General features: G+C 39.8%; 2 protein-coding genes and 2 non-coding genes across 6 annotated transcripts; 1 reads left to right on the top strand and 3 right to left on the bottom strand.

The window, feature by feature from the left end:
- Positions 1-13,387: 13,387 nt before the first annotated feature.
- LOC131219502 (signal peptidase complex subunit 2-like) lies at positions 13,388-21,031 on the top strand. Its single transcript, XM_058214670.1, has 5 exons — positions 13,388-13,551; positions 13,640-13,791; positions 13,907-13,988; positions 19,172-19,314; positions 20,729-21,031. Exons 1-5 carry the CDS (start codon positions 13,450-13,452, stop codon positions 20,823-20,825), a joined length of 576 nt encoding a protein of 191 aa, XP_058070653.1. The 5' UTR covers positions 13,388-13,449; the 3' UTR covers positions 20,826-21,031.
- A 3,116-nt stretch (positions 21,032-24,147) lies between these two features.
- On the bottom strand, positions 24,148-24,220 carry LOC131219831 (small nucleolar RNA snoR118). The gene has a single exon (XR_009158473.1). It is a non-coding gene; the product is annotated as a small nucleolar RNA snoR118 (small nucleolar RNA).
- Positions 24,221-24,353: 133 nt separating this feature from the next.
- LOC131219823 (small nucleolar RNA R66) lies at positions 24,354-24,425 on the bottom strand. The gene has a single exon (XR_009158467.1). It is a non-coding gene; the product is annotated as a small nucleolar RNA R66 (small nucleolar RNA).
- A 3,822-nt stretch (positions 24,426-28,247) lies between these two features.
- Positions 28,248-62,683, bottom strand: LOC131219501 (putative DUF21 domain-containing protein At3g13070, chloroplastic). 3 transcript variants are annotated; one of them, XM_058214668.1, is made up of 14 exons: positions 62,019-62,683; positions 59,846-59,943; positions 59,629-59,722; positions 49,199-49,281; positions 48,912-49,010; positions 45,203-45,284; positions 42,745-42,884; positions 42,579-42,657; positions 42,384-42,450; positions 42,005-42,096; positions 39,792-39,857; positions 37,243-37,359; positions 34,486-34,668; positions 28,248-28,514 (listed from the first exon to the last, which is right to left on the bottom strand). In XM_058214668.1, the coding sequence occupies exons 1-14, from the start codon at positions 62,565-62,567 to the stop codon at positions 28,251-28,253; spliced, it is 2,013 nt and encodes a 670-aa protein (XP_058070651.1). In that variant the 5' UTR covers positions 62,568-62,683; the 3' UTR covers positions 28,248-28,250. The 3 variants fall into 3 exon arrangements, with proteins under 3 accessions (XP_058070651.1, XP_058070650.1, XP_058070652.1); XM_058214667.1 differs by having other exon boundaries at positions 48,912-49,015; positions 49,204-49,281; XM_058214669.1 differs by lacking the exon at positions 48,912-49,010.
- Positions 62,684-69,761: the final 7,078 nt, after the last annotated feature.

The following is a 69,761-nucleotide window of genomic DNA, read 5'->3' as shown; positions in this document are numbered from 1 at the left end:
GCAAGACAAGATCTGGCACTGGATTAGTCATCAATAGGTCAAAGAAAGGCAGCTTCGATGGATGAACTAGTGAAGAGATTTTATTTTATTTTTAGTTTAGAGATAGCTTGTTATTCTCATCACTTTGATTGTTTTTAATTAGGAGGGACTTGCTTGGTTTTTTTACTTTCAAATTGTTAAATGATCCTAGTTATAACAATGACCCTAGTTATCAGCATAACTATCATAACGATGGTTGTCACGGGCTTTAATAAAGAAAATAAATGCAAACCTGAACTCCATATCTGACAAGCATGCATAGTATTTTTCACTTTAATTGAATTAATATAAATCTAACCCTCACTATTTGGCCTGCTGATGAAGATAAGTGCACAAGTTTTAATAGATTCTTAAGCCAAATGATATAATAGAAACACTAATTGAATGTTAACCTTCACATCTACCCTATACTTCCTATCATTGTGTAACTTATGTAGGACACTCAAGCGCCCGAAGTGTGAATGTGGTGTGCAAACTTTTTATTTCCTTCAAATGTCTTAAATAGTAGATTTTAGTTAGAAGATGGGACTGAAATGCACTTTTCATAAGAGTATCTAAGCTACGCTTCTCTAATCTGTATCTGACAAGCCTACATAGTGTTTTTCATTTTTCATTGATTTAATATAAATCTAACCCTCTATTTGGCCTAGTGATGAAGATAAGTGCACAAGTTTTAATAGATTCTTAAGCCAAATGATATAATAGAAATACTAATTGAATGTCAACATTCACATCTACCCTGTATACTTCCTATCATTGTGTAACTTACGTAGGACACTCAAGTGCCAAAGTGTGAATGTGGTGTGCAAACCTTTTATTTCCTTCAAATGTCTTAAATGGTAGATTTTAGTTGGAAGACGGACTGAAACTTCATTGCACTTTTAGTAAGATAGTCTAAACTACGCTTCTCTAATCTATATTATTACCGATATCACATGCGATTGATAACTCCACATGCACATTTACATGTGTGCCTAGCTAGCTAGGGTGTGGAACATCTAAATGGTCCATAGGGTGTTACTTATCATAAAGACGAAAACATAAATAATTTAATCGAGATATTATGGGTCACACATTGAATTGAAGGTGAAGCACTTAGGGACTCATTTTCCTTAACTGTCCATGCATTTTGCATATGAGCCACCTACCTGATGAATGGACACTCTTAGTTATTGTGCTTGATCATCTTTGTAGTAGGGTCCACATTAGATATGGCTTATATGCTGCTTATACTTGCCAGGTTAGTATCAAACTGGACCCACAAATTACAGGAAATAATGGTGATTAAAAACTACTATTAAAAACTTCCTAAGGACTACTGTAATGTTTACTTGCCATCCAACCTACTGAGTAGGTCATAGGGGTGAAGGGAAAATACAAATATAGCTTGATACAAAACTTCAATGGCCTAAGAAGTTTTTAACGGTGGGTGTTTAATTACACAGTTACCGATGATGCGGTTCATCTTAGATTTGAATCTGACTAATTCTTGGGCTCATGCCTTGAAATAAGGTAGTAAATAAAGTGGTAAAATAAATGTATTGGGTAAAACATGTAGAGGCGGATTGCATAACTAATTCAGTATAGTGGGATTAGCATTGAATTCAAAATACTACTGTTTAAATTCCACGCCATATTTTTGGACTCCGATTAGATGTCACCAAGCTCTGTGGGACCCAACATGATGTATGTGTTGTATCCACACCGTCCATCCATTTGGAAATATCAATTTATGGCATGATACAAAAAATGAGTAAGATCAAAAACTCGAGTGGACTCCACCACAAAAAAATAGTAAAGAGAGTGACTTCCACAGTTAAAAATTTCTAAGGGCTACAAAAGTTTTCGATCCAGCTGAAATTTCTGTTTTCCCTTCTTTCATGTCTGTCTTAACTTATGAACACATTCAATCTCGGATAAACATCATAGTGGTTCTGTTGGGGGGGTGGTCAAATTTGGATCCGACTCATTCTTTGTCGCATGCCTTAAAATGATCTCTACAAATGGATGAATAGTGTGGATACAACATATACATCTTGGTGGGTCCCACCGAACTTGGTTACGTCACTTCAGCAAGAGTCTTTTCACTGAAAATGAGCCGTGTATCGTGTATTGAAAAGGTTACGAGGAATCCCTCCACCGATGGGATTTGTAGCAACTTCCAAATTAATTTGAAATTCAAAATACATTAATCCGTCTGCCCTTTCTACGTGCAGATCGGGGAATGAGCGGGGATACGTCAGCAAGTTTTGTAAGCCACACCATGATGTATGTGCTATATCCAGACCATCCATCCATTTTTCGATATCATTTTAGGGCACAAGCCCAAAAATTAGGTAGATCAAGAGCTTAAGTGGACCATGCCATGGAAAGTAATGGGGATTGAACACTTACCGGCGAAAACTTCTTGGGGCCAACAAAGTTTTGGATCAAGCTGATATTTGTGTTTTCCCTTCATCCAGTTATAAGTGATCTAATAGACAGGTTGGATGACAAATAAACATCGTGGTGGGCCCTTGGAAGGTTTCAATGATGGTGTTATTGTGTATACTGCTATCTCGGGATATTCCTTCATTTTTGGGCCAATGCCATAAAATGATCACGCAAAATGGATGGACGGTGCGAATACAACACATACATAATGGTGGGGTCCACAAACCTTGTTGAAGTAAACATCGGAGTGGGAATAAAATGCTACGGACCCATGTAGTTGTGGGACCCAACCAAGTTTAAATACACATGGAGGAGTTTGAAACCCATCATAACTCTTCCCATCTGAAGCCCCACACTATTTTAACATTTCCAATCCAATTAAAAGATAATGTGTGTAACACATGAAATCTTTCATATCTTTTATTCATTTAATTTATTATTATTATTATTGATGTAGAGCGTGTCGCGGACAATTTCATGGCCAAGATGGATCAGAAAAGGCCTGGTCGACGACAAAAGTGATCCGGACCATCGGACCTTAGATCGGGCGTATCTTGCAATCCGGAATGAGTTATCTGACGTAAAATATATGATTTGGGGTAGAACGAGCTACTTTAGCCAACCAACCCCGGTATGCCGGGTTGCATAGCCCGGAATTGCGAAAAACCCCTTGATCGATGGTCGTTTCCCTGTTTTAATTTCGTTTTTGCTATAAATAGTAAGTTTTAGTTTGATTAAAACTCTTCATCTGTTAGGCTTAAGGAGTTGCACCCAACGTGAAAAGAGCTTAGAATAATTAGGAGAACGGTTTGGTGAAGCCAAATAGGACACTTATTATTTTTGGCCGAAAACCTTGCGCACTAGTAGACATCACGACCATCTATAAATAGTAAGTTTACTATTTATAGTAAGTCGCGGATTCTAAGAGTTGGAGTTGTAGTTTGATTCAAATTTCTTTCCCATTGCTTGGTACCCTTATTTAAAAAGTTGTGAACTCGTTTTTAATTATTCATCAATCAATTTCGAATTTATTAGAATTTATTTCTATTTTCTGCTTTCTTTCCTCGTGGATTCGAAAAGTCTCTGTGAGGAGTCCAGAGAGGTTCCGTGGATTCAAAATAGTTATCCTCTTGAGGAAGACGGTGTTCGACCTCACGTCTTCCCCTGCGTCAGTTTGGTATCAAAGTGAGGTTTCTCCTCAGATTGATGGCTTCTAACGACGGGTTGGGCAACAATCCCATGGGCGGTGCTCCAAGGAATTTACCTTTAACGGCGGCAGCTTTCGAAGTAGCGCAACGAGAGAATCAACAAGTCATGCAAGGGTTGTAGGCTTCCATCGACCGTATAGTGGATCTCTTGGCGGAAAACCTAAGGCAACTCCGTGTTCCTGGTGGCAATCCTCCACCCCCAATTAATCGCCCTGATCGCAGGATAGTACCGGCAGTACATCCAAGGGTCATTCCTGAGGAAGGAGGCTCCAATGAGGAAGAAATTGACGACATAATCTTCCAACACCCCAGACATGGCGGCGATCGAGTAGATCGAACGGATCGAGAATTCAAGATGAGGGTTGATATTCCTACCTTCAATGGTCAACTACACATTGAGGATTTCCTCGATTGGCTTTCTAAAGTTGAACGATTTTTCGACTATATGGACATCCCTGAAGCAAAGAAGGTCAAGCTTGTGGCCTACAAGTTGAAAGGAAGAGCTTCAGCTTGGTGGGAACAATTGCAACTCGCGCGAACCAGGCAGACGAAAGCACCAATCCGCACCTGACAGCGGATGAAGCAGCTACTACGTGCCCGATTCCTCCCTAGCGATTACGATCAGGTATTATTCTAACAATACTAAAATTGTCGACAGGATAGTCGGTCGGTGAGAGAATACGCAGAAGAATTTTACCGCCTGGTGGCGTGTAACGATTTGGTCGAGACTGAATCCCAGCAAGTCGCCCGATTCAACGGTGGATTGCGTATGGCTATCCAGGATCGGGTCCAGATGCAGTCCGTCTAGACGATAAATGATGCGATCAAGTTGGCTAATCGGACAGAAGCGCAACTTGAACATCCTAACATACGGACCTATCCTACTGCAAGGATCCCTGTGGCAGGTCTGCCTCAGGGAACTGCACAGCCTAAGAGGAAGGAGCCCGTAGGAGCACGCACTCAACCTCCTACGTTTGAGAACCGAGATCAGGGAAGCGGGCAAGCTAGACCCCAAAGGGGTGTATCGACTACTGCTGGTCTAAGTAGAATTTCAAACCCCTATGCTCGGCCAAGGCCTGATAACTGCTATCGTTGTGGCCAACTGGGCCACCTATCAAATACTTGTCCCCAGCGAAAAGTAGCAAACCTCATCATCAATGATGGTAGTGCTGATAACGCTTATGAAAATTCAGATATTAAAGAACAGGAGCATACCACCGAGGACGAGGCAGATGATTCAGGTTAGATTCAGCAAGATCACGGCGAATCGCTCGTCGTGAGGCGACTATTATATGCTCCAAGAAAAGAAGTGCATCCACAGTGACATAACATCTTCCGCACTAGGTGTACGGTGAATCGAAAGGTTTGTGACGTGATCATTGACAGTGAGAGCAGCAAGAACATAGTCTCCAAGGTTATGGTAGACAAATTGTAATTGAAAACGGAGCGTCATCCTTCTTCATATACAATCGGTTGGATCAAGAAAGTCAGTGAAACAAAGGTAACTGAACGGTGCACGATATCCTTTTCAATTGGCAAACATTATAAGGATGAAGTAGTATGCGGTGTGATTGACATGGAAGCATGTCACATACTACTCGGTCAGCCCTAGCAATCTGACCGTGACGCCACTCATAATGGGCGAGATAATATATATATATATATATATATTATATATATATATATATATATATATATATATATATATCTTCGTCAAGGATAGCCGGAAGACCATATTGGCCCCTATGGATCCAGAGGGACCACTTGAAACTTCTAAAGTGGAGGGCTGTTTTCTCTTAACCATACGGGACTTCGTGGAAGAATCAAAGGAAACAGGACAGACTTATGCATTAATTATAAAAGGGAAAGAACTTGAACCTACCAACATCCCTGAAAGACTAAGGCCCCTGCTACATGAATTCAAAGAAATATGGCCCGATGACCTTCCCGATAGGTTACTCCTCATGCGGGATATCCAACACCATATCGACTTTGTCCCTGGGTCCAGTTTACCTAATCGTTTCCATTATCGAATGAGTCCGAATGAGTGCGAGATTCTGTAGGGACAAGTAGAAGAGTTGATCCGTAAGGGTCTTATTCGAGAGAGCATGAGTCCATGTGTTGTACCAGCTCTATTAACTCCAAAGAAAGATGGGAGTTGGCGCATGTGTGTCGACAGTCAAGCCATTAACAAAATCACCATAAAATACAGGTTTCCTATACCACGGTTGGACGACATGCTGGACATGCTAGAGGGTGCAAAAATATTCTCTAAATTGGACCTAAGGAGTGGCTACCATCAGATTCGAATACGGTCGGGTGATGAGTGGAAAACGGCCTTTTAGACCAAGGAAGGATTATACGAATGGATGGTCATGCCCTTCGGTCTTTCGAATGCGCCTAGCACATCTATGAGATTGATGAACCAAGTTCTGAAACCTTTATTGGGCAGTTCGTTGTGGTTTACTTTGATGATATTTTAATATACAGTCATGACGAAACCACCCATATGGAGCACCTCAAGAAGGTCCTTCAAGTGCTCATAAGTTATACCTCAATTTAAAAAAGTGTATCTTCATGACTGATAGCCTATTGTTCCTAGGTTTTGTCGTCACATCCACGGGCATTCGGGTGGATGAGGAAAAGGTGAAGGCAATCAGAGAATGGTCGGTTCCTACAAATATTCACGAAGTACGAAGTTTTCATGGACTGACGACATTCTATCGTCGGTTCGTGAAAAATTTCAGTACCATTGTGTCACCAATCACAGATTGCATGAAGAAAGGGCAGTTTCAGTGGACTGATGAAGCCGACGGGAGCTTTGCCGAAATCAAGGGCAGATTATCCACGACCCTGGTTCTTGTACTTTCCAACTTCGACAAACTTTTTGAAGTCAAATGTGATGCCTCATATGTCAGAATTGGGTGAGTTTTGCCTCAAGAAGGTAGGCCGGTAGCCTTTTACAGCGAGAAACTTAGCGATGCACGTAAGAAGTGGTTTACATATAAGATCGAGTTATACGCGGTGGTCCAGGCGCTACGGCACTGGCGACATTATTTGATTCAAAGGGAATTCATACTTTACACGAACCATCAAGCTCTCAAATTCATTAATAGTTAAGCTAACATTAACCGTGTGCATGCTAGATGGATCTCGTTTTTGCAGGAATTCACGTTCGTACTAAAACATAAGTTAGGGCAACAGAACAAAGTAGCTGATGCACTGAGTCACCGTGCAACTTTGTTAGTCACTATGAGTAATGAGGTTGTCGGTTTCGAGCGCCTCAAAAACATATATGCCGATGACGACGACTTCAACGACACATGGGTTAGATGCCAAGAAGGTCACCCCGGTGACTTACATATACAAGACGGGTTCCTTTTCAAGGGAAATCGACTGTGCATCCCAAACAGTTCGCTAAGGGAACAGATAATCCAAGAGCTACATGGAGGTGGCCTCAGTGGACACCTTGGGCGAGACAAGACGCGAGCTCTTGTGGAAGAACGATATTACTGGCTGCAATTGGTATGTAATGTGGGAAAGGCAGTCCAGCGTTGTTATATTTGTCAGACCTCTAAGGGGCAATCTCATAATACGGGCCTTTACACTCCGTTACCCGTGCCTGACGATCCTTGGGAGGATTTATCCATGGACTTCATGCTTGGTCTCCCACGAACACAACGCGGCATGGATTCGGTGTTCGTGGTAGTAGATCGTTTCTCCAATATGTCGCACTTTATTCCATGCAAGAAGACTCTCGATGCAACACACGTGACGAATCTATTCTTCAGAGAAATTGTGCGGCTACACGGGGTTCCCAAGACTATTACTTCTGACCGTGACACGAAGTTCATAAGCCACTTTTGGCGGACTTTGTAGACTCAATTCGATACACGACTTCAGTTCAGCAGCGCCTACCATCCACAGACTGACGGTCAAACTGAGGTTGTGAATCACACGTTGGGAAACCTCCTTCGATGTATTTCAGGAGAAAAATTGAAGCAGTGGGATTTGGCCTTGTCTCAAGCGGAGTTTGCATTCAACAACATGGTGAACCGCTCGACAGGAAAATCCTCGTTCCAGGTTATTAATGGACGAGTACCTTGCCACACACTAGACTTGGTCCATCTGCCCAAGCTCCTAGGCATGAGCATTACAGCGGAACATATGGCTGACAAGATCATGGGCATTCATGTGGAGGTACAAACCAAGCTACATGCCTCAAACGAAAAATACAAGAAGCAAGCGGACAAGCATCGACGACAAAAAGTGTTCGAGGTGGGCGACCAAGTAATGGTCCATCTGCACAAAGAACAATTTCCGACCGAAACGTACAACAAATTAAAGAATAAAAAGGTTGGATCGGTACCAATCATCCGAAAGATCAATGACAACACTTATGTTGTTGATCTTCCAGATGACATGGCAATCTCACGGACTTTCAACGTCGCGGACCTAACCGAGTATCATGAGCCAACGCAGGATGAGAACTCGAGGATGAGTTCTTTTGAAGTGGAGGGGACTGATGTAGAGCGGGTTGCGGACAGTTTCATGGCCAAGATGGATCAGAAAAGGCCCGGTCGACGACAGAAGTGATCCAGACCATCGGACCTTAGATCAGGAGTATCTTGCAATCCGGAATGAGTTATCTGACGTAAAATATATGATTTTGGGGTAGAACGAGCTACTTTAGCCAACCAACCCCGTTATGCCGGGTTGCGTAGCCCGGAATAGCGAAAAACCCCTTGATCGATGGTCGCTTCCTTGTTTTAATTTCGTTTTTACTATAAATAGTAAGTTTTAGTTTGATTATAACTCTTCATCCGTCGGGCTTAAGGAGTTGCGCCCAACGTGAAAAGAGCTTAGAATAATTAGGAGAACGGTTTGGTGAAGCCAAATAGGACACTTACTATTTTTGGGCAAAAACCTTGCACACTAGTAGACGTCACGACCGTCTATAAATAGTAAGTTTACTATTTATAGTAAGTCGCGGATTCTAGGAGTTGGAGTTGTAGTTTGATTCTAATTTCTTTCCCATTGCTTGGTACCCTTATTTAAAGGGTTGTGAACTCGTTTTTAATTATTCATCAATCAATTTTGAATTTATTAGAATTTATTTCTATTTTCTGCTTTCTTTCCTCGTGGATTTGAGAAGTCTCTGTGAGGAGTCCAGAGAGGTTCCGTGGTTCGGAATAGTTATCCTCTTGAGGAAGACGGTGTTTGACCTCACGTCTTCCCCTGCGTCAATTATTATTTATTTTTATTGCATATAAACTTAAAATAATCAAATTGGATTACATACAACCTTTAAACAATCAAAGGGAATTCATATTTAGTTTACATGCCTTCTAGATAAGAGCAAAGATTTATATAAAATTTCATGGGAGAAAACTTGAAAAATAACAAGGCAATTAGATGAATTTGCTAACTAAATTGGAAAGATTGAACTATTAATTTCGGCATCCGTCAGTTTTTACGCAGTTTGTTAGCTTATTGTCTCATTTGATATAAATTGTAAGAGCTTAAGGTTTAAATTTTTAAATAAAATTTCATGGAAATAAACTCACCATTCACCATATTTGATCACATTCTTAACAAGTTTAGGTTCATAGTCAAGTAACTTCCTCAAGTCTCTAAATGCACATATAAGCTTTGATACATATTTGGATCAAATGCCCCATGTTGACAGTAGAAATCACAATAGGTTGACATATTAGAGTAAGGCAAGACAAGATCTGGCACTGGATCAGGCATCAATAGGTCAAAGAAAGGCAGCTTCGATGGATGAACTAGTGAAGAGATTTTATTTTATTTTTAGTTTAGAGATAGCTTGTTATTCTCATCACTTTGATTGTTTTTAATTAGGAAGGACTTGCTTGGTTTTCTTACTTGGTTCAAATTGTTAGATGACCCTAGTTATCAGCATAATTATATGGTTGTCACAGGCTTCAATAAAGAAAATAAATGCAAACCTGAACCTCATATCTGACAAGCATACATAGTATTTTTTAATTATTTTTCATTGATCTAATATAAATCTAACCCTTGTATTTGGCCTAGTGATGAAGATAAGTGTACAAGTTCTAATAGGTTCTTAAGCCAAATGATATAATAGAAACACTAATTGAATATTAACATTCACATCTACCCTATACTTCCTATCATTGTGTAACTTATGTAAGACACTCAAGTGCCAAAGTGTGAATGTGGTGTGCAAACTTTTTATTTCCTTCAAATGTCTTAAATGGTAGATTTTAGTTGGAAGACAGGACTGAAACTTCATTGCACTTTTCGTAAGATAGTCTAAGCTACGCTTATCTAATCTATATTATTACCAAATGTATGTATCACATGCGATTGATGACTCCACATGCACATTCACATGTGTGCCTAGCTAGCTAGGGTGTGAAACATCTAAATGGTGCATAAGGTGTTACTTATCATCAAGACAGAACATAAATATTTTAATTGAGATATTATGGGTTACACATTGAATTGAAAGTGAAGCACTCGGGGACTCATTTTCCTTAACTGTCCATGCTTTTTACATTTGAGCCACAAACCTGATGAGTGGACACTTTTAGTTATTGTGCTTGATCATCTTTGTAGTAGGGTCCACATTAGCATCAAACTGGATCCACAAATTACAGGAAACAATGATGATTGAAAACTACTATTAAAAACTTCGTAAGACGCCACCATAATATTTATTTGCAATCCAACATATTGATAGGTCATGGAGGTAAAGGGAAAACACAAATATAGCTTGATTCAAAACTATTATGGTCCCAGAAGTTTTTAATGGTTGGTGTTCAATTACACGGTTACCTATGATGTGGTCCATCTTAGATTTGGATTTGACTAATTTTTGGGCGCTTGAAATAACGTGGTAAAATGGATGTATTGGGTAAAAAACATAGGATGCGGATTGCATACAGATTAATTCAGGCATTTGGGATAGTGGGATTAGATGGCATTGAATTTAAAATACTGCTGTTTAAATTCCATGCCATGTTTGTTTACTCCGAATGAGCAATGCATTGAAAAGGTTACCACGAATCCCTCTACCGATGGGATTTGTAGCAGCTTCCAAATTTAGAAATTCAAAATACACCCGATGGGGGAATGAGCACGGATATGTAAGCAAGTTCTGTAAGCCATGCCATGATGTAGGTACTATATCTAGACAGTCCATCCATTTTTTGATATCATTTTAGGGCCCAAAAATCAGGTAGATCAAGAGCTCAAGTGGACCACGCCAAAAAAAGTAATGGGGATTGAACACTTACCACTGAAAACTTCTCGGGGCCACAAAAGTTTTAGATCAAGCTGATATTTGTGTTTTCCCTTCATCCCGGTATATGTGATCTTATGAGCAGGTTGGCTGACAAATAAACATTGTGGTGGGCCCTGGGAAAGTTTCAATGGAGGTGTCATTGTGTATACTGCTTTCTTTGAGCTCTAGATATTCCTCATTTTTGGGCCCATGCCATTTATAAATAGAACCTTACACGATGGTGGGTTTTTGCTTATTTCAAATCCCAGTTTAATCCAAACATGATTTCAAACTAAATCTTAGAATTTACTTTTTCAACATTTACATTCCAAACATGGCATTCAATATCCACTAAAACATGAATTTTGAAGGCAAACCCGTTGGCGCATGGAATTAGATGGTGGGATGGAATTACTGTTTTGCAATAAATGCACATGTTGGTGGATTGCCTGATGTTAGTGGATTGCCTCTTAATGTCATAGGAGTGAGCTATTCACATTGATGTTTGGATAAAGTAGGATATAGGGCTTAAATACATGTTTTGATTCATGTAGTGTTTGGTTGTACATGGAAAACAAGTACCAATTTCGAAAATCATATTTTAAAGTTACATTAAGAAGTAAGATGGGGCCTACCTTAATATTTGTGAGTAATCCACCCCGTCCATCCATTTTGTGAGATCAGCTTTAGGACATGCTACCAAAAGTTAAGCATATCTAAAACTCAAGTGGGCCATATGAAACGAAAGAGTGGAGAAAGAATTTCATACGGCTGAAACCTTCTGAAGCTCTACCTTGATGTTTATATGTTACCCCAATCGTTTATAAGTTCATTCCTTCAGATGAACTGACAATATAAAAAACTTTATCGTGATACAAAACTTTTGTGGTCATATGAATGTTTCAATAGTGATCACTCACTCCCCACAGTTTTCTCTCGTATGGCTCACTTGAGTTTTAAATCTATCTCATGGCCCACTTGAGTTTTAAATTTACCTCATTTTTGATCGCTTCCTCTGAATGATCTTGTAAAACAAATGGATGAGGTGGATTCCTCACAAATATCAATGTGGGCCTCACCTCCTTTCTCAGCCTAAGAACTTCCTAACTTAGGCTTTTACGTGGAAATACATGGAAATCTCATGGATTTCACAAATCCTGGTTGAATTGCAAAAAGCCCTCTCTATTCTATACACATGATCTAATGTTGGAAACTTATGATAAACTAAATATAAACAATTTTTCAAACCAAGGGATTTAAAGTTTTATCCTACTTAATACAATATAATTCCATGCACCAAACGCATCACATAATCATTGTAAAAAACCAAATCCATCCCGTTTAATCCCACTTAATCCCATGAGTAAAACAGTCTACAGGTTCATTGTGATTTATATATTTTATCTACACCGTTCATCAATTTTAACATATAATTTTAGGGCTACCGCAAAAAAATGAAGTTTATCCAAGGCTCAAGTGAATTGAAATTCTGAAGTTGAATTTTTTTGGGAACCATGGAAGTTTATGATCAAGATATTACATGCTTTTTAACCTTTATCCATGCCTGTGTAATCTCACAAGAGGTTAGATGACAAATAAACATCAATTTGGGCTCAAAAAAGTTTCAATGGTGGAAGTCGTCATTTTCACTATTTCTTGTGGTGTGGTCTATTTGAGCTTTGGATATGCTTAAATTTTGGGCTCCACCACTGAAATGAGATGGAAAAATAGATGGACCGTGTAGATAAACTACATACATTTACAGTGGGCGCAACTGAGTTTACTCACTGCGCTAAAAGAGTCCTCAGTGTCGAAGACGCAATCCGATTTCAAACACAAGCGTCATGGTGGGCCACGGAGCTTTTCCAGCGCCTACTCCCGCTTAACATCAGCCAATGGCCGTTGGTTGGTGCTCTGTGGACCCCACCATGACGTATGTGTTTCATCCATGCCGTCCATCTATTGTTTCTCATCATTTTATGATACGAGACCAAAAATGAGATATATACCAATCTCAAGTGGACCACATTACAGGAAACAGTGTTGAATGAGCGTAGACCATTAAAAATATTTTGGGGCAATAAAAGTTTTGTATCAAGATGATATTTTTTTTCCCTTCATCTGGGACCGTCTGACCTAATCAACAGATTGGATGTCAAATAAACAGTACAGTGGGCCTTAGGATGATTTTAAAGGTGGATATCCAATCACTAGTGTTTTCCTAAGGTGTGGTCCACTTGGGACTTATATCCCCCTAATTTTTGGTATAAAACCATAAAATGATCTTTAAAAATGTATTAACGGAATGGATGAAACATATAAATCATTGTGGGGCCCACAGAGCACCGACCATCAGCCACCGGGCTGGTGGTAGGGGAGTAGCCAATCCGTTTCCTTCCAGCACCGACGTCGTTACTTAAATCACTACCGAATCCGTCGAAACTCCTTTACCAGAAGAAAAGCAGAAGTAAAGGTGGAGAGAGAGAGAGAGAGATGGCGAGCAGCAACGACTCATCTCCCAAATCCAGCCCTAAAAAGGCGAATCTGGTGGACCATCACTCCATCAAACACCTTCTCGACGAATACATCTCTGAGGTATATCCAAAACCCTAGTATCTATCTCTTGTAGATTCTATGGATTCCAGTATGTAGACGAGATTCCATTTCTCCTTTCTTCTTGCAGATCGTTACTGGCCGAGGATACACCGAAGACGTGCGATTGAGCAACATCAGATTGCTATTGGGGGCCATCATCATCGCCATCGCGCTCGTTGCGCAGTTCTATCCTAAGAAATTCCCGGAAAACAGGGATTTCCTCGTCGGATGCATCGTGTTATATCCTTCCGTGTTTGAATTCTTGCAGAATTCATGTTTTACATCTCTAGCGTTTTTGTTGCATTGATCTATTGGAAATTCTGCATCTTTGAGGTCTTTGACTCCTCTTTGGCAAGTATATAGCCTTCAACGGATTGTTGCAATTGATCATCTACACAAAGGAGAAGAATGCGATCCTTTTCACTTACCCTCTCCCAGTGAGTTCATCCGTTTTTTTCTTTTTCCAGGATTTTAGAGATATGACAATCTTTTCCTCTCTCTCTAATCAATGAATTAATATGCATTCTTGGCCGGAATCAGCAGTTTTTTCACTTGGCAATGTGGGCTCCAACTCTCACTTGTCCGGACCATACGTCTGGTGGGCCTTGTTGTGGATGGGTGATGATGGGAAGGCCATTCTATCGGATAATCCTTGAAAATGGATGGTTAAAAGGGGGAAAACTGATAAGAGGCTGTATTCAGTGGTTTGGTTACCACTGATTGGATGGATGTGATTGTTTGATGGAGATTTCAATCATCTCCTATCCGCAATGGGTCCCACCAGATGGTGATTTGTTCATCCAGGCATTGTATAACTCCTCTACATTTACCACGTAACAGTTTTCTTATCATGTATGAAATTCTGGGGTTGGATGTGTGGAATTTTGTTTGCAGCAATGCATATGGTATTCAGGTATGATAAGCGAATAAAATAAACTGATTTAAACCATTTGATTACTGTCCCAGTTGTAGGATTTTTAACACTGGTTCTCATATTTTGTGCTTGCGAATCTTGTTGGATTTATCATGCATTCTAAGAAGTCGTGTTTTTCAGGAGAAACTCATGTTGGCTTAGAAACTTAAGGGCTGAAGATGTTTGGGGTAATCAATGGTGGTGGTGAAGAAATTTAGAATAGCTGCCTTATCAATGTAGATACCTCATTCTGGCGTCCTACTAGGCAAAATCAAATATCACTTATGGCATTCCAGATCATTAAATTTGGGCATGGTTGGATGCCAAGTTTTGACATATTTCCTTCTTCCCTGCTTCCACACCCATCTACATTCATTAATATCAATACATGCCAACGTGCGCATATACATGCATTTATTTAGGCCCTACAATGCATTGAAGAGGCACATATTATGCATAAAACCGAGCATTGAATCCCAGATTCTGAATCAAACTCTAACTCGAGACCCAGCGCAGTACATGAGCACTTTGATCATTTCACATCCAAACCATTGTTCTTATGATTAAATTGGCCCGTGTGTATTCCAGGACATTTAAGGGCCTTATCTTTAAAAGGATCTCACAAAATTCCCATTCTAGGGCCTGTTATCATTCTTTTAGCCATCAAGGTACGTTGGGCATTTTCCATCAAGATATATCTTGGTTGTCCGAACTGATTGATCATATCCTAAAGTAGGCCCAGGTGAACCTAGGTCCCAGTTTCATCCAAATCTGACATTCAACGGGTGAGATCTTAATATTTCAATTACAATGGTAGTTTGTTGAAAGCCAGTTGTATGAATGGTGGGGTTCATGTCACTTTTCAAGACTCATTTGCAACTATCCAAACCAACTAGATTGCTAGTCATATCATGGATGAGGCTCATGTGTAAAATCACACTGATCAAGTGATTCGATCAAGTGGACTCCTAGTCATGTGGTGGAAGGGTTGCCATCGCTGTGACCGGTACCATGGAGTGATCAAAAGCTTGGAGCAATACATTCCAGGAAATCAAGCCACAGAAGATGCTTGTTCACAGTATTTGTAGCCAGCTTTCATCCTCAACGGGGTGCTAAGGATGTAGTAGAGGTGTTTTTTCAGAAGTATGGCTGTCTGGTTGAAACAATCGTGCGTAGCCATAGAGACATCGAGAAGTTGCAGAGATTGGCATTTGTTAGATTTAGATATTGGGATGACGCATGTGAAGCTGTGCATGTGATAGGTCCATCTGTGTTTGTCCCTGTTTTTAACGAGATAAAAGCTTTGGCAGCTGGGCTAAATATGTTGTTTATCCTGGCTGTGGGGCCATATCATCTTGAGGTGTAGCTAAGGCTGGGGTGCTTTGCCACCCCTCATGGTATGGGGCATCCATCCCCCATCCTTTGATTTCAATGAAGTTTTAGCCACGTTTCTTTCAACAACCAAAAAACCAAAAAAAAAAAAAAAAAAGGGTGAAAAAGAAAATGTGATGATGGGTGATAAGATTATAGAGTTGTGGAAATTGCCTCTTGGCCTTCTAAAGTTGAATCATTATGGTGGCAGTGTGGGCAGGTAGATCTGGAATCATGAAGGGAATTTCTTAATTGTTTTATTGGATCTGAAAGGGAGAAGGATTCAAATGTCATGGTATCTCCAGCTCTTGTTCATGAAGTCCAAGTTTTCAAAAAAAGAAAAAAAAAAACTTTTTCTTTCTTCCAAATGAGTTCCTTGGTTGTGGAAGGCGATTCCCTCAATTGGATAAGGAATTGCCAAGCATGTCTATGTTTATTGGTGGACATGATCAATATTTTATCTTTCAGAAAGAAAAAACATGGTCAATATATTTGGATTTACATGAGGGGATTTGTGATTTTTCTTTGACTAGGTTCAAGGGGAAATGAATGGAGATGGATAATTTGGTCAAGGTTAGGTTATTAGTCCCGTTTGTAGTTGCCAATTTGTATTCCTTTGATTGACGTGTAAGTTTTTATTCAATCCATATGCATCCTTCTTTTTTTTTCTCCTGTATTTTCTTTTATTTTTAATAATGTTTTCCTTAGTGGTAAGGGAAGAGAAAGGATTGGTGGTACTTATTAAAAGAAGATTATTGGTTGAGAAGTCTTTACCTAACACATGCCGGCACCATAACCTCCTTGCTTTTTTCCTCCTATTGTTTTTTTCTTATTTTTTTTCCTTGTCTTTTTTCCTTTTCTTTTGTGAAATAACTAGGATTTCGTTAATATTTTTCAAATAAAAAAATACAATGATTTTCTTAATTAAGAAAGCAAAGCATCAAGGAGAGGGAATCCTCTTGATTTTGTGTTCGTAGGCTGTATTCTTTTCTCATGTTTTGTGAGCTTTCTAATAAATTTTATTGCTCTCTCTCTCAAAAAAAAAAAAAAAAAGATGGAAAGAATTCCCAATACGAAGATTTAGACTCCTGAAAGAATTCCAGTACAAAGAGAAGAGGTAGAGACTCCTTTGGCCAACGATCAGCCAAGTCTTTGGCCTCTGTTTGTGCATGGGTAAACAAAGTGTTTGGTATAGAGACGGTATCTTGAAACTCATAAAAAAATAATGATAAAGAAACCTTTTGTGGTCTGAAATCGTCCCTTCAACAATAATTGGCCCTGATTAGATGTAATGTCCTCTAGAATTTTTCTCTTGTGGCTATTTGGCTGTTGATTTTGAAGAGGTGGAACAAAAGGGCTCTCAGTAACAAACTGGAAAGTGTTGCTAAGGGGGTATAGATGTCTCAGGGCAGGCCTATTTCATGGGCTCTGATGTGCAAGCAATTCGTAGGGGTTGCTAGAAGAGGCTGGTTGGATTTTGTCAAGGACGTGAGCAACCTATTTGGGTTCTACTGCTAGCAGCATGTGAAGCTTCAACAGAGTTCTAGGGCTGACCCTTGACCTGCTGGAACCATCGGGATCATAAGGTGTGGCGATAGAGGGGAAACTTGTTGCTTGTTCGGTACCTGCGCCGATTGCGGTCCAAGGGGGTGGAGGTCGGGGTCCACTGGACCCGTGTGAAAGAGCTTCCCTGTCTTCAAACTCCACCTACGACTATTGAGGTTGTTTGATGGATGCAACTTATGTGGGCTTTGTCTGAGGAGGCATACCCTTGGAGATTAGCGATGGGTGGAGGAAATGAGGGAAATGTGTCAAATCCTTTCCATATTTTTTGTCCATCCTTGCAGGGAAGGAAATGGGGATGCTGATGATTTGACAAGGATCGGGATCCAACACCAATTGCTTTGCATTGGAGATGTTCTCCTCATTTTATAGTTTAGCTTTTCTCAATTAAAAAAATTTCCATCCTAAAAAGAAATAATCAGCCCTGTGCAACACCAAAAAGAAGAGGTATTATACAATGATCAAAACAAAAGATTTCCTTCAATGGGTGGCCAACAGATGGACAAGAAAGAAAATACAACAACAGTTCATATTAGAAGCCAAGTATTATATTTCTAAGATCTTATAGTCTGGGCGGATTTTATGTTTCATGGGCCATCCAGAGTGAGGCATATCTTATAGAATCCACCATGTCAGGCCGGGGGTTCAATTGATTCCAACTCGGAAACAGTTTTATGATGGGACTGCAAATGATTCCAACTCATAGGAACAATTCGAACAATTCAATGATTTTGTCCATTGTGGAAGTCCCAGGAGGTGCCACGATGATGTTTGCTTCCTTATGTGAAGCAAAGGGGAGCTCCCTTAGAGGGATTGTAGAAACCACCATGCAGTTACTTCGTGACCATTTTGGGTAGTTTGCTTATGAATCCAATATTTACCTAGATCCCCAACTGTCCTCCATTTTCCATTCTAAAGCCTGCTATCCAGATTATGGGTCATTAGCAATTTGGATCTGTTATTTTCACTGATATGAACTTACGGCTCTATACTCCTACTGTTGATTGATTTTGTAGCATAAATCTCTATTAAAAGAGAATCTCTCAAGTCCAACTTGTTAGACCACACTTAATGGTTCTCTCCCCTCCCTGGATTTACTTCCAACCTGTTAATTGGATACAAAATCCATCCCCTCTAATAGATTGGCCTCGCCTTGAGAATCACCCAGTGCCAAATAAGCCCCATATACTCTTCAAGTGGGCCACATCATAGAAAACAATGTCCAGACATTGATAAATACCAAAATACAAGTATAGTCCACCCAATGAAAGGATGTGGCTGATTTTTGCACAAGATGTTCCTCACTATGGGGCCAACCTATTGGAGCGGTTAGATATTGCAGGCACATGAAAGGTTGGAAGTTATTCACTCGGTGGATGATAACTTTAGTCCAACTGGTTTGACTTGAGACGACCTCATATTAAAAACCCATAGATTTATGCAACAGTGGTTACAGTGGGCCTGCGCACACACATGCTACCAACAGGATTCTACCCCTAGCCTACCACACATAGGAGGAAGTGGGGCACCATGTACCTGTTACTGTACCATTTTTTCGGAATGACCTGTGATCCTCAGGTAACCTTGAGAATATTACACCTTGGGGAATCCTGAAATTTTCAAAAAGGATGAGGAAAATAGAAGGTAATTGATAGCAACCGAGTTGATGAAGTTTCAATGGATCTGAATCCTTTTAATTCTCTGTGAAACTATTTTCTTGTTGGTACTTCTCTTTTTTGGGACATGGGTTTCAGTTCTGATATTCGCATGCAGGGATCCTTTAACAGCACTGGGCTGGTAGTCTCTTCCAAGCTGCCAAGGTTCTCTGACATGTACACTCTCTCCATTGCCAGTGCTGATCCGAAATCAATTTCTGCCAGAAAGCCAGTCCAGTTTACAAAGAGTGTCACCAAGTGGTTAGTTTTTCTTTGTTCTTTGTTCTTTTTCTTTTTTTTGTCCCCGCATTCAATTCATATTTCAAATATTCTCCTTCAAAGATGGAATTCCAGAATCCAGGTTTTCATATGAAAGTGTCATATACTAGAGGTTTGTTCAAATACATCCTGATGTATTGCAATAAGATACGTCAAGACTCTAGCTGTTGCATTTGGGTTTTTATCAACAATATGGATCGTTTATTTGATAGGGGTCCCCTTGGATGGGGATGGCCAAAAAAACTCTTGGATTGAACATTTCAACCTTTTGATTATACAAAGGTTGATGGTGACCATTCATGTTCAAGGCAAAAGAGCCAAACCATCAAAGGTTTGAAATAATCAAGTTGAGAGTTTTTGTCTCTCGACTTCCTACCATAGGAAGTGAGACTTGTCATATAAACTCCTGACGCATTGTGTTGCATTATGTCGGGATGTATCGAGCAAACCTCTGGATGCTATGCTCTAGTGAGGATATCTACAGTATGCTTGGGCTTTCAGTTTGTACAAATGGGGAACTTGGTTTCGTTTCCAGACTGTTGATATCATGGGCCCACCTTGAAGTCCCCATCACTAAAAACAATTCCCAGATTGGTCATAGCCGTTGAATTGAGGGCTGCTGTTCTGTCGCACATGGACCCATTTCCTCTACCATCTGCCTGCTGGTTGCCATTCACAGGTTAGGATATTCAGTTAATGGGAGATTTTTGGTGGACGCCCCATTCTGCTTGGGTTACTGGTTCACATGTCCAGTACAAATAGATAATCTGAGCATATTGTAGACATCTCGAGAGGAGCATCGTAAGGTGCCTTTTTCATATGGGTATGGGTTGTTGACCCAGTTCATTCAAGAACTGCATTTAGAGGGGAACATTCATGAATTTCTGCTAGGAAAGTAGATATTATTCTTTAGTAGAATTTTGTTGAAGCAAACAAGGCAACCTTAGAGAGGGGATACAATAGACAGTGAGAGGTCATCTTTCCACAAATAACATAGAAACAACCCCCAATTACCAACAAAACAATCAAATCAGCTCCCCTTAAAATCCTATGGGCCTGTTTGGATGCACTTCTCAAAAGTGGCTGTCTGCATAAGGGGGTTTCAAGCCTACTTTCTCAACAATTTCCAGTTCTGCGCCTATTTTGTTGAGTGGGAGATGAGGTGGAAGTTTGCAAAGTGCATCCAAATGCATAACACTAACATCATCCGCCTTTTGGATCAAAACGGCATGTTTAGGCCTCAAGTATCCCTGAAAGGGTGTGACCAAATGGGCCCACATACTGTTAACCGGGCTCTAACTTCCCTCCTGGCCAATGGGAAGTCCTCTTCTCCTTAAACTCTACTTTGTTTGAAATAACATTTACATCCAAATGAAGCGTGCCTTTTGATTTGCAGGTTTACTCATGATGGGGTTCTTGTGGAAGGTCTATTCTGGAAAGATGTTAGCAAACTGATTGATGATTATGCTGGAGATTCTCGAAAGACCAAATGAATCCAAGCAGACTATAGGTACAAATATACAAGGCAGGACCGACCGATCAGGCGAAGTGAGGCAGTGGCACCATTGCCCTGAAAATTTGAGACTGTTCGAATCCTACCTGTTTTACAAGAACTCTTTGAGATTGCGTGATTTATGGCAGACCATACTCCAAACATGGTTGAAAAGAGAAATTAATCCATAACACTTTTCTTTCCTGTTTTATTCTTCTCTCCACAAGAATGAGGCAAGGATGCATATAACATGGTGCATGTGATGAAGAAATCTTTGTTTAATCTGTTAGGAAAGAGCTGTCACCCCATGTTGCAGGTATGCATGTCCTCCGTCCATCCACAGCTATTTACAATCAGCAAGATTAGATGAATTCTCGCACATCTACAATCTGGAGGCTGATTACAATCTGCAGGAAGCATAGATGAAATCTCTCTCATCTACAATCTGGGCGATGTGACTGGACATGGACTTGCATCAATGTAATAGCGCAGGAGGTCCAGATAGGCCTGAATCAGTGTTTAGCCTAAGCAATGAATGGTAAGCTAGGCCTGACCCCAGCCTAGTGCAGGTAGTTCTGAGTCTAGAAACAGTTTCATAGTTCATTAGCTAGAAACAGATCTACTTTCAGCCCAACTGAGCACAATCCAAGTGCATTTCCTGCCCTAGTATGGTAGCTCATGGGCAGGACAAGGGCTTTCATCGATGTTAAAGTCCAAACAGTTGAAAGAAGCTAATTTAGTACAGGCAACATGGATAGCTTTAATGCCTGTTTTAGAGCGTGGATTCTGAACCCCCTGGATTTGGATTTGAAATCCTCCTTGTTGTGTTTGGCACCCTAGACTGAGAATCAACGTTAATCCCAAAGTAGCTATTCATAGTATATTTGCAGGGTTTGAATTTAATTACTAGATAAACTTTAATATCTCTAATTAGTGAACTCACGTAATTTCAGATGGGTTACAAGTACAAGATTACGTCTGAGTGACTAACCAATGATTTTTAACAGTTGATTTACATGGACAATGTTTGGAAGGTGCTGATCATTGTATTAAAGTAATTATAGTGATGCAATTGATAATCTAATTATTTTAGGATATCATTAGTGGGCCAAGTGTCCAATAAATTAAGTCTAGTGATACACATGTTACACATCCAATTATGGGAATGATTTTAAATGTAATCCAAGGTGAGATTTCAAACCTCCTGATTGAGGGGATTTGAAACCCCCAATTACTTTATGGTGCCAAACAAACCAGGGATTTGAAATCCCCCCAAATCCAAGGTGCCAAACGACCCTTTATGCTGTTTGCCATCCTATTCATGGGCAGGAGGACATTAGCTTGTACCAGTGTAATCAAGAGTCGTTTGGATGCATATGACTCAAACTTGCTCAGGTGTTGGTTGAGTGGTCCATGAATAACTAAGAAATCCAAGCTTTGGTTTTTGCAGAAAATTGAATACTTAGGCGTCCACATGAAATTCCAGAGAACATGGTCCAATATTTGGGAGAATGTGTTCACATTTTAGGACCCAACTTAATTATATGATTTAGATCTTGTGGGATGTGCCGGGATTGAGGCTTTAATAATATTATATTGCTTGTTGATTAAATGACTAAGAAAGCAATCTAAACACCATTTAACCGATCATGGAACTTCTACAACCTCTTCCATGCGTCCTGGGGTCACCGGCAGATGTTCGCATGGAAGGATAAAGAAATCTTTGCTTTTATCAAAGAAACATCTCCTTGCTTCTATCAAGACGACGTCTTCTCTGTTTTATGCTTATTTTGTGAAACTTGTGTTATTCAAGCGCCAAGAACATTGTTCCTCTCTAAAAGAGGGTTTTGCTCGAATATTGAATTTCTGCCTTTTTAAGAGGCACAAACCTAGTTTATTCTCCAAAAGAGCTCTTGGATTGAATATTTCAACCCATTGATCATACAAAACCTAGCTGTGTTCCACAACGTGGGTTCATGGGCTTTTGTTTTTTTATTCCCTGCACTACAAGGCACTCGAATACATGATCTCAGTCGAGCCATTGGTGAACAAAATGTGAGTTGGTTGCCTACCACAACTCATTTAAACGTATTGTAGACCTTGTACTTGGGCCATTGTGCAATGATCCACACCGTTTATATGATATGGGCACTTATAATTGAAACACCGTAGGTATGTAGGCAACAGAATGTGTAAAGGACAGTCCCCAAGTATTTCTGATATTTGAAAATCTGTTTGCTGTATTTAAATTGTAGTAGATCTTTTCATATCAACCATCCATTTTATAATGAGGTGTCTGGTCCATCGGAGTTCTGGAATGAACCCTCATCAAAATGGTCCACCAATGGTGGACTGGATGTCTAAACACATCTCAGTTGGGTAGGCTTCCATCTCAAGTGCTGAGATGCACATCTGCCTGCCAGTGACAGGTTGCTGCAGTAACTTCCTGCTCCGAAGTTGGGTGGAGCCTAGGTCAATCCACCCCATCCATCCGTTTCGAAAACTCAGTGGGCCACATTAGAGGAAACGGTGGTTAGTATGTTTTATATTTTCAATTAATCGCAGAGGGAAGGCAGATGGCAATACATACGAGGTGGACAAGGAAGATTTCAACGGTAGGTATTTCTTGACCTCATTGGACGTGTATATTTGGAAAATTGGCCACAATGGGTCTTTTAATGTGAGGGGGCGTTTTATAAATTATACGTTTGCGGATTGCGTATAGAGTAAACTGTGGGGTCCACAGTGATTTTTCTGTATTTCATCCACTCCATTCATCCATTTTAAAAGATAATTTAGCCCAAAAAATGAAGCCACATAAACAGTGAATAGAAGGTCTGCCGTTGAAAAAATCTTTGGGGCCACCGAAGTTTTGGATCAAGCTTATATTTGTGTTTTCCACATCTATATGGGCCCTAAAGGTTTCAACGGTGGAAATCATTATCGACACTGTTTCATGTGGTATACTTGAACATACTTACATTTTGGGCTCCACCCTTGAAATGAGGTGAAAAAAAGGATGATCGGCGCGGATAATCCACATACATTCACGATGGGGGCAACTGAGTTAAATCAGTAGGCAATCCGATTTCGTTTTATACGGGACGGGATTAGGTGGGATGAAAATGAAAGGAGGGAGTAGTTGGCCTGAGTTAATGGGAGGAGAAAAAGGCGTTCTTGAGAGAAAAATCCACAAGGTAAAACAACAAATAAAAAAAACAAAATAATAGAGAGGAAATAAAAAGCATTTACAACTAAAAAAATAAAATAAAATGGAATATATATATATATATATATATATATATATATATATATATATATATAAGTCAGACAATGCTTTCTAGGCAAATGCATTTCTATCATTTTTTTCAGAGCCCAGTGCATTTCATCCTCCCATTCACACTCAAATTCCTACCAATATGAAAACAAACTACAATAAATGAGTAGATTATTTATTTACTGAAAATAAGAATCTATTATTAAAATAAATAAAATTAAAAGAATTAATGATTTTTTTTTCATAAAATGGGTCCTCAGCACAAGTGCTTAGATTTTCATCAATATAAAAATCAGGTCTCAAAGATTACATGCCATCATAGGACCCAAATCACACACATAATGAAACAAGATCCAGGCCGTCCATCAGGTAGATCCAATCGTTTCAGATCACCAGGCACTAAAATCAGGCCACCCAACTCCTCAAGAGTGCCGCGGTTTAAGAAACAGGTATGCCTGCTTCTAACACCGTGGCCCAGGTAACGAACGGACGGGGCTGAATCTTAGATCATAGCACCCACACAACAGGACCCACAGGACGGACTGCATGGTTTTATATTGGAATTTTGCAGGACATTATTCGCAGCACCTTTGGAATATAGAAGGATGTAGCGACTCAACAGCTCCTGCTACCGAAATTTAAGCCCCCGACCTTTTCTTTTTTCAAAGAAAGGTTGGAAAACCCTAACCCTAAAATGAAAAGGAAAGGGCTCTCCAACAGAAGGCTATTGTATTGTTATTATCTGAGAAAAGTATATGAAGAGAGATAAACGGATGAGAAATAGAGAGAGAGAGAGAGAGAGAGAGAGAGAGAGAGAGATTCACCGTCCCGCCGCTGTGGCTGGTTAAGAGTACTGCTTTCTTGGGTGTGACTATATATATACATGGGGAGATTAGAAATTAGGGTTTCGTTGCGGTTCTTCCAATTAGCCTCCTGTATTTAGATGTATTTACGGGAAACCCCTTTACGCTTCCTCGTCAATGCGTCGGACTCGGGTCTGCTAGACCGAAACATGACCGACGTACTAAATGGACCACGAAAAGGGCCCGACTCACTATCCATCACCCTGTGGACCGACGCAACCCACTAAAAAATCCATGATCCCAGGCCCGAACCTACAGCATGTCTATAATGTAGGCGGTTATAACAAAAGTGACTGTTATGCACTTTTGTCCCTTGTGTATTCTCAAGGGCCTGTTTGGGAGCGTGGATTCGGAAACCCCCTGGATTCGGAACCCCATGGATTGGGGGTCCTTCCAATGTGTTTGGCATTTCGGGGTATGAATCAACTTTAATTCAAAAATACTTATGCATGATATATTTATAGGGGTTTGAATTTAATTACTTAATCAACTTTAATATTCCTAATTAGTAAGATATATATTTTTTGACACTGTGGTTGTGATAAGCCCACTGAAATATATGTTTTGCCTGAAAATGATGAAATTCCAAGTCTCGAATGGACCGCAAGCACAAGATCATGTCTAAATGACTAAGCAACCATTTTTAATTGTTGATTAATATGAACAATGTTTGGACGGTACTGATTTACATGGACAATGTTTGGACAGTACTGATCATCATTAGTGGGCCATGTGCCCAATAGAATGATAGTGTACGGTGACACACATGTTACACTTGCAACTATTGAAACGATTTTAGGTGTAATCCAAGTTCTCATCGTGGATCGCAAACCCCCTCAAAGAGGGGATTAGAAACCTCATGGATTTGAAACCCCTAGTTACTTTATGCCCCTAAACAGTTAGGGGATTGCCAATCCTCTTCAATCCCCTCCAATCCGCAGTGTCAAACTACCCTTAGTTACATTTGATTATTAGAGAATAAAACTTTTGTAAAAATATTATCCATAAAAAAAAATGTTTCAATTTTCACCTTCCTTTACACACAAAAAGCAACTGAATTAGTATGATTAGCCCATTCTACTCTTCTTCTTTTTCTTCTTTTTTTAGGGCCTATTTGATTTGCAGTGGCTGTGTAATTACTCGTGAAATGAGTAATTATTACTATTTCACCCGTTTGAAAATCATTTGAAAATTCACCATACTTTTTACATCGGAAACCGGTTTAAAAGTGTTATTTTAAAATTTTGGACCCCAAGGTGATGTATATGATAAATTCATTCTGTCCAGTCGTTTTAGCACAATATTTTAAGACATGAGTTGAAAAATGAGGCAGATTGAACACTCAAATGGCCCACACCAAAAGAAACAGTGGGCCTAAGAGGTTTTTAATGTTTAGTGTTTGATTTTCTTTTTCTAGTGGCGTAGTCCACTTGAGCTTTAGATATGCCTCGTTTTTTGGCTCTTGTCATAAATTCATCAGGCATAATAGATTAACGGTGTGGATAAGCGACACGTATCACGGTGAGACCCCCAAATATGTTGTGGCGTTCTTGATTTTTGTATCAAAAATGCATGTCATCAAGTCCAACATAGAAAAAAGTGAGGTAAATACTGGGGAAATAATTATTACATATTTTAACAGTATTTCTCGATGAATTGAAAATCAAACAAGCCCAAGGTTATCTTGTTAGTACACAACCCACTTGAGAATTAATACCAAAACCTCAGCATTGAAAGAGGTTATCTTCACCCAATCTAGCACTTGAGCTATGGATCCGTGTGTGCCTATTTTACTCTTCTTTGCACACGGCCCGCCTCAACGATTCTACTGAGGGGTGTAACATATGGCGTATGGAGCCCACCATGATGGGTGTATGACATCAATTTTGTATATCTAATATACTGCCTTATCATAGAACATTAGCACAAAACAAGACATAAAACTTGAGAGCCCGTTTACAGCACCACCTCATGATAGGAGGTCAGCATGAAATGATACATATAAAATTTGAGAGGACCACGTCAAGAAAAGTGAGAACGGGTCAAACATTCTCACTTTCTCAGCTAGCAATTGTCTGATTTTTACAAAAATATATTTCATTCACTTTTTTTTTATTAGTACATTTTCCTAGGAAATTCATTCTCCAGCTTTTCCTCAAAAGACTGGGAAATGGAAAACCTTAAGAACTCAAAATAATAATAATAATAATAAGGCTCACATTGGTAGATGCCTAAAAATGAATTGATCTCATTTTAGTTTCAGTAATTATGAATTGAAGACTTTAAATCTCTAATACACAATGAGTTCTTCCAAATGATGATTATGTACTAGAAATTAAAATTTCAAGGCCTAAAGTGTTTTCCAATCGTAATTTAATCATTCCACAAGATATACTAAGCCGACTTGAAACATAAAAACAAGGGAATGAATTCCCCAGCTAAACAGGGCCTTCTACCTTTCTAGACCACTGATCAAACAGATCTTGCCATCTAGAGTGTCTCCCCCAACAGTGAGTCCCGTTAGATGAACACTCATCGGTAGATAGACGTAGATGGACTATATTATCATCATGGGTACATTGTTCACCTTCCGAATAATGGTCTCCAGATAAAAGCTTTCATGAAGAGATACAATGATCAATATACAATTGAATGAAGTACTAATATTGGTTTCAATGTGGGAGATTCTTGGGGAATTCTGCATCCTCGTTGGGACTCAACAGAGAAGGGTCTGGATTACTACACCTTAGGGCCCACTTCTCAAAATAGGAAATCTTTATATTATGCAACGAGGAGGCTCCTAAACGTCTAAACCCATACACTCTCATCGATCTCAAGCTGCATTTTAAGTCATGGGCAGCTTAGAGAGCAACGAAATTGGGGTGGGTATTGAGCTGCCTGCAAGTGTCCCGTGAGGACAGACATGGGGGCCACCACCCTTTTAAATCTATCCAACCCTTGAGTTTAGTTGCCACCACGTTTGAATCGCAACACGTCCTACAATGGCCAGGACAACAGATCATGATCCGATCCTTCCAAGTCTGTCTCCCTTCCACCTGACTCACAGATAACGCACATGCCGACTTCCGAGGTGCCAAGACCCATTGTCCCAGATAACCTTGTGCGGCCTGATTGAGCTGCCTTGCGGCTCCCAAATAATTTCGACATTGTGGATGTCTACACTTCATTTTTAAACGAGCCTAATTGTTATTTGCACCCTTTTCTTTCACTGTGATCTTTTTTTTATTGTAATAAGAAGAATGGTAAGGGAGTGATATTATTGTAATTACTGTTTATTGTTATTACCATCATGGTCAATCACATATTCAGCAGTCACATAGGTATCAGAAAGGTCATCTTCACACCTCTCCTGGAATGGGACTTCATCGGAGTCGGATCCGGATCGGTCGGTATCCTCGCCGCCTCTCCATTTCCTTTTCATGATTCTGGGTACCACCCGTCTCACTGCCTTGGTTTCCACTTTCGATTCATCCTGGTTTATTCGCTCGAATCGAACCGCACGCACTTTTCTTGCATTCCCGGCCAATATCTGCAAGAATAAAAATCACGGAAGCTGCAGTTAGCTGAATAGTTAAAAGACTGACCATCCAATGATTGGAGAATCCTGCACATATATACACAAATGGTCAAAAATAACATCTTAACAACCATAGTCATTCAAATAGAGAAATTTCTGTAAGATCTTCTCGCAGCAGCCAAACAACTAATGAAGATTTTTTCTTCTTTTTCTTTTTCGATCTACAAACTACTGATAATGGTCACTCAAGGTTTTCCAATATGACTCATAATCAATGGCCAGTGCCACAGTTCAGAAACTCGACTCAACTCGACCCAATGTCCAGATGGGTCGGGTTGACTCAAAGACTCAAAATAGAGTCTTTACATGACTCAATGTTTAATATTTAAATATGAATCCTAGTGGTAGTACTAAATAATTACAATAAAGTAATAGAGATAAAATGGCAAATGAAAACAACAACAGCTACTATGGTGCGTTGGTTGAAGGTCTTGGTTCTATTAGCAAGAGAGGGAGGGACTGTGATGTAGAGCAGGTCGCAGACAGTTTCATGGCCAAGATGGATCAGAAAAGGCCCAGTCGACGACAAAAGTGATCCGGACCGTCAGACCTTAAATCAAGCGTATCTCGCAATCCGGAATGAGTTAATCGACGTACCATATATGATTTTGGGGCAGGACGAGCTACTTTAGCCACCCAACCCTGCTATACCGGGCTAAGCATGCCGAATTTGCGAAATACCGCCAGATCGACGGTCGAATTCCCTTTTTATTTTCATTTTTACTATTTATAGTGAGTTTTAGTCTCAGTATAACTCTTCATCTGTTGGGCTTTAGGAGTTGCGCCCAACATGAAAAGTGCTTAGAATAATTAGAAGAACGTCGTGGTTCAGCCAAATAGAACACTACTATTTTTGGCCGAAAACCATGCGCACTAGTAGACATCACAACCGTCTATAAATAGTAAGTTCACTATTTATAGTAAGTTGCGAATTCTAGGAGTTTTAGTTGTAGTTTAATTTCGAAATTTCTTCCATTGCTTAGTATCCTTATTTAAAGGGTTGTGAACTCATTTATTTAATTCATCAATCAAATTTCGAATTTATTAGAATTTATTTTCCATTTTCATTGCTTGTTCCTCGTGAATTTGAGAAGTCTCCATGAGGAATCCAGAGAAGCTCCGTAGATTTGGAGTAGTTATCTTTGAGGAAGATGGTGCTTGACCTCACCACGTTCATCCCTGCGTCAATTGGTATCAGAGCGAGAATTCCCCTCGGGCCGATGGCAAACAACGAAGGTATGAATCAAAATCTTGTGGACGGTGATCCAGGAATTATTTATCTTTCAGAAAGAATGAAAGCTTTCCATCGAGAGAGTCAGTTGATCATGCAAGGGCTACAGGCAACCCTTGATCATCTGGTGGATGCGCTACTTCCGCCCCGAGCCCTAGGCGATGCTCCACCGACTGTGGTTGTTGTACGGCACAACGCCGATGTCCGTAGAGCACTACCAGTGGTAAATCATAAGGCTACAGCCGGTGTTCGAGTTGTCGGTATCGCTACAAGTTTCGCTGGCCGAAGATAAAGATATAATATCGTTATCGCCGATTACCGAAAATGCAGGGAAAAAGGAGGAAACATGGAGAAAATGGTGAAATTTTTTAGTGAAACTTCAGGACATGCCTAAATACACATATTTACATATTCAGGAATGAAAAAATTGCAAAAAGAATACATTAAATTAAAAGATTCCATTTAATGGGGGCCAAAAGGCATGCGTTGTCGTAAGAAATCACTCAAATAGTAACCAAAATGAGTTTATATAATACAAATCCAGCTGGCATACAATAATTAATACATGTAAAAGTAAATGAACTCAAAGATGTCAAATCAAGGATGGATTAGATTATCCAATCCGTGTGGTATTTGATACTCTGGCTGTGTATGGCACTTGATACCTAGCATTTGAAAATAGTACATGTTGCAAATTCTAACATAATCTAAACCGTGTTTTCGCTTCATCAAGATCTGTGTGACCTAATCGAGAGATTGGATGGCAAAAAAAAAAAACCATTACAATGGCCCTATGAAGTTTTTAATGGTGGGCATTTAATCACCACTGTTTCCCTTCGTGTGGTCCACCTGAGATGCAGTCATGCAAATCTGTCTCATTTTGGACTCATGCCTTAAAATTATCTATCAAAATAAATGGACGACATTGATAAAATATTTATCATTATGATGGCCCCACATAACATCGACCCATCAATCCACAGATACAAACAAGTGACACGTGCACACCGTATAAATCAGTACGCTTATTGTACTGAGTCAGCTGTGTGGCGCCCATTGTGATTTATGTATTTTATCCATCCCATCTGTGTGATCTTATGAACAAGTTGGATGAGAAATAAACATCACTGTGGGCCCAAGAAATGTTTCAACGGTGGAAGTTATTATTCCAATTGTTTCCAATGGTATGGTCCACTTGATCTTTGGGTATGCTTAAATTTTGGTCTCAACCCCTAAAATAAGATGGAAAAACGGATGGACGGCGTGGATAGACCAGATACATTCATGGTGGGCCTAACAGAGTTTACTCAGTACGATAAGAGCATATTGAGTAACTCAGTATGCAATCTGATTTCCTCGTGCAATCTGAGTAACGGTATGGATGGCATGTAAACATCAGTGTCGACCCCAGGGAGGTTTCAACGGTAGGAATTTCCCTAACCACGTTTTCCTTTAGTATAGACCACTTGAGTCTTGGATCCTGGTCACTTTCGGCCTTATATGGTAAAATGAGCTCATAAGGGCCTGTTTGGGAGCGTGGATTTGGAACCCCCTGGATTCGCAACCCCCAGGATTGGAAACCCCCTGGATTGGCAATCCTCTGGGTGTGTTTGGTACCCTTGAGTGTGAATCAACTTTAATTCAAAAATACCTATACATGGTATATTCACGGGGGTTTGAATTTAATTACTAAATCAACTTTAATATCCCCAATTAGTGAGATATATAATTTTTGACACTATGGTTGTGATAAGCCCGCTAAAATATATGTTTTGCGTAAAAGTGATGAAATTCCAAGTCTCAGATGGACTGCAAGCACAAGATCATGTCTGAGTGACTAACCAACGATTTTTAATCGTTGATTGATATGGACAATGTTTGGACGGTGCTAGACAATATTTGGACGGTGCTGATCTACATGAACAATGTTTGGACGGTGCTGATTATCGTTAGTGGGCCATGTGCCTAGTAGAATGATAGTGTACAGTGACATACATTTATACCTGCAACTATTCAAATGATTTTAGGTGTAATCCAAGCTCTCACCTTGGATTACAAACCCCCTCAAAGAGGGGATTGGAAACCCCCTGGATTAGCAATCCCCAGTTGCTTTATGCTGCCAAACAACCCTGGGGATTTGAAACCCCCTCTAATCCCCTCCAATCCCCTCCAATCCAAGGTGCCAAACGACCCCTAAAACAGATGGATGGTATGGATTGCTCACAAACATCACGTTGGCCCCCAAATAGGTTTCTGGCGCAGGAAATCTGTAGAAAAGGCTTTCGAATCGACGTTCGTCCAGTGTAACTCATTGCACCAAACATACTGAGTAAACTCTGTGGGGTCCACCATGATTTTATATATTTTATCCACTCCTTCCATTCATTTTACCATATAATTTTAGGGCTTAAACCCAAAAATAAAGCTTATCCAAAGCTCAAATGGACCACACCACGGCAAACAGTGTGAATTGGATGTCCACCATTGAAAAATTCCTGAGGGCAACAGAAGTTTTGGATCAAGCTTACATTTGTGTTTTCCCTTCATCCATGTATTGTGGTATTATTAAAAGCTGGATAACAAGTAAACATCATTGTGGGCCCTAGCAAGGTTTCAACTGTGGAAATCATTATTCCCATTGTTTCCTTTGGTATGGTCCACTTAAGCTTTGGATATGCTTCAGTTTTGGGCTCAACCATTTAAACGAGCTGCAAAAACTGATGGAGGGTGTGGATAAACCACATACATTCACGATGGGCCCAAAGTCAGGGATCGGATACCCCATTTAAAGATACCGGACGCCGTGGATAGACTAGATACATCACAATGGACCAAACTCCAGGGTAAAAGGGATCAGATTTCCCTACTACAGAGACCGGTCGAAGTCATTTTCGAAGAAAAGAGGGTTCCAGTCCTTCTGGAACCCCAAATCTCCCTGAAATTTCTCCGTTTCCATTGCCATTTTTGAAGAAAGAGGGATCTTGTCCTTCCGGAACTCCAAATCTCCACGATTTTTGTGGATTTCTCGCCGAAAACTGCGTTGAATCTTTATCCATTAGAAGAAAAAGAAAAAGGAAAATGCAATTACGACGCACTACTGTCGATCGATGGAGTGGCCCACCAAAATCTTGGTCCAATTATGCAATCTTCTTCTCTATAGGTACTAAAATGCCTTCTCTCACATAGATTCAAAGATTTTTATTTTTAATTTTTTCTCTCAATTTTTCAGTAGTTACCCGGCATCTGAGGCCCTTTTATCGTTGAAATGTGAATGTATCGACGAAAACCGTGCGATATCCTGCGATATATCACAGGATACAAAGAATCCTTTTTTAAAAAAAATTCCGAGTGATTTCTGGGGGTTTCGTATTGCTTGCATGCGATAATGATATTATCGGCTGATAGTATCGATATTGCGAACACTGCCTACAGTTATCCCGCAATTTCTCGCTGACAACTAGACTTTTCGCAAAAAATCGATAAAATCAGCGATATTAGGAAGGGAAACAAAAAAAGGGAGTTTCGGTGTCGGAACTCCAGCAATACCGAAATTATCGGCGATAATTCGATAATATCGCCGATAATTTAAACACTGGCTACAGCAGATGATTCAAGTTCTAGCGACGAGGACCTAAATGAAGGCTTTGCCCGATGACCAATCCACGAAGGCAATCATCTAGATCAAGCTGAAAGAGACTATCAAGGTAAGGCTGAACATCCTAATTTTAACGGTTTATTACGCATAGAAGATTTCCTCGACTACCTAGCCGAAGAAGAATGATATTTTGATTACATGGACGTGCCAGAGCATAAAAAAGGTGAAATTAATAGCGTTTAAATTAAAATATGGTGCTTCTGCATAAGAATTCCTGTTTAAAATCTTAACGATCATGAAAGTCTTGATATTCAATATTCGACTAGTCTTTGGGTGAACTGACTAGTGAGTTAATTCCGACTTTGTAGGGTTTTTCAAACCATGTTCAGAGTGTAAGAAAAAGTACACCAACATAGCAAACTTGTGAAGAATCACATCAATGGATGATGCATTAGGTCAAATTTTCAGGACTTAACAATGAAGCTACACAATGCATAGCGTGGAGATCTCATTGGACTCCCAAAGTTGGTCGAGTCACCATTGCATGCATGGATAATAAGGCACACTCTCCTTGTACAAGTTAACACCAAACTCTCACTAGGCTGGAAGACTTTTGATTTGAATGGTACAGCCATACAAGCATTGACAGTTTCAAGACTCAAAATTTCATGGGCAGCCACTCATCGACCATAAAGTACTAGTTTGATAGTACTAGTTAACATCTTTGAACTACAATCTCATCATCATCTAAGCCCTGGTCCAAATTAATTGGGGTTGGCTACACAAATCCTGTTCTGCCATTCCACTATCAAAGCCATCTTTGAAATGGTTCCATTAAAATCCTAGGAATCTGGGTGTTGTACTGAGATGTTAATGGCTCCCAATAACTCCAGAAGTTTGTTAATAAATTCCTCACAGAATCCATTTCTGTTTGTTAAGCCCAAAAACCAAGTCCTGCAAACCAACTCCTAAATATGCTAATCAACCTATAATTATAAAGCAACCCATACCAAGCACTGTACACTGTATCAAGGACATTAAACAATAAAAATAATAATAATAATAATCCATGCTAAGGATGGAAATATAGAGCATACCTCAAGTTTAAACATCTGATACCGTTCCTCCTTCCGATCTTGGCGATCGCTTTCTCCATTGGTATACTCACTATTCTCTTCCAGGTTTGCCTTTTCAAGCACCACCTTGATACTCTCACCTGTTCTGGGAATGTATCCAAATGATTCACAGATAAATCCAGATACCGTCTCATACTGGTGACCCTGCAATATGCGTCAGAAAAGAGTAACTATGTGGACCACAGGGATTATGTGCAACAATGATTCCACCACTTCGCCCTTTATTTTGTCCAAAATAGATAGTGGGAAAAAGAGAAGCACAACTGAAATTCATAAAATTTCCACAACAGCGAATGCTGATCTAACACGGTGATTATGAATAAGCATGATAAATATCTCTATTGAGACTCAAGACCAGAAGTCATAATTATAATGTTAAAAATTGTGTATTGTGTGGCTTGTAAAGACCATTTTCATCAGGGGTGTGCTCCGGCAGTACCGGTACACTGTAAACTACAGTGGTGCTGTGAAAAAGTGGGGAACATGATGCATTCAAGACATCCAACTGTCCATCAAATGCGTCGCCATAAGTTGCATCCAGGGCCCAAACATCATGCCAAATGGAAATCCAGGTTAACCACATAGCAAGGGACAAGTTGAGACGACACCCACCCTTGATTTGAGTGGGGGACCCACCGTGTTGTATATACTGAATTCAGGCTGTCCACTCCCTTCATCTGCTCTTGATGAAGGAAAAAAATCGGGTTGTTCTGCAGTCAAGTAGGCCCTGGTGAAAATCAAGGGTGGATGTCCCCTAACACCTTTTCCCATCCTGTGGACCACCAGAGTTTTGGGTCAATCTGATTTTTGGGCGCTGCAGATAAACTGAGGGGACGCATCCAATGGACATGTTGGATGTGATACATACAACATGGGCTCCACATCTGCACAGTACCACTGGAGCACACCTCTTTCAGCTGTTGCCTATTACAGTTTAGATATAAGTATTCATGTGGATCAGAGCTAATGGAACTCATCATTGTCTATGTTGTTCCTGAGATGTAGAGAGTGGAACCCGCTTGATGCACAGGGCTGGCAAGATGGAACAAAAACTGATGGCAGCCAACTACATGTGCACAGCAGTGGTTGCAGCCAATGAGACCTTCCCTATAATTGTCAACATCATGCAACTTTCAACTAGAGCTTTTTCAAAGGGATAAGCGCAGGGCCATTGATTGGCTGGGACTTGGAAAGCAAAATCAAACCTTTGAATAGGACCAGCCCGACTGGTTCGGACCCACCCAGTTCAAAGTCTGGGCCAAATATAATCCCAGGACTGTTTGACAGACCCAGATCAGTACCTCTCGATTGGTGACTCTATATGGATGAGGAGATATTTGGAAATTGTGTGTATGGGTGTTTTTTCATCAAACAAATCATTTGTCTATGATTGTAACTGATATGTACTCAAGCAATGGAAACTGTTTACCGGGGCTGACTAAAACTCATGGTAACCAAACATATGTTAAAAAAATAGTTGTTGTAGGGCCATGAGGCCTTGCAACAGGAATTGCCAAAACCATCCAACTTTCTCCTAGAGTTTGTTCAGAAGAATGAGCATAGGACTTCAATGGGGTGGGACTGGGTGAAGAAAAATCAAATTTTTTAATAGGGTGGGGCCGAAGCCAAGCCCAGGACCAGCCCTAGTTCAGACACTTTCAATTTGTGAATCTACGTGAATAAGAACATACATGGAAATTGTGTCTCACGTAGAATGAGACTCGTGCATAACATGCAACTCATATGCACAAGGGATAAGATAGAAAATATTACAGAAGCTAACACAACTAGTATTGGCAAAGATGTATTTTGGGAAAACATCAAATACATAAATTAATTATCATAAGAAGAACAAGTAAACAGTTCACTAAGTAAATCCCAGTGTAACAATTTGGTATGAACCATCTCCATGTTATTACAATGTCAAGTGGCCATATAGGGTGCCCATCCTTTTGCAGTGGATGAAATAGGAAATTAACTGCAGGAGTCATAACTATCCAATATCCAATTTTGTAATAGTGATGTTACATGATGCAGTAATTGTGATTAAGAGTCCATTCAGTACTAAATGGGATCATTTAACACTGTAACCATTTATCTAACCAAATGAATAGTATTTTCATGAGAATCATCATTGCTGAAAGGAAAAAAAGAAAAAGGAATTACCATCATCATTAAATAGTATCATCATGAGAAACATGTTATTGTTTATTTAACCAATTGAGTGAAATTTCTCTCAGAATGCAGTCAATGAATTGCACTGCTTTTGAGTTAATGAAGTCTGATAATGGGCAATTTATAGGAAAAGTGTAACCCAAAACTTAACTCAATAATGACCTCCAGTAAGACAAACCTTGAGTAAACATCATAAGAAAGAAAAGACCAATGAAAGAAAAATGGAGAGGAAGATGTCTCTAAGCCAAAGTGAGTTGATAGATGGTTGGCCAGAACCACCTTAAAAACTGAATGTTAATTTTCAATGGATGAGAACATTAAACTTGTTCTGAGGGGATGGATAGGGGATGGATACACAATTTCCACATTAAGAAAGAAGAAACATTAAACTTGTTCCCATGGGAAATGGATACACACCACACTTGAGTGTAAATTTGTCCAGCGAAATGGATGTTGGAAAAAAATATATTGAAACAAATGACAAATAAAGGTATAAAAATAAAAATAAAAAATCAGCTCTTCATGAAGGGAAAAATTACAAACCTCTGGCATTTTGATATTTAGATCTTCTGAGAGCTGGTCAATCGATGTATTTGCATCCACATCAAATATCCCATCAGCTCGCATCACAACATAGCCAGTTTTCTTCTGGATCTCCTCCTGTTACATATCAAAGCATATGAGAACATAATTAAATCAAAAGATATGAATCATCATCATCATCATCGTCATCACCATCCAAGCCTTATCCCAGCCAAGTGGGGTTGGCAAAACAAATCCGCTTCTGCTATTTCGCTCTATGAAGGACCATATTCTCAGTTAAACCACAGGATGAAATCCAGCATATCAATAACCCATTAATAATAATGAAAACCAATAGGCAAAAAGGCCATGCCTTCGAAACAGATGCATTGTAATGGTATTAGTTAGCCAGAATGGAAATCAGGAGCTACCAGCTTATGCAAATACTAGTTTCAAATTCAAGCACCAACAGACTATAACAAAGAGTGGGAGCCTTATATCATATGTAAAATTATACAGTACAATAGTTCACGGGTGGAGAAGAACTCAGTGAATACAAAAGCTGTAACTGAATTGTATTCCAACATTATTGCGAGGTTTGGGCGAGCAGCCATCACCGTGGGTTTGCTACCTAAAGGTGTGGGTTCGACTTCCCTCCTCGGCATTACCCGATACACGTGGTTGTAGGTGATTGTGTGTATCCGCAGGGAATAGTCTCGCCTCAAAAGGGGCAGAGGCACCGTGTCTTCAAAAAAAAAAAAACATTTTGCATCTGAGCATATGAGCAAGGGATGACAGAGAGTCCCTAAGATCCAGAGAAATGGCCTGAACATATGATAGACATTATTCCAACATTATTGCATCTGAACATATGAGCAAGGGAGAGTTTGTGTTGGCTCTCCGCTTTGTCCTTCATCTGGGATAGATCAATGATAGATCTCCTGCTTTGAACAGGCAGCATCGGCACTTTCTGCATCCCAATTAATAGATAGACCAAAATCAAGGTATGTGATCCATTTATGATTTTAGGGTTTTCATTATTGTATTCTACATGGAGTTCCATAAGGCTAATAAAATCCATCGTTTTCTATTTAGAAAAAATTTGCTTCCTCATTTCAAAATTCCTAACAAAGCAATATGGAGAATGCTTGCTTTCAATATTCTTCAGGGTATTTTGACAGAGGAATGATAGAATCTTTGATGATAAAGTTTCTCCTCAGTTTGTCCCTCAACAGGGGATATTGCCTTTGTCATTAGAATTGGCTCGTGTTGCTGGAAATTTTATGTTATTTCAATGGATTCATTGCAAGGGATTAGAATTCAATTGTTTTTGGTTAGTTGGTCAAGGTTGTTCTTGCTTGTAGTTTTTTGGGTTTTTTGGATTTGTTTCTTAGGTTTTTCTTTTCTTTTTTCCTTTTTAGTAGCATTAAGTAACGAGGAGGTCACCCCAAACCTAGTCTCATGCTTCCTGTTGTATTCTTCACCTCATGCCCTCTATCTACACAATCTTCTTGTGTTGATGGCAGATTGGCAGTTGAACGAGCATATCCATGAGCCAAGATTAGAAAATACACGTTGGTTGGTGACAGCCATCATTGATGCCTTGGTTGCGGCAAAATGATTACCTTTGATTCATAAATAGGTTATCAATGGGCCGGGCTCAGGCCGAGAGAGTGTTATTGAAGCCTAATCCGCATAATGACACTTAGGCCTTACCCCAACCCAAGCCCGTGTCAGCCCTAAACATAAGGAGCCAAGCCCAAGCCTGGCCAGCTGGAACAATGGTAAGCCCAAGCAGGTCCGGCTCAAGCCCTACCTGTGCGATTTCAGAGAAATTACAGGTTCTGCTCATTACCAAATCATAAGCTGTCATGGTTTGATGATCAAATGGGACCCACTATGCACACAGGATTCCTAGAGAATCTTCTAGACTGGTTACTCTTTGATTAATGGCCGACAGACAAACTTAAGAAGAAAATCAATTATCTACATTCCAAAAATAAAAAATAAAAATCTAGTCATTAGAAGGGATGAGGAACCAAGGATCCTCCAATATATGTGATTTTCTGCACATCCCCATCAACAATGTGTCCATCCAATAAATGATTTGGATGAATTGATCCCAAAATGGTTGAGCCCTGCTCACATGTTGCAGCGAGAAGAAGGCACTCAAGCCCCTGCAAGGGGCTGGAGATAGATACATCGAGAGGGGTGTGTCCATGGGGTAGTGGGTCAGAAGAAAAAAAGAATTAGGCTATTCATCCAGAGGCATATATTCATATATTACAACTAAATACAAAAATGCCCCTCATTAGTTGCTCAGTTATAAGAGCATATTTGTCTTAAAGTTAATCATGATTAACGTGGGCCAATGGGCTTCAGAAAACAGCCCAATTAATAAACAGGCTAAATTCCAGTCCTGAACCCATCCCTTGAGCCCAAAAGAGAATTGAGCTCTACGCATGGATGTAAATATGTCAGAAAGAAAACTACTACAATAATAAATGAGGTCTAGAAGTGTGGCAATCAAATTCAAGACACGAAAGCTTGAAAAAGGAAATCCAATATACCTTTGAATCATTTTCATCAAAGATCTCCCCAACAATTTCTTCAACAACATCTTCTAATGTCACCAGCTGCTCCACAGTTTTGCAAAACACAGAGTTGGCTAACGTTTTGGCAGTAGGAAAAAACTGACAATTCCATAAAAAAGCATGGCATATTATTGCAGATGCAATAGATACAACAACACAGATTCATACTAAACACCCGTGAAGTAAAACTAACAATTGAATGAGATGAATTTTAATAATCAAAGGTCACTGCCATAATAGATACAAGGTTTCCAAGAAAACCACTCAGTTATTCTCTCCCTAATCAAATGACGGCATTTAGAAAGCAAATCTCCATGTTCATAGAAGATTTCAAGCATCACATGATCAATCATTTTTTAGTTCACTATTAAAAGCATACTAAAGCTTCATGGAAGAAAGAAATATGAAAAGTAATAGCTGCAATTCAGTGAATAAGCATGTGATTTGAAGCTGAGAGACGTGCTTTATGACAGCATCTTGAAGCACCACAAGAAAAAGAACACTCATGCGGTAGACATCTCATGTCTCACTGCAACTGTTTCCCACAGATATTCCGTAAAGAAAAGATGAACTCCTGGTGGTTATTAATGATCAAAAGTTTGCAATTACAAAGTCCTCTGCATGTAGAGCACAAACCATAATTAGTTACTTGGAAAAAATAGGAAAGCCAACACGAGTTGGAACTACTTACAGATAGAAAACTACCTCAAAAAGGCAACTAATTATTAAACCGACCATCAAATCTCTGTAAATAACAACCCCATTCTTTTATAACTCACATGGTTTTTCTTTTTGCATCGGTTGTAGATTAGATTTCCATGCGGTTTCCATAATCCTGTTTTATACCTAATTAGCTTAATCTAGGCAAATCAGTGACCGGAAAAGCTAGTGACATTGACTCTGAAGGCCTGGAGCTCTAAAAGCACATCCAGAAAACTCGATGAATCCAAACAGACACCTGGGAATAAATTTCCATTTATCCATGTGGCTGCCTCAGCCTCCCCCAGTTGGAAAGAAAAAAGAGCTCATGTGAATTCATTTCAGCAAATCTCCAGGCGGGACAAAAAAATAGCTTGTGGATATGGACTAAATTAAGCATTAGAACGAGACAGACCTAAAGGCACAGCGTTCTTGCAGAAACAGAACTGAAAGTAAAAGAGACAATAAATTCTTACTATGGACATACGAAAAAAATGTAAAATGCCATTACGAAATGCAATAACAAGCTCTATTAGAACAATGTGAACAGCATAAATGTTACAGATAATAGGCTACATAGGCAGAGATTGAAAACTAGAAGAAAAGAGAATCGAGAGAGATTAACTTCTCTGCAATATTTTTTTCCAAGACATCCTAATTATTAATCAATATTCAGGATCACAGAACCATGGAATTGGTCAGAATTGACAACCAGAGTATACGATACAAAGCCCTGGTAGGATCCTATCATTCTTCCTGTGGCAAGGGGATCCACATGATCATAAATTTCCGAAATGGGAAGCAAATAGTGAACCAAAATGTCCATGCTTATGCAGTAAACCAGAAAGATAAATTGAAAAGTTTCCAACAGTGTGCATTTTACCAGACTCAGGGAAATGTGAATGCTGCGAATCACCTGCCAAGGGATTCACTAAAAAGCAAGGAACTCCAACATAGCTTTGCAAAGCATGAAGGGAAAGCAGGAGGGATTCCGAAGCAAGTGAGGAAGAGTGTGTTTTAAATGTTAGCAAGTGCAAAAGAATGGGAAGCAGGAGTGGGCGCAATGAGGCTAAATACTCTACAGATACGCATGCACGCGCGCGCATTCATGGATATTGGAGACAGCTAACAGTTATCTTTCCTAAGATGTCGATGCATGTCCAACATGCCAACCTGTCAAGTCTTTGTGATGCAGGATCATTCGACCTCCTACTTTCTTGTCCATCCTCCTAAAAACCAAGCTAAGAAAGCAAGATTTTGATGCCTGTTTCTCCCCATGTAAAAGTTCTGGCAGTCAACCAGAGTAGGTACCAGTTTTATTACAAAAAGCAGTACTTGGACAAAGTTGTTCACTACTTTTCTATGTTAAAAAATATCAATGAGGCAACAGTATTAAAATAGTTAACACCCAAAATCACATAACCAGTAACATGAACAGCTTTTGAACTTCATGAGCATTGTTAAAGAAAATGTGAAGGATGTAAACATACTCCCACAGTTCCACCATATTCATTTAGAACAATAGCCATATGAACCTTCCTGATGCGGAACTCTCTCAGCAGATTCCACACGGACATTGAATCTGTGATATCATCCGAATTTCATCATTCATTTTGAAAAAAAAAAAAGAGCTTTATTGAAAATTATAATGTAAAAGTGCAATATGGCAGTCTTTCAGCATAATATGAGGCAGGGTAACCATCTGTTAGTTGATTCAGCACATCTAAAGATAAACAATTATCGCTTAGCATTAGATGTTATGGATGCTCCATTCCGAATCTGTGATAAAAAATAAAATTGCAAAAACAGCTTTACAGACAGCATGTAGCAAGTTTCTCAACTACATAATTAAATGCAAATAAAAATTACCAGGTACAAAGTAGGCAGGCTTATGTGCAATTGCTCCTCCCACAGTAGAACTTTCTAGTTGATCAACCTTCAAAAGCAGATAGATTAAATTGTCCCATGCCATAGAAAGAGTGGTAAACACACTCCTAAACATATTGCAAATAAGTCTCATGAGCACAAGTGAAATAAAAAAATCAAAACCATAGCAGAACTGACCTTTTCAACATAATCCAGCATATCCATTGCATATGCAATACCCACTATATTGTCAACGCGCTGCTCAAAAACAGGTACCCTAGAGAAACCAATAGATTTCTTAGCTAGAGCTAGGTAATAAGTATGAACTTATAGTGATTATTCACCCATATAGACGTTTACATACCTGGAATATTGATGAGTCACCCATAAGTTTTGGAAATCAATAAGTGTTGCACTAGAGTCTATTGCGACAACATCCACCAGAGGTGTCATCACCTCCCTGACATGCGTATCTTTTATCTCCAACACATTCTCAATCATATCCTGCCAGAGAACCACTCACGAGATTAGCATGTAATAACTGGTCCAAACATCATGAAACATATTACTAGGAATCTTGAGGAAGTATCACACACTGTACTACGCATAAGGCCTGTCACTGTCAGTGATCAAAACAGAACAAAAAATATATGCCGACTTGAGGTCCAGCTGCTTAAATGGAACTCATAAAAACTGCATTAAGTTAGCTTCTTAAGCATTTGAGGCAAGTATCTTGTGGCAAATATAGTCTTACTCCAGCAAGCACATTTTTACATCTATTTTCCTGAGTTAGACAAGGCAATTGCAGGAAGAAATCCCATGGTGTATGTTGTTTGCAGATGGCATAGTTTTGATTGACAAGACAAGTAAGGCCGTAAACACAAAGCTAGATTTATGGAGTGATGCTTTAGAATCTAAAGGATTTAAAATTAATCAGACTGAAACAGAATATATTGAGTAAAATTTTAGTAACAATAGGAGTGAAAACGAGGATAGTGAAGATTTTTGACAAAGAAGTTTCCCAAAATGACCACTTTCGATACCTTGGGTCAATAATTCATGAGAGTGGAGAGATTGAGAAGGATGTTGCCCATAGAGTTCAAGTTGGATAGAAGAAATGGAGATGTGCCTCCTGAATTTTATGTGATCATCGTGGAGCCCTCAAACTGAAAAGGGAAATTTATAGGATAGCTATAAGACCAAACATGGTTTTATGGGGAAGAATGTTGGGGCAGTTAAGGAACAACATTTTCATAGGAAGAGTGTAGCTTAAATGAGGATGTTGAGATGGATGGGTGGCAAGATGAGGAAGGATCGAATTAGAAATGCATGCATTTGAGGGAAATTAAGAGTAGACCAATGAGTAATAAGATAAGGGAAGTAGTCTTAGATTAGATGGTTTCGTTATGTGCAATGGAGACCAAGAATCATGCCACTTAGGAGTGAGTTGGCACAAGTTGAAGGTTCTAAAAAGGGCAAGTGGAAGGCCCAAATGATGTGGATGGAGGTAGTAAGAATAGACTTGATGACCTATGGTTTAACTAAAGATATGGTCCTTAATAGAGTGGAATGGCAAAATAGGATTCATGTAGCGGACCCCAATTAATTGGGATAAGGCTTAGAAGATGATGGTTTTTCGATAATTGTTTTTGTAAATATGGAATAATAAAATAGAGAAAGCCAGAAATTACTGATGACAGTTGCTAATCTCCTAGGATCTAGGCTCCTCTTAATGACCGAGATATTATATTTTGAGAATTGCCTTTGACTAAGAGATGGTTGGCAACTTTTATCCAATGATCGGTAACCCTTCCAATCTTGAGCTTGTTCTTTATTTTGTTTCCTTTCTTTCTTTTCTCTTTTTTATTCACATTTTTGTTCCGAGGGGGAGGGGGCCAGGAAGTAGTTTGGATTCATTAGAATCCTTGAGAACCATGGGACTGGAAAAGAGTAGTTTTATGTTGCCCTCATCATTACCTAGCCCTATTGATTCTGGCTGGTTCTAGATTTTTTTATTTTTTTATTTTTTGGGTTAGCATGTCAGTACACACCCATGTCAGTACACACACTCCATGTTAGCCACCCCCACTAGGGATCGATACCAAGAACTCAAGTGTTGAAACGAGGTATCTCCACTCAGTCTGCCAGTTGAGCTATGGATCTGGCTGGTTCTAGATTGCCAATTGAAGCCCCTCCAAATTTTAAAGCATCGTCAAGCCACCACTTAAGAATTCTTACCTGGACAGAAGGTTGAACAGCCTAAGAAAATGCAGCTCGTTCTAAGAGATAAAATGAGAGTTGAATCCAGTGCTTCCCAGGGTGATAGTACACGCGCGCAAGCGCACACACACAGAGATGATTCGTGGGCCCGCTCAGAATGCTAGCTCTATAAAAAATTCCACAAGCTCTGTAGGTTCTCTTTCCTTAGAAATTTCATCAAATTCCAGTTCGTCAAGGTTTCTTGGCATCGTTACTCGAAAATTTTAAAGCTTAAATTGTCAAGAAGATATGTGCACATGTAAAAGCTTAGTAACATTATGATGTTAACTACAGCCATATAAATGCATGCCCAAAAGTAAGCTGCAAAAAAAGACCATTGGGTCCAACAACCGCTTCAAAGCTCAAAAAACTGTTTTGCTCAACATGATCTGATAATCCATACAATGGACTTGACCCACTATCAAATATTTGAAAATCGAATACAGAATAAAAGTTGCATATTTTCAACAACATGGCACTAAAAATCTGAAACAGTAACAACAAATAAATGCAATAAAGAGGAAAGCATGTAGACTCGTACAAGCATCCCTTATTATTAGCACCTGTTCTTCCTCTTCTATTGCCCCACTCAACTCTGCTCCTCGCAACATCAACTTCAACTCATCTTCGGTAACATATGGTTCACTACATTAACATTCAGTAAAAGTGTGAGAAACCCCAACCACAAGATTAGCCATGCACCAGCCTTACAACAAAAGAAGCTACTGAAGGCATTTTAAAATAGCATCATATTCATTCTTATTGCAACAGTATCTCTAGCCCACATTTGGATATCCTACAGAAAGGTCGGAGCATTATTACAGGAACATCTGAAAATGAGTTACGGGCCATAACGCGATACAGGACCATAACACCCAATTTGGAAGGAAAAAAAAAAGGCCTGTAATTTCCCATTAAGGGCCCACAATGAGGCTGATACTTTTTTTCCTTGAAAAAAAAAATAATAATAATAAAATAAAAATTGGACCATTACAAGGCCGTAACAGCAAGGTTATCCATTATGGCCACTGTTACAGTTATTGAATACCTTGGTAAAAACTGTCGAGTGGACTCAAAACTCAACTGCGTCAACTAGACTCAATTGGATTTTAATGAGAAACTCGTTTTCACAATTTTCCTTGAGGATTTGCAAGAATCATTGGCTTGAGGTAAAAGCTGCACCAAGTCTAATCGAGCCCAGATCACCTATCACGAAATATTAATTTATTTTTCTTTTGGGTAGGCCATTCACAGAATGCCCATGGTAAGACTCAATCCCAGCTACAACACATCAGGAGAGGGTACATGACAACTGGGATACTGACCTGGGTGTAAATTATGAACTTTACAATACATATGTTATAGTTTTGGATAATCATTCATCATTGAGTTCCGATTCTAGAGTCAAGTTCCCAACCGACACTTTGAGCAAACATCTCTTCTCATATCCCCGCTTCCCCTACACTCCTGGCTACCAAGTACAAGTGCTCTTCCTGAACTAAAATACTAACATGAAACACTGGCATTCAAGTTCCCATATATTTATTTTTAGCTTCACAAAAAGGCACTCTAAGAGCCATTGCAATGAAATATGCAGGGAATCCATCACTTAGAATATCGTCTTTAGCAATAGTTTTTATGATGGAGGACTTAGCCTCTTTTAGAATCTTATGGGTGTCTCTGAGGGTTTCTTATCATGCAAGCAAAGCAGGTAGCTTTTCTTTGCCCTTAGCTTTGTAGATGTTAGATTTCAAAGTGTTGGAATGTGCATGGAAAAGACCATTCCCTAGAGTTGAAGCTTTTACCTTGACGGCTACAGCTCTCCGGATCCTTATCCTCGATAACCTACGAAAGCACCACCAAACTTTCCCAAGTGTCTACTATGTATGTCCAGAGGCAAACTAGTTGACCATCATTTCATACACCATATTATGGCAAGAGAGGTGATTCTAATGTCATTTGTCTGTTCAAAGTCATTGGGTGAAGAGATAGAAATTTGCAGAGTGATCAGGATTCTCCCAGCCCTTTCCCTCTAGAGCCCTCTTGAGGTAACACTACCAGGGATTGAACCCTAGATCACTTACACACACTACACTGCCTCTATCAGCTCATCTAATGAGCTGGAGACTGGCACCCACCTACCCTAGACCCTCTAAAGAACGATTTCACTGGAGCTCCTTGGGTAGCTAAGATCCGTTTGGTATGGACGGTTCTTAAAATGACAAAGGTGTTGTCAAGATGGCTTTGAGCTGTACAGGATAACTAGCTGCTTTGAGCTGTACAGGATAACTAGCTCCCATGAAGTGGAAATCTTTCCAAAGTCTGCATCTTCCACTAACCCTTTTTGGGTTCTTCAACAGTGCAACAACCATAAGTCTTAGAGTGGTGCTTCCTCATCAAATCTAGAACCAGTATATATCTCTTAAAGTGACTCTGATTCATCTTTCACTTTCAGGTATCTTTTGATTGTCCCAGAGAGACAACTGCACTGTCAGAGTGACTAGAAGTCCCTTGTTGTCGGATCTTCTGTTTCTTTCCCCTAGCTTTCTTGCACTTCTGGCTCATCAACACCATAGCCTTGTCCTAGCTATCTGTGTCGACTTGCATTTCTCATTCATAAGAAAATATACTAACACAAATACACAGTTAACAACCATATCGTGATCGTCCACTATGAAAGGCTTTTCACTCATAATGTGGTAGTAAATCAAGTCAATATGTTGACTGCTTCAAATTCAGCTCAGCTGGGGTAGGCATTGTTTATAGAGATCTCCTAAGGCGATTTGAGTTAGAAGAGATTGAGAGGTGGATTGTGGTATTCTCCATACGTGACGATGTGGCAAACAATTGCATGACCCCAGCCATGTACCAGGTTGGGTTCAAAGTAAACATTCCCTGTCCCAAAAGTAAGGATGGTCCATTCATCAAGCAGGCCACACCTCTTTCTGTGATAGGCCATTGGTAATTTTCTTTCTATCTATTTTGCTCATGCAAGCATGGCCCACATGACGGGGGGAAGTCCTTGATTTATGGGCGAGGACAGTTGGAGTCAGGTCCATTTATCATTTGGCAAGGACCCTATCATTTGGAAAGGATCCCTTATGTGTGCCACATAGGCACATGCGTGCAATTCATCTCTTCAATCTCTCCCCCATGAATTTATGTAGCACATCTTTTGTCATACATCATTTAGACATGAGCTTGTAAAATATGTGAGGCAGGACAATTAACCACTTGCTCTAAAAGCTTGAACTGATAGAGCATGGCAAATCAATCCATTTATCTCGTAGCCCAGGCCCTACATCCCATGGGTTAGGACCTCGGCCGAACCCCCCTCGTGGGCCCCACTTCACATGGATTCCGCTTCACACGAGTCACCCGCTTCACACAAGTGGGGCCCGCCTCACACGAGTAACCCGCCTCACACAGGCTGCCCGCCCGGAGTGTGAACCTGCATCCCACAGGCCACCCCACTCGAGCTCGGTGTGAAAATGCCCCTGCATTAATATGATCCTAGCAATGTTAAGTCTTAAGTGGTAAACCAAAATAACCAAAAAGACAAAAAGAAAGAAAAGAAACCATGTTTTGCCCATTTCTGCTACAATGCCATCAACATCCAAGATTTGTCCTACAAAGCACCACAAAATCACATGATATCCAGTTTACAACTTAGTTGCAAGATCCTTCAAACTAGGTGCCGCTCCACCTTCCACTCACTCTTCAGAGTAGCTCCCTTGCCCCCGCTAACTACCTATTTACACTTGAAAACATTTTGAAACAGACACTTCCCTATTACCACTGTCACACCCAAATCAGTTGCCGCTTCGATACACGCTTCATGCAACTATGGTTCAGAATGAAGAATTGTGAAACAGTGGTCTCAATGTGATTTAGAACATGATATAATGCTTACAGCATGGCATTTTTTGTGGTTTCATCCACTAACAACCAAGATGACTGAGAGAGACATTTTTATTTCTAGTTATTAGTGAAGAGTTCTTCCAGATCACCAATGTGATACGTGGATTCTAATTCTGCTCACCTCTATTTCATTTCAATCATTTATATTGACTTCAACTCTTCAAATTCTTTGCAGTCTTAAGTATTAAGAAAGTCTACAATTTAATTGTATGCAATTACACATACAATAGCTGGAATCAGCCATTTCATGCAAAAACCAAACATGAACGACAAAAATAAGCACACAAATGAAAGTAGATGCAACACAGAAGTGAACCAGACCAGTCAACAATATGGGTAAGACAAACTTACCTTATACCTTTCAAACCTAGCAGCTTCAGCATCCCCATTGAGAGAAAAGTGACAACTCTTCCCACAGGATACAAGACCAAGGAAAGCCATGCAACTGGCCTGACCTAGTGTCATTGCACACAACGGGTCAAATGAATTATAAATAATCACTTCCCCTAGATTGTAGAAATTAGACAAAGTACACATTTGTATAAAAGAAACATATCAGTAAAAGAATGAACGAAGACAATTAGGAATCAAACATATGAAGCATATTTTCATTCCAAAATAAGTTATCCATGATTCACCTTACCACAAACCTCGCAACCTCCGTGGCATTATGAACAGCTATACTTTTTGGAGTAATTTCCGTGAGAAGCAAAATAAGAACCTGAAATTATGCAGAAAGATAGGCAACTTAATTTACACTGCCAGTAACGAAGGCTTCTATTCAGCCTCATTATGAAGGCCGTGTGAGCTAGATACACATCCAAATGGACTGTGTAACAACTATGAAGTGATGAAATAAACGACTGCACAAAAACACTTCTAATCATCAGTTTCAATAGTTTGGTCAATAGGTTCAGAAAGGGGAACCAAATAGAACTTGTTAATTAATGATGCAACGAAAAACAGGGTTTGTTTATGCATTTGAAACAGTCATTTCATTGCGATATTTACCAAAAAAGGTGGTTTCACCATGTCCATCAGGAGCCATGATTTTGCAGACAACATTTCTTGCAAATGTTAGCTCTAGCATTATTCAGCATTTGAAATGTCAATTTTACAGAATGATACATTAGGCGCTTGCTTATATTCTCTAATGTGGAAGATTGGACAATTTAAGTGAGTTGAAATTTTAGGGGTAGTTTGCAATTTCGTGCTTAGTTGGCTTTATAATTTTGGATTGTAGGATTTCACAAGTCCTTAGGACTAGAAATTAGAAATATATCAGGTTCCTATTTGGGTTGCAGAAGGTTTTTCTAAGTCCATCAATATTTACCTTCGATGTACTAATTTCATCGGGAAATGCCATTATGGTTTGAAGAGGCAATTCAAGTTGCACATGCGTGAGATCCAGGCTATCCATTATGTGCAGCCCACCATGATCATGATCTAGCACAAAGCCCAACACAGTATAATCATCAAGTGGACAACACATGTATGAGGAAAATGGATGGTCACAAAATAAGGACCAATGGTCCAAATCCAACTTACATGTAAGCGCACTTAATGAGTGGACTGGTCCAATTTGGGGGCCAGGGTATGTTTTTTTATGGCACCCACCTGAGGTCTTACACGTCTGCCACATTGGGACTAGTGTTGCAGATCAGCTCTTAAATCTTCCTTAACAGAAATTACCTCGACCTTTCTCTTTTTGAATTGGAAGTAAAGTGCTTTTATAATTTCGGGTGTTTCTAGAAGATAACCCTTAAAGAGGCTTTTCGTGTTTCCTCCATGAAAACCTAAAGGAGATCAAGATCTCTAGATTTATATTCATATCTTGCAGAACATATCAACTCCATCTTTGTGCTATTTTCACATCAATTGAAGCATCCAGCCCTCTGTTGAGCTGCTTTGCACCACCATAGTAAGCAAAGCATATTTGTCACTCTAGTGGGCTGTTTTGCACCACCATAGTAAGCAAAGCATATTTTACACTCTGTTAGCCCGCTTTCCAACACCAATGTAGGTTTGACATGTTGCTGCATCATTTGTCGTCAATAAGACCAAATTTGCATAGCTACACGACCCACACTGTTCAGTAATGCAATCAGAAATATTGGATGGCTTCAATAGGTATGGGAGGAACCCCAATACGGTAATATCCCTCTAGTTGATTACTAGAAAATAGAAATCACAAACCCACTCTTTTCTCTTCTTACAAAATCCACACACACACACACACACACACACACACACACACACACAAATTTATAAAAAATAAAAAAAAAAGTTTTAATCTTCAAACAAGTCTCCTCCCACATCCAATATGAAGCGTTGATACAGGATCGATGCATGAACTAAGTAACATGTGAGATCAGATAACCAAATTAAGATATTAAACACAAAAACACCAACGTCGCTATATTCATCACAAATATCATGAAAATCAAAGGGAAAATCATGCGTAATCCTGGCCTAAGCTACGAACATCGTAACATAAGAACATTAAATAAAACGAAACTAGGATATAATGGATGTAGGGACATCCAAGTAGCATAGGGTATAGTCTATTTTAAAATAGGAAACCTAATACATCCTAGCGTGAAAATTAGGGTTTGGGTAATTTGGGAAAAGTTAGGGATTTTAGGTTTGGGGTTAGGGTTTCGGGGATGGTGGGTTTAGGGCGATTAGGGTTTGGTTTGTAGATGGGTATGGGAAAGTGGGGTTTTTGGAGAAACGAAGATTTGAGGTGGGAGATTTAAGAACCTGAAGAGAATACCTAGATGGGGAAGAAAAGAGAAGATGGTGTGGGGATAGATGGAGACTTCGCACCTCCATTGATGAAGATTAGCCTCGCACCAATCTTCCTTCCAAATCGCATGTAAGTGTATCTTTAAATCGGATGAAGATGGGAAAAGAAAGCAATAGCTTTTCTCTTCTTTTTTTAATCACGAAATTCAATGGGAGTGAGGTCACATGCCCTCCTCTTTTTAGAGATCCGAGAAGTTTCAAAATTACAATAATACCTCTATCTTGTGAATTTTAACGAAAATAGCCCTAGTCTAAATAAAATCAACTAAAACACCCATAATGCAACTAAAACACCCATAATGTGTCCAAATATAAAATAATAAAAACTAAGTCCTAAAATATGATAAAGTCTAAAACTGGCGTGGACAATCAACAATCAATGACCCGATCATGTGATCCATGCGATCCAATGGCCAGATCGCCGCGCCCCTCTAATCCAACGGTCTGCATCACTCCATAAAGCAGCCCATATGCATCTTCTCAGTGTGGGGTCTTCGAGATGCTCGCACATACACATGGGGTCTTCAGCACGATCACGGGTACTTGCCTAGCCACAGGGAAAGTGGTGCGGCCCGCCTCCTCTGATACGTACGTAAGGGTGTACGTGACGTGATGTCCTCATCAAGCGTTACATAGGCTTTACATGAAAAGGTAGACCTCACGGTAGTTTTATAAGGGGAAGTTTCGTCATTCCAAAACGTTTTTGAAAAAGCTCAAAAACAAAATAAAAACATCGATGAAGGTAACCCACCATGTGTGTGACCACAGGGGCCCACACATGTGACACAAGTGATCAGGTGGGGCCCACTCTTGACATCTTGCATGTAACACGTGAGAAGGGTTTGATTGCATCATCTCCCCCTTGCTTGGAAAATCCCCCTACATTAAGATAATTTCGATGTACTGCTCGAAGAGCTCCGGGTCAACGCGTTGAAATTCTTCCAACATACAATGTGTGGATGGTATCTTCAGTGTTTCCATTGTCGACGAAAAATCGATAATATCGCCGATATTATCGATGTCGCTGGACCGGCGATACCGAAACACCAAAAATTCGTTTCTCTTCCTAATGTCGACGAAATATCGGCGATATTTTCGATTTTATCGAAAAAAAATAGTTATCAGCGACAACTCTTCCCATTATTTTGAAAAAACAAAATAGATACAGGAAAAAAAAATCTTTTACCATTTTTTTCTCAAAATCTGCCTACGGGAGTGGCTTTCGGATGGATTTGGTGGGCCAATCACGGTCGATAGCGCCGGATTTTCAGAGGTAAGAAATCTCCTCTTCTTTTTTTTCTTCTTTGAAAAGAATAGATTCGAAAGAAACCCAATTTCAGCGAGGTTGAAGGGGATTTGGGTTGGGATTTGAAAAAGAGAGAAGTTTCGGGAAAGATATTTGGGATTTTCTTTTATGCGGAAAAAACGATTGAGGTTTTCCGAAGAAGATGAGACGAAAGGGAAGGGATTGACTGGGGTATACACCAGCCTGGATATGTGTCATGCGATGACGAGCGCTGATGCTTCTCGAGCTCCGAGTTGTACGAACGGTTCAAAGGAGATCAAAGTTAAATGGGCCCCAAAATGATGTATTTATTACATCCATACCATTCATCCATTTTTCAAGATGATTTTAGAGCACGAGTCAAAAAATAAATCATATCCAAAGCTCAAATGGGCCACCCCAGAAATAGTAGTGGGTAATGATTTTCACCGTTAAAACATTCGTAGGGCCCACCATAAAGCTTATTTTCAATCCAATCTGTTCATAAGGTCAAAAATACCTGGATTAAGAGGAAAAACAAATATAATATTGATCTAAAACTTCTGTGACCCCCAAAAGGGTTTCAATTGTATACGTTCAATCCCCCACTACTTTTTGCGGTGTGGTCCACTTGATCTTTATATCTGTGTTATTTTTTGGATCAAGCCTTAATACGAGCTCATAAAATAAATGGACGATTTGGATATAACACATACCTCATGATGGGACCCACAAAACTTGCTAACGTCAATGCACCCAGCTACTTAGTACACCAGCCCAGACGAAAGCTCTCTTTTGAGAGCGTGAACTCGGTGCAATTACGCTTTACAAATGATGGTGCGGCTCTCACGGCGGGGCCCACCTTGATCTATTTATTTTTTATCCATGCTGACCATAGGTTTTTCCTGATCATTATAGGACGCTAGCCCAAAAATGAAGCGGATAGAAATCTAAGCTGGGCGTATTTTAAGAAAGAGTGGTGGTTGAACCTCCACCATTAAAAACTTCTTCAAGCCCATATCAATGTTTTTGTAATGTTTATTTTTCATCCAACCCATTAACAAGGTCACGTAAACCTTTATGAATGGAAAAGAACAAATATCAAGTTGGTCAAAAACTTTTGCAACCCATGAGAAGGTTTTAATGGTCAATCACCACTATTTCTTATGTAAAGGTCCACCAAAGATTTGAATCTGCTTCAATTTTGAGATTATACCCTAAATTGACTTTTTAAAATAGATTAACAGGATAGATATACAATAAATATATCAAGGTGGCCCCACCATAAGTGTTGTACTGTCTTATGTCAAGCTAAGGTTGCACATAATCCACTCTACTCCTTGCACCACTAAGTGGGTGGGAGTCAGTACGTCGAGGTATTATATATTTATTTATTTTTATTATTATTATTTTATTTTTTTTCAATTCATCCAAGCAAGAATGGGACCATGAACAGTTTGAATGTATATAAACATCACGGTGGACTAGGGAGGTTTATTTGTCATCCAAGTTGAAACCTTCCTAGGAGCTATGGCCCACAGTGGTGTTTATTTGTCATCCAAGTTGTTCATAAGATCACACAGAGATAGATGAAGGTAAAATACAAAAATGACATGGATCCAAAACTTTTGTGGCCCCTAATGATTTTTCAACCATAGGCATATTTAATTCACATTGTTTCCTATGGTCTGGTCCATTTGAGCATTGGATATGCTTCATCTTTGGGATCAAGCCTTAAAATTATCTTGTAAAATGGATGGATGGGGTGGATAAAATACATAAATCACAATGGGCCTCACATAGTTGAATCAGTACAAGAAGCATACTGATTTATACGGTGCGCATGCGTGACTTGTTTGTATCTTTGGATTGATGGGTCGATGTTCTGTAAGGGCATCATAATGATAAATATTTTATCAATGTCGTCCATTTATTTTGATAGATAATTTTAAGGAATGAGTTCAAAATGAGACAGATTTGCATCTCAGGTGGACCACACTAAGGGAAACAGTGGTGATTAAATGCTCACCATTAAAAACAGTGGTATGGCCCACCACCAGATTTTTGGATCTGCCTAACTTTTCGAACATTGTCCTATTGTGGCCTTTCAAAACAAATGGTAGGAGTGGATTTGTGACGTACATCTCTATCATGCAAAAACCACACTAATTGGATAATCCAATCCATCCTTGATTTGGTATCTTTGAGTTCATTCACTTTTACATGTCATAATTAATGTATGTCAGCTGCATTTGTAATATATAAACTCATTTTGGTTGCTATTAAAGTGATTTTTTATGGCATCGCATGCTTTTTATGTTTCATTAAATGAAAACTTATTATGTAATGCATTTTTTTTTTTTAAATTTTTTCATTCATGAATATGTAAATATGTGTATTCATGCATGTCCTGAAGTTTCACTGAAAAATTCCACCATTTTCTCCATGTTTCTCCCTTTTTTCCTACATTTCCGGTTATCGGCGATAACAATATTATATCTTTATCTCTAGCCAGCGAAACTTGTAGCGATACTGACAACTCGAACACTGGGTATCTTATCTTTAAGCATGTCTTCAATAACATTTTTTTTAAGATTAATAACAATTTATTAAAAACCTGCCAAAGGCAAAAAAGAGAACATGCAAGCCTGCTACAACCCAAAGAGAACATAAATACAGGGATCAGAGATCCAGAGACGACAACCAGTCCACCGCCACCCTTCTGATGGAGGAGACGACCCAAGAGATAGAAGAAGAAGAATTCAAGAAGCAACTATTATTCATTTGTTTCTAAATGGCCCAAAGGGTTGCCATAATAACCAAATGGTAAATAGCTTTGAAGACCTTCATGACAGCTCCCCCATGCCAAGCAAAAAGTAGGTCATCGGCGGAATTAGGCATAACCAAAGAGGTATTGAAGAAAGCAAGGATGTAGGACCACACTCCATGGGTGAAATGGCAATGGATGAAGAGGTGGTTAATCGATTCCACGTTTTCCATGGATAGCAGATATATGTTGGTTGAAGTCATCACTCTTCGCTACAAATTATCAATAGTTACGATTCTCCGTCTTCTAAGAAGTCAAACAAAGGCAGCAACTTTAGGAGGAGCTCCATAGGACCACGTGAAGGAAGAAAAACAACATGAGTTGCCTAAGGGGGCCCATGGAGCAGAGAGGAGCAAGCTGGGCGAAAACCTGCCTGAACCATTCAAGGACCACAAAAGTGAATCCTCGATTCCCAAGGAAAGACGGATGCCTCATAAGATCTCGAGATGCCAAAGGAAATCTTCCAGCTTCAAATCTGAGAGATTTCTCCTAACGGGGAGACTAAATCTTAGACCCAACATCAAGGTAGTTAGCGACAAAAGTGGATTTGTCCGAGGAGATGCGTGCTAGGCTAGGGAAGCGAAAGAGAATGGAGTTATCAAAAATCCAGTGGACCTCCCAGTAGCATATATTGAACCCATCGACAATGGAGAAAGAGAAGCCTTCTTGCACTTGAAAGCCCATTTTGGCAATGGACTTTCGTACATAAGAAGCCCTGTATATAGAGGAATTCTTAGTTCACCACCCTCCCTGGCACATCCCATATTTACAAGCGATGATCTCTTATGCAAAACAATTAGCCACTTGCCCTAAAAGCTCAAATTGATAGAACATGTGAATCAATCCCTTTATCTCATAGCCCAGGCCCCACATCCCATGGGTTAGGAACTCGGCCGAAACTCCCTCGTGGGCCCCACATCACATGGGTTCCGCCTCACACAAGCCCACCTTGAGTGTGCCACTGCATTCCACAGGCCACCACACTCGAGCTTGGTGTGAAAATGCCCTTGCATTAATCACCCCAGATGAGGAGTCTCGAACACGAGACCTCCCACTCTAATATCACTTTAATGCAAGACAATTAGTCACTTGCTCTAAAAGCTCAAACTGATAGAGCATGCGAATCAATCACTTTATCTCATAGCCCAGGCCCCACATTCCATGGGTTAAGACCTCGGCCGAACCCTCCTTGTGGGCCCCACATCACATGGGTTCCGCCTCACACGAGCCATCACCTCACACGAGTGGAGTCCACCTCACACGGGCCGCCCACCCTGAGTGTGCCCCTGCATCCCACAGGCCACCCCACTCGAGCCCAGTGTGAAAATGCCCCAACATTAATCTCTCTCCACTAGCTACCTCCTTTCAAGCCAAAGCACCAAATCCATTTATCGAGAAAGGCTGAATTTAAGGAAGCAAAGTCTCATATGCTTGCACAACCTTCCAAGATCAACTTCAAACCACCCACCCAGCTAAGAGATGAAATTTGGGGCTATCAGCACTCCCACTCTAGAGGAAGTCTCTTTTGGGCCTATCCAACCTATACAAAACATATTTCAAGCATCGAAAAAGAGATAAAAAGTAAACAAGTATCAAAATCATTGCATCGTTTGGTACTTCAAGTATCAAAATGATTTCTTCTTCCTCATTCTCATCTTTATTTTGCCTGAAGTATGAGGTTTAATCTTCTACATTAAAGATGGGGTTGATCTTCAACTTAAGTGGAAGCTCAATGAGATACGCGTTCTCTTTAAGTCACTTCTTGACATAATCAAGACCGACATTCCTCAAATGTAGTTTGTTTTGTGACCTTGCTAGAAACCATTCTGGCTTAGGACGGACCATCACTGAGTGGCTTTCCTTGAATTGCCTGAACCATTTGTTCGTGATATATATTTGGTGTAGTTTTCATTACATTGCACAATCTTACACCTAACATCTTCATGTACACTGTTAATATGATGTGCAAAATACTTTGCATCCTGGCTCGATCTTTAACTCAAGTGGAAGCTCAATGAGATACGCGTTCTCTTTAAGTCACTTCTTGACATAATCAAGACCGACATTCCTCAAATGTAGTTTGTTTTGTGACCTTGCTAGAAACCATTCTGGCTTAGGATGGACCATCACTGAGTGGCTTTCCTTGAATTTCCTGAACCATTTGTTCATGATAGATATTTGGTGTAGTTTTCATTACATTGCACAATCTTACACCTAACATCTTCATGTACACCGTTAATATGATGTGCAAAATACTCTGCATCCTGGCTTGGTCTAGTACCACACAGTAACAATACTGGATCAAGAGGTTGTGGTTTAAACCCATCACTATTTTGAAGGGGGAGCGATCATGTGGTAGGGTTCACAAAAGAGTTGTAGGTTTACTTTGTTTGAGATAGATGTACAAGGTCCCACACGCTGACGTGATCAACCACAAGATATTGCAACATGTTCCCGAGGCTTCAATTGACCACTTCAATCTAACCAGTAGTCTAAAATGATAGGCTCTTGAGAACTTTGAGCTTTGTTCCAATCTTGGCCCAAATGTCTTCCAATAACTTCACATCTCCATCAAACACAATGATCTTGGGAACTCCACATAGTCAAACCACTTCCATGAAGAAGAGGTTAGCGATATGCCCGGCATCCTACATGGAATAAAATGAGACATCTTAGCGAAGCCATCAACTAATCACGGATGAAGTCATGAGTCATGACCATGGCTCTTTGGCAACCCCATGATGAAATACATGCTAAGATCTTACCATGGTCCTTTCAGCACAGGCAATTGAGCGTACAAACCAGTGTTTTGTTTTCTTCATTTACCAAGTCAACATGCTCTCCCTCTGCTCTGATCTTACGGAGGAATTGCAGGAACTTCTCTCTTAAAATTTGCAAAGAAGACATGCTTCTCTGATAAGCCCTTGCAGGACCTTGGGGTTTTCCTCCCAAGAAATCTTGAAGAAGAGATCCGAACCATAATCCTGTGACATCATTTTGGGGTTCTTCCAAAACACCCTGTAGCAGTTTTGGGGCTTTCCGTTCCAAAAAATGTCAAGGAAACGTCTAGATCAATATATTTCTACATCAGTTCAACATCATATCATTGTAGCTAAGACTGTTTTTGGAATGCATAGCCACCATTTTGGTGGCAACCATGGGATCATCATAGACTAGATCTGATCAACATAAATTACGATTGGATGCAGACATCCTCCATCAAATTGATGGTTCAAATTCGGCAGAATCCAGTTCTTCCAACTGAGAGAGAACGACGAAACGCAATTCTATGAATGGTTGGATTGAAATTTTATCATTTCTAATACCACTTTTAGTCAGATATAGACATTTCTTCCAATGGGATTTTTATCTCCTTTTATTAGCTACCTATTTGAATCAGAATTGGGGTTTTGCAGAGTCATAAGCATTTGGTATTGGTTAAGGACACATTTTAATATGGGAACACAAAAAAATTTAATACAAACCCCATGGTGGAGATTTGTGGAGTTTCCTCCATAAAAATCCTCCTTATCTCTCTTCCTGCTCTTGAGTTTTAACACCATGAAGAAGTCTCCATACATGAAACCTAAATTCAGGACTCCCACCAAAAAAAAAAAAAATTTGAAATGCCCAATATCTGCCTCTTATGTTCTTTGGAATCAACATGACACTACAAATTCATATATTATTCATAAAACGGTTACTTAAAGCACCTCAGACTAAAACCTCTATAAACCAATAAATCCAATCATGGTAAAAGGGAACATGCGTGCAGTGTGCACACACACAGTTCATCTATAAGCTTCTTCATTAAAGCATTGGAGGTAAGAGCAACTGTTCAGCCATACAAACACACGCGTGTGTGCACACACATACAGGCACATGGAGATCAGTATCATGGTCATTCAATGATTGAGTGAAGCGTCCAGTGTTCAGCCATATCACAACCTGCTTGCAACTGCCCAATAAGCTAGAATCATCATGGTCATCTCATGTCAATATGTCATAGCCTTGTCCCAGATATTTGGGTCGGCTTTATGAATTCAGTTTCACCAATCCCAAGATCCAAAACAAGCAACTGAAGAGAAGATGGTCATCCTAAATAAGCACAGAAAGAGAAGCCAATAAACAACAGATTGCAAAGTCCAAGAAGTGAATTTGTGACATACGGTCATAACTCCCGTCGCTGCGGTAACACCAGCTTCACCAAAAATTGCTGTTGCTGCATCCGTGACAAGTGCAGTTGCACCAATGTTGACAACTCTGAGCAGATATCATAAAAGACTACAATAAGAAAGAATATTCAGGTTTAAGCCAAATGAATGGAAGCAATTCCCATGGTAAGAAATCAACAAGATATTGCTACTATGGGGGGGAAAAAAGTACGTTGTCCCAATAAGAATAGTCGTCAGGAATCGAGTAACATCACTACGGAGCATTCTGAAGACATCATTCTCGGGCTCTTTTTCCGCCAACTCACGGACCTGACAAAGAAACAATGTACATGAAGCTTAAATAACGAGATGTTGTCATTGACAACCACATACCAGAACATTTTTCAGGGAAATACAAATTGCAATGAGCTTCAATTTATGCACAGATGAGCAAATACCAACACATCTAGAGGATTCGGAAACTCCTAGTATCTTAAAGTCAGCCTTCTACTCTCTATATTGCATCATAGAGAAGAACAAGGATGAAATCAACGATTTTTAGGCGGATTACTGATTTAATTCACAACAAAATATGGGGTTTGCACAAGATACTTGGCTTCAAAAAGCTGGGTACGGTGTACTTTCAAAATATGGGAATCTTATGTTGTTAATATCTTTTAAAGAAGTTGAAGACATTGTTACTTCATTAGGATCGAAATAAGCATTACAATATTAATTCACATTACATGCATATATCATCATCATTATCATCATCAAAACCTTATCTCAGTTAATTGGGGTCAGCTGCTTGAATCATGTTCCATCATTCCAGTCTATCAAAGGCCATACCTTCAGTCATGCATGCATACATCTCCCTGAAATATTAAAATATAACACCTCAGGCTCAGTGTAAGATGCAACGAATTATAGATTGTGCTTGCAGTAGATTCAGTTGGTGATTCAGGAGGAATCATTCTAATCTGGAATGCAGAGCAGTTGGTGAAGAACGATTGCTGGATGGGTAACTTTTCAGTATCAATACTGTTGAAAGATGCCAGCAGTGGCATCTTTTGGGTCTTTACCTCAGTGTATGGACTGAATGATCCTCGGGTGCCTCAATTTACACGAGAGAGTTGGGCAGTAGCAAATGGCAACAGCTCCCATGGTGCATTGAGGGGCGATTTTAATGTAATCTGGTTCCCTTCTAACAAAAAGTTCGATGTTGTTTATCTAGCCAGATTCAGATTTTTAATGACTGGATAACACATTAATCAATATGCCTTTAGGCCAGGAGTCAAGTTCAATTGGAACAGCAATCAGTGGCAACCGGAATTAACAAGCTTTGATAGGTTTCTTGTTCCTGTTGAGTGGGAAGATAGATGTTCAGGTGCCATTCAGTATTGTCTGCCTCCTCCCAGAATCAGACCACTACTAAATCATAATATCGATTTGCGAGGCCATTCAGATATATCTGGAAGTGGCTTGAAGAAGATTATTTTGTCAAAAAGGACTGGTGGTGTTCGTGCAATCACTTTGGAGATCATGCAATGTCTCCCCTTCCGTGTTTTCACTTTTCTTTTTTTTCTTTTGAAGATAACCTGGGCTCAAACCCAAGACCTCAATGTTGAAACACATGCTGTCTACCATTTAGATACAGGCTCAATCACTTTCACGATAAAATCATTTTGATGTTACCACAATTCATTTCACTTTTTGACGAGACAATGTTAATCCATCCAAGTCCAAAACAACAGCTTGTTGTGCTGAATCGGGAACTGCATGCAAAAGTGGAAGCTCAACGTTCTGAATATATCACTTCCAATATCAGCACTCTAATGTTTCCATTCGTCACTTTTTTTGTTGGAATTTTCATGGGTATCTATGCGTGCTTCTATTGAACTTGAAAACCAAAATATCAAACACATAAATGACCACACAGTAAACAAAGAAAAAAGGATGATATGAGAAAGAGGATCCACATTCTAGTGGAGTGATCATGCCAATGCACCCATCCACAGTACACGTGACATAGATGTGTATCAAGTATCAACCCGCCCATTCAAGCAGCAGGACTACTGTGGGGAGGCGCACGGCCTGGAAAGGCAAAAACCAAAAGGTTGGGATCATTCAACCATTTTGTTTTGTTTTGTTTCTTCAATCCCCCATGGAGCCTATAACTTGTGTCGGTTTGGACTGACATACTAAATTTCTGTATGAGGCATTATACCATACCGAATTTTCTATCACAGGAAGACAATAATGGAGTGTTGATTCCACTCCCTCAAAAAATATTTACACCCTTACAATAGCAGTGGCAATCTTGCAGCGGCGAAAATACCCTTAAGGGGGTCAAAATGTCATTTCTCGTCCAAGAAAGAATTACCCTTTCAATAAGAAACCTATACCTTCCATGGCCACAGTGTCGTGATTGAAGTCTCCGCCATCGAAAAGAAAGCAGACAGACCCAACAGCGCTGCTAAAATCAATCCTTGCTCTCTAAATACAGACAAAACCTGCAAAATTTTCGGCCAGGCCGCTCTAAACGAGACCCCAGCCCTCTCAAAAACCCTAGAAAACCCCACATCCAAAACACCTTCTGCTGCCAAAACCCTCTGGCACCCGACCACAAAAACCCCGCAGACCATCGCCGCCAGCACCAATCCACGCCCGACCAGAACCCTGAGAAAACCAAATTCAGGCTCCGCAGTAGGAAAATCCCCACGCTCCATAGGTTTTGATCGAATAGGGCCGTTGGAAACTTCAAGTTTTGGAAAATTCCTGAAACTCGATGGACGGTGGCAGAAATTTGAAATATGAGAGTTGAAGAGAGTGATTTTGGCGGGGATTCTTGACGGAATCCGTCGGTGGGGATTGATTTTAAAGAAAGGGGGGCATTTCGGGGTGGAGATGGATTGAAATCGGCCGAGGACTGCAGCTTCTACTGCTAAATCCATAGATGAGATTTCTGGGAGATTATGGTTACGGTTGGGGTTAGGGTTTTTGGTGGGGATTGAAGAGAAGAAAGACAGAGATGGAGAGTTTCATTTTTCCGGTGGATTTGTGAAGAGAAGTACAAAAAAGGGGAAAATGGAGAGACTGTCATCTTTACAATGGCTCCTATGATAGTTTACCACCATTTTAAAAATGATGGTAACTCTTCCAGTAATCCAGGCCGTCCAAATTGCGGAACCAATTGTAGATGGAGCATGACCCACTACTTAGACTGAGAGAAATATAGTAACCATCTGGTTTTCCTTGGAATCTGGACCATTAGCTACTATTTTACATTTATCTCCATTTGATAACAATCAATTGGATGGCTAGGATTTTCTTGATTACATCCATTTAGAAGATATGCTCCATACGCTATGCCCCACAATTTGGATGGTCTGGATAGCCGTACATGAGCTCCACTTGATAGGAGTATGACTCTCCACCATTTTCAAAGATGGTGGCCAACTATCATGGTTCCTTCCCCTAATAGTTCACCACCATGTGAATAATGGTGGTGACTCTTTATCGTGCGCACGGCGTAGTTTTACGGAAATCCAGAACGTCCACATATCTGGCCCACTTGTGAGTGGATCATAGCCCAAAATTACACTGAAAACGTCATAGTAGTCATCCTACCGTCCATCTGGACTACCTCTCTTTTACTTTCAAATATCCCTTTCATAGCCATCAATTGGATGGCTAGGATTGCATGATCATTGTGATTTCAAAGAAATATACCCCATCCAGGATGTTATCTGGAACTTGGATGGTATGGATAGCCGTGCATGAGTTTGAATTGCGAGCCTGACGAGTCACCACCATTTTATTACTCAAATACCACATGAGCCGTACTACCTTCTCTTGCGAACACGTACTCCATGCAGATACCGCACCAAACATTCGTCTTCACGAAATGACGAATATACCCTTTTCACTGTGTATCACGCCGGCACACGTGTCAATATTTCTTTGGTGCTGCATGGTCCATGCTCCGAATCCGAATGTTAGTTTACTATTATCTTATAAATGGTGTGGCAATGCTCCAACCGTACGTAAGTCGTAGTTGTAAAGTAATCCGACCGTCCAGATTTGATGGAGCATTACCCAAAATTATAGTTGGAATATCACAACCACCATCTGAATTTTCGTTGGAATGTGTAACATTACATTTAAATCAAACCGATCATTTGATAGCCGCCAATTGGATGTCCGAGATTACCTGATCTCTGTAATACTTTAGCAAACTTGGATAAACGGTATGGAGTATATGAGTGTCAGGTGTTGGGAAGTTAAGCCACCAGTATTTTTTCTAAATGGTGGTGAACTATCATGGGCGCGGCGTCGACACCTCTTCTCCTCTCTTCTGGTCGAAGGCGGAGGTTTTTTATTTTTATTTTTCTTCTCTTGTTCAGACGTTTACGTCACGCGAGATGTTATTTGGTACTCCGGCTGCGTATTACACTTGATACGCAGGCGTTCAAAATTAATATACATGGCATATATTAACTCGAATTAAACTGACTAAATTGTAGAACTCAAAGTTGATAAAACAAAATATTAAAATAAGATGGTTTTAATAATCCTAACGTCTGATTAGTGGACACTTATATGTTGAAAAGCAACCATTGGATATTTTTCATTTTTCATTGTCTCACAAAGTCAGCTAATCTGAAAATTGGATATTAAAAAAAAAGAGTAACGTGTGGTTCATGACTCACCTAAAGACTGGCCCATAATTTGAACGGACTTATTTAAATTCTTATATTAAAATAATATAACTTTTAAGTAAAGTCTAAGTGCCTGCGTATTATCTACCTCATTGTCCAGAGTATCAAAGACACTTTTGAAGTCAAGTGGGTATGTACGGAAAATGACAGAAAATAAAAATAAAAGGCAATCAGCTCCTGCCTTTGCTTCTGAGGCTCGCTAGTCCTACACGTGTGTCGTAGCTGCCTACACGGGATAATATGGAACGTGTGTACTTGATCTGAGCTTTAAATCAGGTGGGCCACCTTATCTAGATCTCCCAGTTTATTTAAAAATCAGGTCATTTTAGGCTTCCAGTATAACAAAGAATACCAAAAAAATGGACGGATAGAAAATTATGTTTCGACCATCAGTTTTATTTGTATATTTTGTTTAGAACGAGAATTTAATCCACATGCATGATCTAATATTTAATATCCAACCATATGGAAAGATCTGATCTCTTATAAATCTTTCAAATTGGCATATTTTCTGCGTATAGATGGGAAGTTCTTCAAGCGCGAATTGTGTTCAAAAATGTCATCGGGTTAGGTGCGGCCCCAGCCTTACCCAACACGGTGCGTCTCTGACCAACGGGCCCACATTGATGTATTTATTCTATATCTACACCGTCCATCAGTTTTATAAGATTAATTTAGTCTATGAAGACAAATATTAAGCAGATCTAGACCTCAGGTAGACCATTCTATGGGAAACAATGGTTATTGACCATTAAAAAATTTTGTAGGGCCACAATTGTTTTCGATCAAGATTATTATTATCTTTTTCCCTTCATTCTGGTTTATGTGACATTATCAACAGGTTGGATGGAAAATAAAAATTACTAGAAATATTACGGTGGGCCTTAGTAAGTTTTTAATAGTAACAGTTTAATTACAAACATTTCTTAGGATATAGCTCACCATTAAAAACACCTGAGATTTGGATTTACTTTATTTCGGGATCGTATCTTAAAATGATCTGAAATAACGGATGTAAGGTGCGGATATAAAACACCTGAGTCACGTGGGACCATCGTCACGGATCTACGGACCAAGAATCACCGAATCCGCATCCGGTGTAAACGTATACGCGATGCATGGGATATGTGTGTCGTTCGTATAGCGGGGTCTACTTTATACGTCTCAAGACGAAGAATCAAGGCCGTTTGGTTGGCGGATGAGAAGCTTCGGTGTATGAAATGAGGACCGTTGATCATCTTTGTACTCATCGTAGCGACCGGATGATGGGACGGGCATGTTTCTCAGGCCAAGACGCACATGCGATGGGGCCCACAAGATGAATGTCCGGGATCTTTCACTCACGCAGCCGCATTTTGAAATTGCGGTGCTTTTATTCAAGAATCCATCAGGTGGGCCCCAACTGATGAACGGCGTGGATGTCGTGCACCCCGTGGATCTAGATGCGTGCGCCCGCGCGAGACGCGGGTTTCTGCAAAAGGCGCAGGAAGTTCCTGCCAAGGATGCTGGGTGGGGCCCACCGAGATGGTTGTAATAAATCCACCCTGTCCATCCGTTTTTTTAGCTCATTTTAGGACGTTAGACAACAAATGATGTGTATGAAAGACTCAAGTGGGCCACACAAGAGGAAAATTTGGGAATTCAATAAGCACCGTTGAAACATTTTTATCACCATAAAAGTTCTTTATCAGGCTATATTTCAGGCTTTTTAACTTCATGTCATTGAGAATGACCTTACAAATGGTTTGGATAGCATATAAACATCAAGGTGTAGCCCGGAAAGGTTTCAACGATAGGAATTTATTTCCCCAATTTTCCCTCTCATGTGACGCACTTGGAATTTGTATTCGTCTCATTTTTCGTTTCACGGCTAAAATGAGCTATTAAAACGGATGGACGGAATGGATTTCTCACATACATTTCAGTGGCCCCACCCAACATTCTTGCGCAGGAAATTCCTGCAAAAGGCTTTCCAAGGAAATCTGCGTCCGGCCGCACGCGTGGCTCGCGAAACTCTCATATGCTTCATTCACGTGCGGTGGACGACCGCGTGCTTTTGCTACCAGCCTACGAATGTAGATAGCCACTCCAACGTACGCCATGCATGCCATGTCTATCCAACCGCCCAGATTGAGGGCCTCGCCCAGGAATGGATGGAACATGATCCAGAAATCAAATTGGTCTGACGATTTCAGATCACATCCATTGATTTGGACCATTAACAATTTCCTTCTACCTATCCATGACGGCCATCAATCGAATAAGGTCATCCTAACACTTGAGATTTTTCAGACTACGCTCTGCCCACAGCTGGCCCACCACTTGAGCGGCCTGGATAGGTCTGATGGCGAATGAGAACTTAGTACTTCATACACACGCAGTTAGAAATTGCACGTGTGCGTGCAATTAATACATGTCATGTCACTGGAGATGTTGGGACCCACTTCAGATGGGTAAGAATGCTCGATCCACGTGGCAGCCATTAATTGGATGGATAGGACTGCTTGATCAATGTGATGCGAGTCCGGATCCTCTGTTATCAGGTTAACAGAGAATACCTGATACCCTAATTCCCATTGGTCCATGTCACCACTCACTAAAAAAATAAAAATAATAAAAAACAGCTTCGGACGCCAAACCATTAGGGTAACAGGAATTCTCTGCTGACCTGATAACAGAGGATCCCGACTCATGTGATGCGGGGATGGTCCATCCATAAGGGACCCACAATCCTGAAGGATGGTCTAGACAGCTGTACATCATTCCCACGTGTGTGGATGATGGATCACAGTTGAAAAGTTCTACATGCTAGCCTTGTATATCATATCAAACGTGCCCGTACGTGCAAAGTAGAATAAAGATAAGGAGTAAAAGGCGTCCAGCCCATGAATTGAAGATGCTTGTGTGAGGCCCCGCAACAAAAGCTTCATGCTACGTTCGGATTACATTTGTGTGAGGCCCCGCAACAAAAGTTTCATGGACCCACTATCATGTTAATTAGGGTGAGATCCAATTCATCCATCAGTTGAGCCAATTTATGCTACATCATAAGCTCAAAAGTAATGCAGATCTAAATATAAGAAGGCCACACTATATGAATAGTTGAAGATGAAGATCCCCACCAATGAAATTATCCAATGGATTACCATAGTTTTGGATGAGTGTGATAATTGTAATTATTTTTTTTTCAACTAATTAGTATTTCTGCAAGCACCATGACAGTTGGATGAATATTTCAATAGCCGGCATCACCATCATGCAATAACAACCAACAAAAAGATACTAGAAAACTTTCACACGTTACACACACTACTCATAAATCCTTTTATAAGTCAGATTTGGAAAGTGAGAGAAGCATAATATATATATATATATATATATATATATATATATATATAAACCACCCAACCTGCAAATTATATGGTAAAAAACAACAAAAAGAAAATGACAGAAAGAGAAGGAAATTAACAGAAGTTAGAGCGTTGTGAACTCAATGAGTTGACTCACTAAGTTTGGGTTGAGCTGGGTCAAGTCGCATTGAGTTTAGGTTTGTTCCACCAACATCGAAAATAGTGAGTTATCGCGTACTTTTTCTCGCCTTGTGATCATGAGGTAGTATTGGTTTTTAAAATTTTCCCTTTTCAAAGTATATGGTTTGAAATCAATCATTAGATCTCATGAAGTTGAAATTTTTATCTATATTATTGATATGTTTATAATGATATGTTTTTTTAATCTTTGTTGGGGGATACACGGAAGTAACCTTGAGTTAGAATCAAACAAAACAAGCACACAAAAAATACAATGTTTTATGTGAAAAAATACTTGCGAGAAAAAACTACGGCATAAGTGACAGTGAATCCACTATGATAATCAACGTTATAAGAAATGGAAGAGCTTTTCGATCTGAATAATACACCCAAAAAAACTTTACTTTTGAACTCTCTTTGCTCGCTAAAAGTCCTTAGCACATTTCCAATACCCCAATCCTTTATTACAAACCCTTTAAAATGATTAAAAACGAATTAGAAAACAAAACTCATAATTTCGCAAAACTATGCAAGGCAGTTGATGGGAGCTTCAATCATATCGAGTGTCATCGATGACCCATTGACGGGATCGAAGCTACCTTCGATCAAATCGAGTTGGATCAAAAAATTGTCCAGCAAGCAAAAGCACCAAACTACGAGATTTTCTCGATGGGATTGACAGTTGTTTAATGTGATCGAGTGGTCCGTCGATGTCAGTTATAGACAAACTAAAGAAATCTGACAACAAATTCCATCATATCTTCAATTATCACAAACCATGACTCCAAGTTTCCATCTTTAATCGACTCCATCATAGCTCCACCGTTGTTGTTGCTTCTTGTGCACACTCTTCGTTCGTCAAGCATTCGCCAATCCTAGAGAAGTCGCACAAAACTTTAACTCAACTGTATGAACCACCTTTGTAAGCATGTCTGTCGGATTCATGCTTGTGTCGATCTTCTCAATAGTTACTTTGCCTTCCTCAAGCACATGTCGAATAAAATAATGACAAACATCAATATATTTAGTATGAGAATGGTAAACCGAGTTATTCGCCAAGTTGATCGTGCTTTCGCTGTCACAATTTACTAGCATGGCTTCCTGGTGAAGCCTATGGTGATTTATAATTCCTGTCAACCAAACACCTTCTTCGAATACTTCTGTCACTCTCATATACCCTACTTCGGTCTTGGAAAGAGTCACCATATACTGAAGTCTCGACATCCTACTGATTGCTCCACCCGCTAGCACAAACAAGTAGCCGGACCTCGATCTCCCGTTATCTACATTTCTTGCACAGTCGACGCCCACATAACCTATCAACTTATCCTCATATATTTCAAACGTCCGGACGTAGTCTGCTGTACCTCGAATATACCAAAGTAACTATTTCACTACCTCCTAGTGTTGCTTGCCATGGTTAGCCATGTTTATGCTCACAACACCCACTGCATGTGAAATATCAAATCTTCTAAATACCATAACATACATCAAATTGGCAAGAGCGCTTAAATAGGGTACACGATAAATCACTTGTTTTTCTTCATTTGTAGTATAACATTGTTTAGAATAAAGCCTAAAGTGAGCGGCATTAGGTGTGCTAACTAACCAGTTTCACCTTGTCCATACCGAACCTAGCCAATACATTCTCAAGATATTTTTCATGTGATAATCATATCCTGCTCCTCTGTCTATCTTTATCGATATTTAAGAATCTTATTTGCAGCTCTCATATCTTTCATTTCGAATGTCCCTAACAACTGAGTCTCCAACATATCGATCTCATATATGTTGTGGCTGACAATAAGCATGTCATCTACATATAATATCAATACGATGAAATGTCCATCATTTAGTGTCTTGTAATAGACATAATGATCGTATTCATTTATAGTAA

The sequence above is a fragment of the Magnolia sinica genome, chromosome 11 (genome assembly GCF_029962835.1).
Source record: "Magnolia sinica isolate HGM2019 chromosome 11, MsV1, whole genome shotgun sequence".
Taxonomy (NCBI): Eukaryota; Viridiplantae; Streptophyta; class Magnoliopsida; order Magnoliales; family Magnoliaceae; genus Magnolia; species Magnolia sinica.
The sequence above is the reverse complement of the archived record's forward strand: the minus strand, read 5'-3'. Positions and strand labels throughout refer to the sequence as shown.

Coding starts and splice junctions, on each gene's coding strand:
- LOC131219502 (XM_058214670.1), top strand. CDS start 13,450: ATGGCGAGCAGCAACGACTCATCTCCCAAATCCAGCCCTAAAAAGGCG. Junction 13,552..13,639: donor TCGACGAATACATCTCTGAG/GTATATCCAAAA, acceptor TTCTTCTTGCAG/ATCGTTACTGGCCGAGGATA. Junction 19,315..20,728: donor ACAAAGAGTGTCACCAAGTG/GTTAGTTTTTCT, acceptor TTTGATTTGCAG/GTTTACTCATGATGGGGTTC.
- LOC131219501 (XM_058214668.1), bottom strand. CDS start 62,567: ATGGATTTAGCAGTAGAAGCTGCAGTCCTCGGCCGATTTCAATCCATC. Junction 45,285..48,911: donor CTAGGTTTGAAAGGTATAAG/GTAAGTTTGTCT, acceptor ATGTTAATGTAG/TGAACCATATGTTACCGAAG. Junction 42,097..42,383: donor GCCTGCCTACTTTGTACCTG/GTAATTTTTATT, acceptor ATGATATCACAG/ATTCAATGTCCGTGTGGAAT.